This window comes from Bacillus rossius, chromosome 1 (genome assembly GCF_032445375.1).
Source record: "Bacillus rossius redtenbacheri isolate Brsri chromosome 1, Brsri_v3, whole genome shotgun sequence".
Classification (NCBI taxonomy): domain Eukaryota; kingdom Metazoa; phylum Arthropoda; class Insecta; order Phasmatodea; family Bacillidae; genus Bacillus; species Bacillus rossius.
In genome coordinates this window covers 258,374,856-258,433,303 of record NC_086330.1, presented here as the reverse complement: position 1 = coordinate 258,433,303, position 58,448 = coordinate 258,374,856, and the positions used below count along the sequence as shown (strand labels likewise).

Here is a 58,448-nt window from a genome sequence, read left to right as displayed (position 1 = left end):
TATAAGCACATCATTAATCATATTTCTCTTTCTATGCAAAATTTTGTATCTTTGATTTTTGAAAAATACCTTTATTTCATGCTGCCTTACAACAACTGATTCATTCATCAAATAGTTGTGAAAGGTAGAGGTAAGTCTACAATAAGCTCAGGACCACTTGCTGTACAGCTCGGTGCTCGTAAATTTAAGTCCTATTGAGAGTTGATAATAGTGATGCTCACTACAAAATGTGATGAATTTAATGCAACACAGTCACAAAATACATTGTGTGAAGAGCAGGATATGATAGTTGGACAGAGTTGCTACTATGTATGTAAAGCCATGTAAAATGAATTAACTCCAGCAGTTCATTAATAGCTTAAATTTTTCATATTGATCAATTTATATGGTGCTTACTATTTTGATTACATAATCATCACACTGTTATTATATGCTGTCCAAATTCAGAAAATAATTCTCCCGTTAAGTTTGGATGATGATTTTACTTTTTGTATATAGTAAACATTACCTTGCCAGAGATCACCGGACAAAGCACTCTACAGCAGCAATTGGTTTTAAAGTTGTCAGGCATTGCGGTAGTTGTAATAAAAATACAGTAATTACTATTGCAGTTTTTCTTGTTTAAGATGTACCAGCAAAATATGATTTTCCATCCAATATGGTCAAATGTTTCATTCATGCAATTTTTTCGATTAGATGGAAGTTATTTTTTTCCCATGTAAGAAATTGCGAGTAAACTTATTTTCTTGTGCAAGATGACTTTAATGTTGAAATCTATTATTTGTTGGGATATTACCACTTGCTAATTAATTAACAGATTCACAAAGTTGTCCTATATGTAAATTTTCTTTTAAAGACATTTTCAATTTTCAAACTTTATAACCTTTATTTGTTTGTCACCGCTGTATATCACATGTAAAAATGTAGCTAGCGCTAGTTGGCATCATTCATGTTTGTTACGTTGATGTCAGTATAGAATACACGCACGTAGTCTAATACAGTGAAACCTCTTTAATACAAACCTGAAGGGACCTAAAATTTTGCAGTTTTTATTAACGAGGTTTGTATTAACAGGTGCATATGCTCACATTAATAATAATCGACAAAATCAAGTATTGATTTTTTATTCAAAAATTAGTCAAATAGAGAATTAAAGAGGCTTGAAAAATTCATTGATTTTTTTCTGCACTTTTTTAGTTGCATAAATGTCCTTTACTGCACTGCAAAGTTTGTCGAAGGAAGACGACATCAGTGTCTACATCACTAGCAGCCAGAACATTTTCCAAGACAATTAATGCTGAAGTGGACTTCACTCTAAGAATTTTTAAAAAAATATTTCAACCTCAAAATTAGTGTCAGAAATATATCAGTTACTTGTCATTAAAGTTAAATCAGTTGAAAAATAAATAAAAATGGAAGTATTTTACTTAATTCAATTTACACTTGCAAAAAAAAAAACATACGCACAATAAATCTACATGGAAATTAGTCTTTTTCAATGTCCTGAAGTCTGAAATATGTTTACTCATGTCATCAAATGTAGAGCTGTACTGAAGAAGCCGATTTTGCCAATATTTAGTTGAATCAGCATTTCTGCCGACTTCCGATACGCTTATTAATTTTCGGCCGATATTACTGAAAAACGAGAGAGACTGCCAAAACCTAAAAATCCACAATTACCCTTTTCGCTTTTCGTAGTACTACTGCATTTTTTCAGATCGCATTATTTCTTCGCAACATGTGCCAAACGTACATATAAAAATTTAATATCCTATTTTTCAATAATGTTCTTTATTTTTAATATGTCATAAATAAATACATTACTGTCACGGTAAATATACATCTTGGTTGTTACGGTAACTGTAGTGCAAATGTGGTAGCTATCGTGCTTCTGTAGTAATTATGGTATCGACAAAGAATCTTTAGTTTTTTATGGTAATTATCTTAGGATAACAATTGGGTTTGTACTGTAGTTATGGTACATCATCCAATTTCTTCGTAAGTTGTTCATTTGTCTTTTCTTCATATTTACGTGCTCCATTACTTGGCTGCAGATTTAAGTTGATTTTTACCATAGAGTAAATAAAGTACTAGTACAGAGTGGACACTCAATGCTATTGCAGTTCTACGTTTTTTTTATTCAGAAATGCCCTAGTTGCTATACAAAAACGCAAACTTGACAAACATTAAAACGAAGTTGCAATGGCTTAAAACCAAGATAAAGTACCTTCTGGAGTAAGACTTACGTTTCAAATTATAAGTAAATTTTAATTTAAATACAACATTGATCGTAGAAAGTACAATTTGCAGTTAATATGCTTAAAACACTAATTTGAATAGTAGGGAAATTTGCAGCTTCAACTGAATGTTGGCGAGCTTGTGACTTTTTTCGTGCATGCATTAATATTTATAAAAATATTGATTTTATTTTTTTTTCCTTATAAGCAAATCATTTAACTAAATATCGGTAAACGTAACATAAAATGATTTAGGAGAGCAATAAATTTAAAACAATAAGTAAATTTCTTACCTTCGGGACAGTGTTTGCCTTAACCTCATTTCGGTTAAAAATGTTTTGTTTACGTATCATAACATTTGTTAAAATGCATATAACATGTAACATATTTTCGGATTATATTAAATTGCTGCATTTTTTTAAGTCCACGAAACAATTTCTGTTCTAGTAGAATCACGTTGATTGAAGTTAAGGTTAGGATTTTCGTAGGTACCTACCTAATTGCATTACAAATCGCAAACAAAATGCATAAAAAAACGTGCAGAAGTATTAAATCATTAACACAGGCAATGTGTATTTCTGGCAAATTTAACTGCCTAAGTTGTACAATTTTCCCTCAAAAACTGAAACGAAGCTGTTACCAATGGCATCTAATTCTTTATGGATTAGGTGATAGTACAAATCATTCTCGTATCTTCACTTCTTGAAGACAGGTGTATAGCAATTGTTAAGGGAAAAAAACCTTAATTTCAACATAAAAATTTAAAAGACACTATTTCACCTTGTGAGTGTATAAAACAGGAAGATAATAAATAAATAAATAAATAAATAAAAATTTTATCGCAACCCTCACCTCGGTAATTGTTCCGTATCACGTATCCAAGTTTATCACTTGATCCTGCTGGCATGATCATGTATGATTTATCCGGTGGCACATGATGCTTGCTGTTTTAATTAATGTTAAAACAGCAAGAATCATTACCACAGGATCATGCCATTAGTATCAAGGGATAGACTTGGATATGCAATACAAAATTTTTACCCACACCTCCCTCTCGACCTAAAAATAAAATTCATACAAAACATTTAGACTAATTAAAGTACATAAGTAGCAAGTTTGAGCAGAATTTGAGACTCATTGACATTTAGAACAGTACCAAGGTATTAATGTATTGTGTGCTTGTCCTCAATGTGCTACTACACACTACCTAAAAAGTGGAAATTCTGTAGGGCATGAAAACAAAATGCTCATCACTATTTTAATTACACAAAACTTTTATTTTGTTTCGTTTTAATAATTTACACATACCTAGTTTCGTCAAGCGGAAACTTAAAGTAAAGTTAATTATTATTATCTCTTCTCTTGTTGTAGCAGTAGTTAACACAACACGTAGCTGAATCAGGCATGTTTCATAACAGTGATTTATAAAGCAGTTCATGAAATCATTGATATTATTTTACGAGATTACTATTTCAACATGATTGAAACAAAATTTCCTTAGAAATTTTTTATTAAACCTAATATCGCTTAATTCAACGCCGACGCCATTAATTATGGTGTTGATGGAAAAACAAGTGGTTCAACGTGCCAACGAAAACTCGTTTATTTTCTTTTAAGTAAATATATTATTTTCATTTCAACAATATAAATTTTTGCCATAAATTTGATAAAATGTTAAAACAAATGTATTAATTATTTAATCAACGTGGTATTTTGATTATAATTTTTGTGCTCAGAGCCATTCCACCTCAATTCAGGCAGTTAGCAAGATAATGTGTCAGGTCACCATCTCAGATTTGCTTTAAAAAATTACAGCAGTTACAACCAGTGCAGACAAGAAGTATGCCAAAAGGATTTTGTCCCAAAAAATTTTTTCCCCATGTTATAGCCTTTTGAAGTTGGTTCAAAATCAAAAAAGGTGGAAAAAGGGGTGTTTTTTAAATGAGCGGCATTTCAAAACTATTTTACTGATTTTGTTGATTTTTTTTTTGTACCTATTATAGTGAACTACAGAGTGGAATAGTTCCAATGAGCCCAACGACAATATCTTTAAGGGGGGGAAACTAAAAAATTTGGCAAAAAATTTAGATTTTTTTGGATTTTCAAAAAAAAATTTTTATGTGGAATAATCAATTTTCATAAAAAGTAATTCTGGTAATATGTAGATCTATTACAGTAGTTTTACAGGAAAAATTGTTTTTAATTCTATGATGCATGGAATTATTAAAATTTAACTTTAAAATTTTCAAAATTTGACAAAAGTGCCATTTTTGATTGAAAATTACTGAAAAACCCCATATTTTAAAAATCTGAAAATTTGTAACTTTGTAGTCCTCACCTTTATTAATAGCATGCACTTTGTTGGATAGTGTTTTTTGCCTGTAAACATTTCTAGAATTTTTTGAAAATGTAATGTCATTACCTTTTGTATGTTGTGCATGCTCAATTAATAAATGTTTTGTTGGTATCTAAATAGTATGTGATAATTTGTAACTGGTTTTGTATGAGGGGAAACCTTGGGAAATATGAAGGGGGAGTCCCTATCTGAATATTCCCAGGCGCTTGCTGTAAGGGGAATCCCTGGTAGCTTGAGGGAAACCCTGGTGACCATAGGGGGAATCAACTACAAGACTACAAGGGAATTCCCAAACTTTTGCTGTTACAGTTGTGTTGTGTGTGTTCATGGGTGATGTTCAGCTAGTGAACTAAATCATGTCTGACTTTCATAGTACGGAGAGAATTAAATGTGTGGACTACATTAAAAGGCACAAAAAAAGTGTGTATAAAAGTAAATGTGTGAGGATGTGTAAGGTGAATGATTTAGCAGATGATATTCAAAAGTTTGTGGGTGTATCTGTTTCAGTAAATAAAAATATTTTGTGTAGCAACTGTGTTACTTTTTATAAAAAGAAATTTCTGGAACTTGCTGAAGATGCAGAAGAAACATCCACATCAGAGAATTTTATTCCGGAGGATGAACTAGTAAGTGTTTTAAATAGCAGTCTCATTAAAACATTAAATGTAGAAGTATCACCATTGAAATCCCCTTCAGAGGTGAGATTGGATAGGAGAGAAGGTTATGCGAGGAAAAAGAAGATAAAATTAGTTGATGAGTTAAAAACTTCTGCTGTGAACAAATTACAAGACATATATCACGTGCATCTTTCAAGTGAGTCTGATGATGAAATGCCTGTGTGTGTCAATTGTAGTCTATGGTTTTCGAATATTGACTCAGCTCTTCATACTTGTAACTACAATGGAAAAGTACAGCTACTAACATTGGTACCACAAACATTTAGTAAAACTGTATTGAAGGAAAAATTACCTTCAGTGTTAAAGTACCTCATTGATAAATGTCGCACAGTTATAAAAAATAAGGGAATTTATGCTCAACCTGACCCCTATAGTGGACATCCTTTACCTACACAGGTACAAGATCTAGCATTATCATATTACCTAGAAGATAGTAAAGACTGTTCAAGGGAAAGTCCAAACAAAAAAGATGTTATTTGCATTAAGGATGGTAATGGCGAGAAAGTAAAAAAGGTTAAAAGATTCATGACAAGGTCCATCAAAGAGGCATACAAAGCATTCAAAAAAGATAATACTCTTATAGAAATTAGTCTTTCAAAGTTTTATGCCTTACGACCAAGATGGGTGAAAATTCAGCCAGAACAGACTGTGTGTTCTTGTATTTACTGCAGTAACATGCAACTTATCTGTGTAGCTCTTCGAAATGTAACAAATAACCAAATTGATGAAGACTATCTTCTACTGAAGTGTTTGTGTGACGAAACAAGGAATGAAGATTGCTGGCTCGAGGAGTGAGGTGACTGTTCTGGCACAGAAACATTAACTGTTGAAAACTTTGGCTTGGATGAAGGGGAAGAAGTTACATTTGCGATTTGGGAACATGGTGACCTCATAAAAAAAACTGTATCTGTAAATAATTTTCTGGAACATGTAAGGCATTGGGTTAAAAAAGCTATTCCTCACAGTTACATTAGGAAAATACAAAGGGAAGGAATAGCTGAAGCAAGAAGTTCTGTCCAACAAAATAATGCTCTTGTTTTACATTTTGATTTTGCTGAAAACTGGTCAGTTGTATTGCCTGATGAAATCCAAACTTACCACTGGCAAACTGATCAGCTTTGACTGTTTACCTGTGTTGCATACTTTGGTGCGGAAATAAGAAGTTTTGTTATAGTATCTGATGATATAGCTCATGACTCTGCTCACGTTCTCTGTGCTTTAGAGGTTATAAAACTGGAAATTTCAAAATTTTGTCAGTTAGAACTTTTGAGTTCAATAGTGTACATTACAGATGGGGCAGCTGGACATTTCAAAAATAGGTTTCAGCTGTATGAACTATGTAAAAATACTCAAACTGTTGAAAAAAAATGGATTTTTTCTGCTACAGGGCATGGCAAAAGTGCATGTGATGCAATAGGTGGTTTGTGTAAACACTTTGCAACTAAGTTCAATCTTCGGGCAGAGTGTGTTAATGCCATTAGAGATTCTGCTTCATTTGTTGCTGAAGTAGGTAACCTTGTACCAAAGATAACTCTATTGGCTCTTGAAAGTAAAACAATTCAAACGTATAGGTCATCTAAGGAAAAAGAATGGGCTACTGTAAAACCAGTTGTTGGAATACAATCTAAACATTACTGGCTGATTAAAAATGAGACGTACATGGGACGCACAATTAAAGATAAAATAGAAATAGTTGTACAATCTAACCAGATTAAAACACATTATTCAATAAATGATTTCCAAGTAGGCCAGTTCGTTGCTTGTGTATACGATCAGAATTGGTGGATGGGACAGATCACTGGTATATCTAAAGATTTGAACGACATGACAGTGTCTTTTATGCATCCCCATGGTCCAGCTAAAGGGTTTCAGTGGCCACAGGAATCTGGAAAGAAGAAGGATGAATGTCCGGTGCCACTACAAAATGTTTTGTTAGCAGTAAGCAATCCTACTCCACTTGGACAATCAGCAAGACTCCACACTTTCGACAAAGCTGAGTTGATGAAGATCCAGCAGATCTACTGTCTTTAATCAGCCAAATAATATTTTAGGAAGTTTGTCAATATATGTTACATATAGTTGAGGAAGGGTAAGCAGTCTACATATAATTAATTATAGGTACATATTGTTGGTTTCAATTTTACTTTGAAATTTTGGTTTTCATGCAAGTTAAAGAGTATGCATATGTATTATATGTGTGTATATGTATTGTGCATATTATGTTAATGTGATAATGTATACACAGACTCTCCTTTTGTAATTCCCAAGGTTTCCCCAATTTACAAATTACATCTCACTTTTTGGAAACTAACAAAACATTTGTTAATTGAGTGTGCAGACCTTAGAAAATGTAAGAAAATTACATTTTCAAAAAATTCTAGAAATGTTTACAGGCAAAAACACACTATCCAACAAAGTGCATGCTATTACTAAAGGTGAGGACTACAAAGTTACAAATTTTCAGATTTTTAAAATATGGGATTTTTGAGTAATTTTCAATCAAAAATGACACTTTTGTCAAATTTTGAAAATTTTAAAGTTAAATTTTAATAATTCCATGCATCATAGAATTAAAAACAATTTTTCCTGTAAAACTACTGTAATAGGTCCACATATTACCAGAATTACTTTTTATGAAAATTGATTATTCCACATAAAAATTTTTTTTTGAAAATTCAAAAAAATTCAAATTTTTTGCCAAATTCTTTAGTTTCCCCCCCTTAAAGATATTGTCGTTGGGCTCATTGGAACTATTCCACTCTGTAGTTCACTATAATAGGTACAAAATAAAAAAAAATCAACAAAATCAGTATAATAGTTTTGAAATGCCGCTCATTTAAAAAACACCCCTTTTTCCACCTTTTTTGATTTTGAACCAACTTCAAAAGGCTATAACATGGGGAAAAAATTTTTTGGGACAAAATCCTTTTGGCATACTTCTTGTCTGCACTGGTTGTAACTGCTGTAATTTTTTAAAGCAAATCCGAGATGGTGACCTGACACGCTCCTGCCTGAATTGAAATGGAATGGCTCCTCAGATGTTGGATAAAGCTGTATAGCAACTAGAAAAATGCGTTTGCTATACCCTATGAAGTCTCCCCCCCCCCCCCCCCCTGATTTTTACTACTGTATACTATCGTTACTGTTTTTATGACGGTTTCTTTCTAAGAAATTGTTATTTCTGCAAAATCTTTATGGTTAAACGATCATCTATTATAATTTATAGTGACGGGACCACATATTTTGTACGATCAATGCGGACAAAACGATAATTCGAACATCGGTACAAGCGGACTTTTTTAACCTTAGTTGTATGCACGGGATGTGCACTCATTAGAGTGATGCTTGAACAACGTTTTGTTTGTGTGCACGGCCGTAAGAGCGCTAGTATGATCACTGCACAAGAGTCTAGCGGCAGCACCGCTACTTCCTGCAACTGGCTGCAAATGCCGCACCGCTTACGCTCGTTCCGGGGCCGGCGGCGCGATCCCGCAACGGGAAGCCTTCTTTTCACTGACGAGAGAGCAAAACGCCCGATCGCGCATCTTCGTTTTTTTTTTGTTCATTCTTCATTGTAAATAAATATGGAGGTGTTGATAAAAGGAAAGACCTTAAACAAGGCAACGGTATTTATTTATAATTGTTTTTGAAAGAAAATACCTAATTGAAGAAACATACTTCTTGGATTTGTATATTTTTCATACCGTATAAAATCTAGGAAGTCTTTGTCTTCCACAAATATTCTCGGGACGCCCCATATTCCCTTGCAATTTTACGCAACTTGTTATTTTCAGGTAAGGACATGATAACTAATGGTCAGTTAGGTTAGGTTAGCTACATTATAAATACTTTAAAACATTGTGGACAGTTGATTTGGTTAGGATAGCTACATTAAAGATACTGTGAAATCATGTAAACGGTTTCTTAGCGCTGGATAGCTACATATTAAAAAGTTATTTGCTAAGCAACCATAAAATAATTTTTACAGTACTTTGAATGTAGCTATACTTACCTAATATAACCAACCACCCACTAAACAGCCTGTTTGGCTTTTTTATACTGGAGATAATAAACGCGCGCGTAAAAATAAAAAAAAACATCCAGGGGGTAGGCTCTCCCGTTCGGCCAAATTCGGAAATGCTCGGCATTTGCAGCCAGTTGCAGGAAGTAGCGGTGCTGCCGCTAGACTCTTGTCTCAAAGTTTGTTTACGATTCGTTGCCAAGGCTCATTTGTAATGGCGGCAAATTTTCTTTCGTATTTTTGTTTAGGACTTTAGGTTATTTGCGTGCTATTTGCTTATTGCTTCGTAGGTGGAAACTGGAAAATATCTGGCGTTTATTTATTCAATTATTAGTGGTCATATTTTCATTGAGGTAAGATTGTTAAATTGAGTATAAAATTACGTATTAAGTAAAATACAATGCCGCCACATGTACGAAAATGCTGTGTGCCTGGTTGCGATGATAAAATTGCTGTTAGACACCACTTCCCAGTTTACAAGAAACGGTATACAATGAATGGATACAGAGAATAAACGTCGAGAAGTTGAAAACTCTCCACCCTCTTAATGCTGTAGATGTGATTGCAAACTTCAATAGTAATGCTAGCTTGTGACATAGGTGGTTTTAGCATAAATAGCTACTTAGGTCCTTCTTCCACCAATGTTTATACGGTTAATACTGTGCACGGCCACAACAGCGCTGCAAATAGCGTTCTAGCTGTTATTCAGAGAGTGGCCTTTCTATCCCTCCCTCTCTTTTCTATGGTTGTATGGCAATTTTGCCGGGACCGTAGAAAGTATACGATAAACACGGACAATCGATACATGCGAGTTCGATAGATAGAGGTTTGACTGTAGACCATTTACCGTACAAATTATTTGCCGTTAACAGAATTATAGTGAAGCTGCGTGCACGTGATTAAAGTGTGCGATTCTTGTTCTAAAATTTCATTCGGTTTATCCGATAATAAAACAATAGTACACTACGTGAGCGGACGTGAGGTTACTTCGTAATACATAATAACGAATATTTCGTATTAACCGTATTGATTGACATTAAATATGCTATCCCAGTCTGAAGGGGAATTAAAAGTGTTCGAATAAACGCGAACTTTAAAATAACCGGTATTTTATTAACGAGGTTTCACTGTATACTCTGTCTTGTGCAGAGTAAACTACATTTGATAGCCAGCACTTTATCATGGTTAGTATGTACTATGATAGTTCTGAGTACACTACGTTAGTTTGCCGTCACCCGACCTATGTGAAAGGCCCGGAGGGTACCTGACGGGCGCTACGGGCGTCGTGGTGCTCTTGTTGTCCGGAGGGGCGCCAGGCTAAGCGGGCTGCTAGGCCGTTGGTGTTGGGTCGTGGGTACTCTGCCCCCGCGTGCCCCGCCAGGTACACGGCTTGAATCTACCCTGAATGGTTCTCCCTTGACTGTGAAGGCCGCTCGGCCGTGTGGAGGATGGGAGACTCCGGAAAATTAGTGTACACGAGTTGGTGAGAATTACCTTTAATCTAGTCCCGCTACAAAACACTCTCACCAACACTTGGCGACGTCTAGCCGTTACACAATTAACACATAAAAAACATAACACTACGCGACACTAATGGTTACCGCGGCAGTCTCGCGGGACGCGGGTCGATGCTCGCTGGTGACGGCCAGCGCCGAACATTAACGGGTGCAGGGGGGGCTCTATGAGCGGGCTCCTAAATTCGGCGAAACACTTACGTGAGTGATACGATCTGCAGCGCGGTATCACGATGAAGACGGTCGGGATAGGCTCGGTTCCGTAAAATACGCGCCGAGTCGACGTGGGCAGCTATGAATTAATAAGAGGTTTGAATTTAAATATTTAGTATAGAATAAAATAACCACAGAAAGAAAACTTGGATGCTGCCCACGGACACACGTCTGTTCCCGGCGCGGAGTGGTTCGAGACTGCCGGACATGGCCGCCTCGCAAGGAAGTGAAACTTTCTCTTCTTTGTGAGTCGGCGTCAAAAAACTTATATTAACTTAATTTGCTCTATTATAAGCTAAAAACACGTTCCAGGTGCTCAATTAAAAGGTAGCACCTGGTAATTGTGTGCTTAAGGCTTAACAACTGTTTTATAGTAGTATTTAATTATTTGAATTGTGGCATCAAGTTGGCGACTGTAAATTTATCAACATATTGTCTCAATGTGAGCTGTTTTAGTTGGATTTCTTCTAATCTGACACGATCATAGTCACGGGCATTTTAATTAAGGCCAGTGGCCGCGGTGACTGTTAATGAGGTTTGTTGTCTATTGGGGTCACGCCCGGGGCGCTCGCCTGACTCAATCCGGCTGGGCAAGGGGCGCGCTCCGAAAACGGGATACGGTACTGGCGGTGCGGAGCACGGGCTTAAAGGCCATGGTCGGTACGACGTCAAGTTCTGGTTCACATTCTGGTTATGGTTTTCGTTTTTCTATTTAAAGTTAAACAAAATCAGTTTTTTGTTTCTTTGATTTAATAAATTAAAATATTTGGTGACTCTGTTTTTCAATTAAACATATTTTCCATGCACCATGTTTTGGTTTTATGAAAAACTTAACCTCAACAGAAATGCCGCATAAAAGCTACATCCCTACTTTTCAAACTTGATTTTAGCATAACATGTGCTGTGATTACACTATAAGAAACTACTTTAAAAATGAAGTAAAACAACACCGGTTTTATTTGATTAGTGGAAGTATTAAAAAAAATTTTTTTATGTCGTCATTTTTTAAATATTTAAATATTTATGTGCAGAAGCCTTCATCCTGCAAAAGTTGGGAATGGCTGAAGGGATCATCTTCTGGGCCTCTGCAGGAGTGTCATTCAGATTGAGCGTACCTGGAAATGGCAGTCTGTGACCCCACAGGGGCTTTGACAGGGAATACCCTGTGGCGTCGTAAGTCTCCCAGTGGAGGCAGTACAGGAGCTGTGGGATGTGAACCTTTCTCTTGTGATCCTGTTTAATGCTCAACCTCAAGTGGACCTTGATGTCCAGGTTGTGGCATTCTTTAGGGTTGGCATGGGGGTGGTATATCGAGGTGGTGCACACTGAGCAAACACCTGCCGACAAACTGAGGTGTGTTGTCTGTGAGCAGTACCCTCGGGTATCCAAACTGAGGGAACACACCCATCTCAAGCAGGTTGGCGAATGTTGCATCTCATACGTTATATACTGCGAAGACCTCCACTCACTCGAACACTTCTCACCACAACCAGAAATCATTTTCCATGTGATTTTCTTGGGTGTGGCCCCATGACCTCCAGTCACTGTGTAATGACAGTTTGGGACGTCTGAGGCATTACTACTAATCACCGTCACGCCGGTGTGACTTCTGTTGCTGACAATTTGTGCTGGACTTTAAGACATTACTGATGTCTTGTGCTGTACGAACCAAAGTATAGTCTGGCCTGCTTCCCATTGTCAGTTTTACCCCCTGGATGACTAGCCAAGGCAGATGAATGGCAGTACTGCAACACATTCTGGTGCACAGCACCTATCGCTTCTGTATTGGTGACTGCTGTGCCCTGTCCAGGACCCGGTAGTCCACTGCCTCCTGTTGGCTGCACAGGTTGTGCTTGTCTCTGGAGCCTGCGTCAGTGATCTGTGCAGAGAGAACAGCTGCCAGCAGCATATCCATGGCCTCAGCACTGTCTCTGCCGGCATCGTCTGTGTGGCATTCAAGATGCCCCAGAGGTGGTTTGAGGTAAACTTTGGGAGGGCTATCATACAAAGAAAAGATGCACTTGCAAAACTCACCATTAAAGCTTCCTTCTCACTGGGCCACTGCAGGCGTGCCAATAGAATATGCCACACCGTGGTAACATTAAATCAAACGAAGTTACTCACACTGTTAGGCGCATTCATGCCAGCGATGGCTGGGGGTCGTGTACACACTTTCATATTTTTAATCAAGCCACTTCCTGCGATACAGCGGTTTCTTTGAATGATGGCGGAGCCAAGTTCCGACACCGACAGGTTTATTTTATAGGTGCGAGAGAAATTGCAATCTGGGACATGCCTGCAAAGGAATACTCGCACTGGAAAGAAAAGATAAAGTATTGTGTTAGTAATTGTTATGTTGTTGATCAATAAAGAATTGTATAAATCCAATATCTTGTGTTTTTATGGCATTTATTTTGTTGTAGCAACAACCAAACAGTGCACTTGCTTCCAACAAATCCATTTCTCTACACTATCAATTAGGAATGAGGTGGAGTGGTACATCTGCAATGCTTCGAAATAATTCTTGTACGCTTTCCTAACACGCCACAAACCCGCACTGAGGTGCGCTCAGAGTGGCCCAGTGTAAAGGAATCTAATTATTCGGAAATAGGCTTGGAATATTTACAAATATATGGTTTCGAATACTGTTATTTCATATTTTCAAATGTTTGATGAAAGAAATTTTAACACATGTATTAAAGTATTTAGGTTAAGATAAATATACCCTACAAAATACTTGGGAAAAGACTGCAGAAAATTCAAAATTATTGCATTTCCTTTATTTATATTTAGGCTTCACTAAAAACAACCACTAAATGCTGTAATTATTCTACATAAAATACTTATAACTGATACTCCTCAATATTTATTCCGTCCTTCTGTTTTTTAAGCTCGTGTCACAGTCTTGGGACACGTTCAAAATCAAATTGTGAACGTTTAATACCTATTCATAAAACCAAAACATCAAAATCCTTCTTAGTTACTGTATATCTACTCTGGAACAGCCTCGACCAAGATACTAGACTCCCATGTTCTACCAAGATATTTAAAAAAATATTACTATAAAAATAATTCTGCTATATAAATTCAGACATGTAACCTAGGGAATATAGAATGAATGTGTGTTAGAGAAGAATATATTTAGATTTTTAAAATTATTTATATCCAAGTTTGGTGTGTTTTAGGGAAATATTTAATATGCTTTTGGTTTGAATTTATTATATTTTAATTTTTTGTAATATAATACATTATTTTGTATGGTTAATTTTCGAACTAAACTAGTATGTTAAATAGGTAGATTATTTATCAGTAATTGCTGTAATTTGTTAATATATTATTTTATGTTTGATTCCAGGATATAACTGTTGTTCCTGGATATAACGTTTATATCTCATGGTTCAGTGTAAGGGATGGCGTCCACACCTTAGTCTAAATGTGCCAAACTGAAGTTGAAATAGATTAAAAAATAAAATAGGGTTTCGGGAGGGGCTATCTAGACCCCTCCAAAATACACTAAGTTTTAAGTATACATATTTAGGGAATAATAATAATCAATGTAGCATGTACATCAGTGCGTGTGACACAAAAGCATTCAGAGTCCAACATAGTGCAGCACTGTGCAACACTGCAAACTCACAGTACTGCCAACATATCAATTGTTGTCTGAGTGGAAATTTACTAAAGTATTTTTTTTACAAAATTGTTCTGATATTATATTAACAGAAGTTGTAAGACATTGCTGGATTTATTTGTAAGTTTCTGCTAAAACATGGCCTGACCTACTCTGCAATTCACAGCATGTTTTCATGGGAAACCAGAGCCTAGTGGTGCGCAGCCATTCACAGCCTCGGTCAGTTCTTCATCAACCATCACCGGGGCTAGGTGCATGTTTCGCACCATGGAGCCCCTCAACTTTTCCATCACTGACACCATTCAGCAATAGAATAAGTTTTTCCAAATCCTTGTTCATCGACTCCTTGGCTAGACCCCCCCTCCCTCCTCCTACTCTCTGCGGCTTGAATTCGCTACCTGCATAGTAACTGAAATATGCATGTCCATCTGAGGGACTTGTTTTTAATCCTACATAATTTTTAATTTTGATATTGCCTGGTCATCGCAGGCTGCAGCCAAATCCTTTGTTGTAAGACATTCGTGGTTTAACCTGCACAGTGTCACTGCGTAGGTAATTAGTATGGCAACCAACATTCTTCCGGATTACTTCAGTGCGTGCCATTTGGGTTATTTATGCTTTTTATATAATTCTTTGGCCACGAGTCATGTAGTGTGATAATGTTGCACAAGCATGAGTTATTTAGGGTTATTCCAGGGCCGGTGCAAGGTAAATTGGCACCCTAGGCCGAAAAACCTTAATGCCACACCCCCCCCCCCCCCCAGGCTGGACACCACAAAAAAAATTTTCCTTGCCTCAAAATACATCACGTAAGCCTAAGATTTTGTCAACAATCAAATGTAAGCAGGCTTGTTTTTTCTTTTTTTTTTTACTTTTTTACTTATTACAAATCATAAACAGGTAACTGTGGACTTTAAATAATTACTTATATCAATATAAACATTCTAAACTGTTACAAAAATCAATTTTCATCTAGTTTCAATAATCGTTCAACATATTATATGAGCTGTTATGTGTCGTGCTGCGCCGCCCCCAGCTACTTGGCGCCCTAGGCGGTTGCCTAGTTCGCCTATATGGAAGTGCCGGCCCTGGGTTATTCATGTAATGTGGCAATGCTATTTGGGTAACAGCAGTAGTATACTAATGTATTTCCGGGCCCAGGCTTCAGGCTGTGGAGCTGGAGCCGAGCCAAATCTCTGATTCTGACGTCACGGTGGCCATCTTGGATTAGTGTAACGGGACACAACGTAACGGGACAAGTAGATCACGGCGGCATTTTGGATCCGCCATTTTGGATGACGACATTTTGTTTTCTCGAACTTTCCGGCGTTGTGTTTTCCGCCATTTTGAATTATGACGCCACCGTTGCAGTTTCCGTTATGGTCGCCATCTTTAACTTTTTTATTTATTATCCGATATTAATTAAAAATTTTTTAAATTTATAAAAAAATTCAATTAATAAATTTTAATAATTTTTTTATAAAAAATGTACTTTTACGACACGGAGTTCGGAGTCCTCGGTTCGAACCCGGTGAGGGCAAAAAAAATAAAAATGACGACCGATCCAACCCTCACAGTGGCTGCTGGCAGACTGACTCCCACCACTTTTTTTCAAAGCATATATATCGCCAGTGAGCATGACGTCATGTCCGCCATCTTGAAAATCCGTAATTTTAATGCTAGAGATTCGGGAAAAAATTTAAAAATCATTAAAAAAATTAATCAACCTAATTAAATAATAAAAAATCCTTAAAACCACCGTTGCACTTTTCGTGACGGCCGCCATCTTAAAATCACCCGCTGGAGATCACCATCTTGTTTTCGTCCGCTAGAGTGTGCTGATACCATGTTAGTATAATTATCTGGTCACCACACCTTTGACCTTGAAATTTGACCTTGACCTTGAACTTTGACCTTGACCTTGAAATTTAACCTTGAACTTTGACCTTGACCTTGAAATTTAACCTTGAACTTTGACCTTGACCTTGACTATGAAATTTGACCTAGAAATTTGACCTTGAACTTGAAATTTGACTTTGTCCTTGTCGACCATCATGGATCTGACAGTTTATGTTCAGTACATGTTACCAGGAGCTTCCACCTGCTGGAGTACACCATCTTGTGTGTGTACTCGTATTATAGAGTACATTTCCATCTGGATAATTTTATTCTAACCCGCTACAGTGCAGTAATCATTTATTACCGAAGTGCCCCCGCCATCTTGAAATTCGGCCGCCATCTTGAAATCATGTAATAATGTAGCTAGAAAAGCGGGAAAAAATCCAAAAATTCATCAAAAAAATCACTCATTAACTAATTAACTCATTAAATTGTGATTTTCGGGTTTCATTAGCTATTGCTTGAACCTTCTTTGCTATTAAGTTTTCTGAAGTTGCTGGTTTTTGATAACTTTTTAATGCCTCTTTTATTTTGTATTTAATATACTGATTGATTGGTTTTCTCCATAGCGCTTGCCACTGTAATATAGTTTTCTTCATATTCATTGAGTTAGGAAATTAATATTCTTCAATTTGGAATAATTATGTGTGGTATAGGCCTATATACCATTGGCAGACTTGCCAACCTTTACGATTTTTTCGTAAAATGTACGAAAATAACGTCTGTTTTACGATTGTACGAGGATGTCTGCATTTTTTACGAATTTTAAGTACGAGACGTTTATTAAAACATGTATTTTCCGTCTGCCTTAAATGTTTTATTGTATGGTTTGTGAAAGCTGTTGCCATGTGTTGTTGCTGTGGAAGCGAGTGCGGTAATTGAGTTATATTATTGGTCGTAGGCCAGCGAACCACGTAATTTGTTATTCGATTGTATATCTTTCCTTATTGACCGCCTGAGTTACATTGATGCGCTTACAACCAATCACGAACTAGTTTAAATAGCATTTTTAGTTTGGCAAGATGGTGTCGTGCATAAGCGTATGTTATGATTCTTCAGTTAAAGTTGAGCCAATTTTGATTTGGTTTATTACGGGTTAGGAAACAAATTTATTACATGTTTTTAATAAAAACGTGTTATGTGCACAATTAACGGAAGTGGAATCAAGTGAAGAAGAAAATTTCCCCGAAACGTGATACGTATTATTCTCGGGCATTCGTGATACATACGCGCGGGATTTTCCGTGTATTCTTAAATCAAGCAAGGGAACACAGTTCACATTTTTTTCAGTGTGTAGATGCGACATCAACATTGGGCACGGCGGAAAATATGACATCAATCTCCATGTGAACTGTTCAAAACATCTCGCAAATGTTAAAAGTGTCGCAGTCAGTTCAAAGGTTAGTGATTAGTTCGCTAAAAATAACAGCACAGACAATGCTGTAATACGTGCAGAATGTATGTTTACAAACTTTTTGGTTGAACATAATATTCCTTTAAATGTTTCGGACCACGCCGGCCCGTTATTCAGAAAAATGTTTTCAAATTCTGAAGTAGCAAAAAAAAAATTGGTTGCACAAGAGCAAAGTCGAAGGCTATCGTGAAAGAAATGGCAACAGATGCAACTATAAAATTGTTTGTAATTTACAAACTGTGGCATTTTCAGTCGACGGCAGCATTGACTCTGAATCAAAATTATATCCACTGGTAGTAACATTTTGTGATGCAAGTTTGAAAATGATAGTGTCAAGGTTGCTTTCATTACCAGTACTCTAGGGAGATTCTACTGGAAGTTAACTGATATCAGTGTATATTGTAACAAAGGTACACTCTGTTGATTTGTAGGGTACCACAAGGAATGAAGTTTTTTCTTTGATGTGATACTAAGCAAAAATGTTTCCATAATGGTAAATAATGAGAATGATTGTTGGTCTGCAATGTTAATGTATGTTAAAATGATTACATAATTTCGATTACTAGAAAAAATGTGATACATATAATGAAAGTTTATTAATTTTTCAATTGCCGCGAGCAGTTTACGCGTGTTATATTATTTTTTATGTATTTTACTAATTGAGGGTTTCAAAAGTTGGCAAGTCTGCATTGGATTATTTATCCTGTTGAACATTTCGAAGAAGCTCTCTTTGTTTGTATAAAACTTTTTTTTAAATTTCAAATGGTCAATTTTATCATATGTGTATGTTAATGTTGTGATTTATCATGGTCAATATAAAGGCCGGGAAGTGATAGCTGCCCCGTTGTTTTCATGTATTTGCCAATTAGGTTATCTTACTATATAATGTTTTAGAAGTGAAGTGTAGATTAAGTCGTCTGCAGTAGGACAAATATTAGCACATCCAATCGTAGTTTATTAATATTTTTTTCCTGCTGAACCTGAAAACGCTACAAAAAATATACAACTTTTAACAACAACCCTAAATGAATCTCAGTGCTTTTTGTTGTGTGACAGATATGATTTAAGTGTTTTTAATGCACCTGTTGCCGTCGCCTGGGTTCTCGTGTTCGAGATCCGGCATAGTTCCTAGCGGGAAGGCTGGTTTATTACGTGAAACGTGTCCGGGAGGGCGCCAGGCTAACTCGGTGGTTAACCACGAGATGGGTCGGTGGGTACGAAAGCCCCTGCATGGCCCACTAAAAACGGCGGTGGTGGTCGTGGTGTTAGGGATCCCTAAGTACTGATGCACTACTGGCCCTACACAGCATGGCACGCTGATCCCTAACTGGATTTGGGAGGTTCACAAATAACGTACACGGGTTTGCACTGTCGTCTACACGTCGCGCACGGAGTGTGCGGAGTGGACGTTTATTTAACGTTGGCAATTACACTTGCAGTTACAGTTACACTATTTCCCTACACAAAGTACACTATTATTACACTGGGTGCTCTGACGCACCGTCACTAAAGTTAAGTCCTCAGGCCAGTCGAGGTTGAGGGGGAGAGTTCGATTGGAGTCGGCCAATCCCGTAAATTGCGAACGGCGACGCGCGGGCTCACCTGTGTGGACTGCGGCCCGCTATGAAATTAGTTAAAGCCTTCAATTAGATGTGGCCAGTGCCTGTGCACTTCGGCAGTTAACTGAATGTCTGTTATTGCGGGAGTCGGCCTGTGCCGTATATTGCACTGTCCCGCGTAATGCGTTGTGCGGGGAGTGTTATGTTTATGCGGCTGGGATAGGCCCTACACCGTAAAAGGACCGGGCGTACACGGGGAGTAATTAAAAAAGTTTTGGAGCATGACTATATTTACCAGAATGAAATCAGTGTAGACAATGGTTGAAGGCTCCCCATGGGACGCACTTCCGTCCCGGTCCGCGAGTCGCTCTGTACTGGCGTCTGGCCCTGGCGCGAGGGGAGGGGTGAGCATCCTCTCGCGCCAAGGTTTCTAAAGTTCCGTTATTCGTAAAATATCATATTAATAACAGAATGTAAGTGGCTCAAAATTCACACATTAAAAATTAACAACTAACCTAATACATATATACATTTTGGAAATTGGATTTAACAAGTTTACATGAAATAAGTTTGAATAATCTGAGTCACACTGGAGACTGTTCGTCGCTTGATGACTGCTCCAGTGGCGAATGATACATGAAAAATGGGACGGTTTTAATTAAGTCACACACTCATTATTGAAATTAGGCTGAAGGCCGCAAGGGGAGCACTCTCAAAGGTATTAATACAAATCCACACGTGAGTGACCCGGGCAGTCCTATGCCGCACTTCCTTCGCACGGGGTTGTTAATTAAAAGTGATGTGAATATTAATGTAGATTGAATTTATAATGTACTGGAATCGTTTTGTCCGGTTTATTAGGGCATTGGCTTTGATTCTACCTTTGTTCCGCGGTGCTCGCCTGACTCGGGTGGGCCATGGCTAGGGGCGCATTCCGTTAGCGAGGTCGGATACTGGCGGTTGCAGGTCGGGCTTTAGGGTGGCCTTCGGTCGGACGGCGTCACTGTATGGTTAAACGAGACCTTTATATTAATTTTGTTATAAAAGCCCTGGAAGCTGCTTTAAGTGGGCGAAAGACACAACAGTAGGGGAGAGTGGGGTATTGCCGTACATCGAGGTAATGCCGTACAGGCGATTTTAGTTGTCTGTAAAGCCACTAGAGCGCTCCGGTTCGTGCTGCTACCTAGTGTAAGTCGTGCTTAACCCTTGTGTAGTGAAAGCTGAGCGATAAATGGCGTCTGTTTTTTTGTCAATATTTTTTCGTTTTTTGATGGTTTCCTTCTAACTTTTGCTGTTAACTACTTAAGAGGTAAGTGAGATTCTATAATATATACAATAATTTTAACACTTTCATCGTAAACGTTGTATTTTTAACATTAAAATTAGGTATTGGTAATGCTTGTTTTCTTATGTTTGGTTACCTATGTTATGACTACATATTGAATTTAAGACGACTCCTGACAATGCCGTACAAAGTGTACGGCATTGCCCCATGGTGCAATCCAACCCAAAGGCTTATAACATATGTTATTTTCAGATGGTGAGAAATAGACCACAGTTGACGTAAAAAGCCAAATGGACCTCTACAGCAATGAAGGCAGCAATTAAGGCTGTTACCAAAGATGGGAAGAAGCTTCGAGAAACTGCCCGGCAGTATAGTATACCTGTAATGACTATCTTGGACAGAATAAAAACTAAAAATTCAAGTGCAGCACAGCTAGGGAATAAACCTACTTTCAGCAAAGAATGGGAGGAAGAAATAAAAAGGAACTGTGTTTAGCCAAGGCTTTTATGGACTTTCTGCAGTTGAGCTAAGAAGATTTGTATTTGAATATGCTGAGGCGAACAGTATTAAACACAAGTTTAATATAGAGACCAAAATGGCTGGCTAGCTGGCATTGGCTACAGGTATTCCTTAAGAGAAATCCTACAGTTAGCATTAGGAAACCAGAGATTACAAGCCTAAGCAGAATTTCTGGTTTTAATGAAATTGAAGTAAAACAGTTTTATGAGAATCTTGAATCTGTTATGGAACTGTTTGTACCATCACATATCTACAACTAGATGAATCTGGTATCTCAACGGTCCAGAAACCGAGGTAAATCCTTGGTCCTAAGGGGTAAAAACAAGTTAGTTCAGCCACTAGCTGGGAACGAGGAAAAAATATCACCATCTGCTGTGCTATGATTGCTGTTGGGTCCTTCATACCACCTATGTTTATTTTCTCCAGGCAGAGATTGTGTCCACTGTTGAAAAAAGATGGACCAGTAGATGCTGTATACCAGTGTAGTAAAAATGGATGGATCAATGAAGAATGGTTTCTGGTGTGGTTGGATCATCTTATTTCCTATTCAAAACCTGCAAACGAGAGTCATGTATTGCTCATCATGGACAACCACACTACCCACAATACTCTTGCTGCTTATAACAAATGCAAAGAAAATCACATTGTGGTTGTCACAATCCCTACGCATACTTAACACTGCCTACAACCACTTGACCTAACTTTTTATAATATTTTAAAGACAGTATTTGCTCGTGTGATTCCTACATGAAAGCCAACCCCTTTGCAAAAATAACACCTTATGACATTGCATCTCTGTTCAACAAAGCCTACATTAGGACTGCCAGCATGGAAAAGGGTATTTCTGGTTTCAAAAATGCAGGAATTTTCCCTCTAGATGTAAAAAAGTTCACAGTAGATGAATTTTCACTGTTACCTAAAGAGTCTGAACTAGTAAAGGTCATCGATGAAGAGGCTGCACAGGAACAAAACACTCAAGAGGTGACTAAAGCAGTAGCTGTACAATAAAACAACTCAAGTGTTGAACCCCAGCTGTCTTCTTTTCACCAGACCATGTCTACAACCAGTTCTTATTTGCATAGTGCCAGTAAAAATAAAGCAGCAGATAAGTTTAACCATGTACCTTTTTCAAAATTTTCTCCTGTTCCACAACCTAAAAAAAAACTAAACCATATCCAAGAAAGCAACACTACAGGATTTACACTTACGCCTAACAAAATCGCCTTAGTTAGCTAATCTAAAAAAAAAAAAAAAAATTGGTTGTCTTTAAAGTCGGTTAAGGACGATAGTTTAACGTGACAACGTTATAACAAAATATTGATGAAATGATTGATCCAGAAGAAAATGAAATATCATATTCGGCCTGAGACTGAGCAGTAATAGGGTTTTGCAACCAAACCATTTAGGCATTAAAAATATTATATTCTTTGAGGAAGAATTTTTTTTAAAATTTTGATATCTTTTGTATGATAAAATATACCTCTGCATACTTTTATGAATAAAATTGAATCATTTTATTGAATTATCACTATTTTATATGGATACAAAGAAGGAGTGAAATTAAATCTACAATTTAATTAATAAATTTACTTTTATTTGCATTCATTAATTCAAATGTATTCATTACTTTTGAAGTGTCGTGTGCGCCGTATTAATTTATACAAGAACAAAAAAAAAAATTCAGCCACCGGGATTTGATCCGTCAATTTATCGATTGGTAGTCAGTTTTTTTTTTTTTTTTTTTAGTTTTAAATTCATTTATTTCAGCAATAAAATACACAGTTACAAAGAACACAACAGAAAATAGCATGCTCCAGCTGACTCAGCTCTTTCGTGCTTAAAAATAAATACATGATAAAAGTAAAACAACACAAAAGTACAATAAATATCATCATTATAAATTCCAGGAAAAAGTATAAAAAACTCAGAGCACAGCAAGTAATAAATGAACAGTAATGAAGTAAAAAAAAAAAAAAACGATCCGAAGTAATGAAAGAAAGATGGAGGGTCGGAAAAGCAAAATTAAAAGGCAGTTCGCCAACTTGCTTTCAGATGGTAGTCAGTGTTGCTAACCGCACAGCCACAAAAAAAAATTCGCAGCTGCCAGGATTCGAACCTACAATCTTTAGATTTGAATTCAGCTATGCTAACCGTACAGCCACAAGGCCATATTGGAAACAATCGTTTCAGATGCTAGAAACTTATAATCTTCCACACACGATATTTGTTTGATTTATTTTAACTAGCATACCTATTCTCTGTTGGAATCGAAATATTTACACGCTCGTGGGCTCATAACTATAATACGGTGTGTGATTTAGTTGATCAAATAATAACTCATGACAAATAATTACCAATGTCAAACTAAAGCGTGAAGAGTATCATACCAGCAATAAATATTTTGTTACACAACTAAAACAATACTCATACAACACTGTTTAAATATACTGATTTACACTAGTAATTAAAATTATACGTACTTGTAAGAACGCCATTTCCTTGCGAATATACTCCTGTGGGGCGGTGCACAACAATAACCTCGAACCCCGCTATGTTGCCGTCTGCCCCAAGCCGTGTGTGGTGACATGCGCAGGCGTGATCCAACCGGCGCGACCCGCCTATCCCTGCAGCATGGCGGGGTGAAACCTGAGCAGTACGTAACAACGTGCCGGCCGAGTTCTCTGTACCGTCCGCAACATACCAGAGAGATGCCACGCATGCGTAAACAGGACACGTCGGCGGTCGTCTCTCGGGTCGCGGGCTGTTGGCTGGGAGTTCCCTGCGCCCTATTGGGTAACCAAAGGCTGGCAGTGCGTGGGGGATTTGTGGGCGTACGGGAGGCGGCATAGCAGTGCCAACTGTTACCGACCGCGTCCCGCGGGTGGTGGATACGGGAGCCCAGCTCGAGAGTTGCAATCTCGCTGGGGTGACTGTGAATAACCAATAGCAGTCCACGGACCAATGGCCGGCCTGTGGAGTCGTTATCACGGCTATCGGGGTGAAAGGTACCCTGAATGTAGCTCGGCGCGTGGCAGAAAGCAATTCCGTCGGCGAAGGCACCGCAGGGGAGCTCGATGTGCCCTGGATGCGAAGTGTAGACGAACTGCGGGCTGGAACTTGCAGAGCTGTGGACTGCCGCGCGCGCATCGGAACTGAACAGCATCGGAACTCTGAAAGAAGAGATGGCGGTTCCTTGAAGTTGGGGCCCTGTTGGAGCCAGTGGCAGCCTGGGCGGCGTGACCTTCAACTGACCCGGGAATTTGAGGGGCAAGAGGGTCCGACTCGCAAGATACTTCATTCGCCTGAACGACTTACCCCCACCCTGGCTTGAAAGGTGGTTGGCTGTTGACCTGAAGAAGGAAGATGAAGGTGGCGCAATGTCAGGCTGCCTTTCGCTCCATGCACCCGCATTTCGAGCCAGTTTACTGGCTCGTCTGCCCACTTCTGTTTTAACTGTGGCTGCCTGGGCAGCTGGGCTGGGCTGACAAGTGAAGTCGCCCGCCCCTGGGGGCGCATGCTCCCCTGGATATTAAGAACCCAGGAGTTCCCAACACTTAAATGCGGGCCGCAAGGCCCAAGCACCCAACTCCAGCATGGTTGATTTTTCAGCCCCTCCAACTCTTCTTACCTGGACCCTTCTTCCCTCTTGTCCAGTAGTTACCTGCTTGCATAATGCATGTTAATTGATCCCCGCATGACATGGCCAAGGATTTTCCCTGTGTCTATGCAGGTTTTACCTGGGTCACATTAGCTAGCTTTTAAGCTAGGCGACCAATGGGGCGTCAGTCATGGCGCCAATTGCAGCCATGGCTGGCCAGTAAACCCCAATAGCACACGATGCACGCGCCCTTGTCCTGCATGGTTAAAAACCCGCATGGTAGAGTGTATAGGCTTCTGCTTGAGACACACTTAGGTCCTCCCCTAACCTGGACCCTCCCCTTACACACTTAGAATAATTTAGGCTAGGAAAAATTAAAAAAAAAACAGGACACATCCGTAGTGGGACATCCGTAGTGGGACAATTTTTCGTGCGTGCAGCCAGTGTTCATCGATTTATTAGACTTTGTCACATCATAAAAAAAAGAAAATCAAGAAAAAAAAAAAGACTTTAAAAAGATAGGAAAATGTGATGACAGGAAACCAAAAGGACAAAGCAGATTTAAAAAAACAAATACCAAATGCCTTTCTGTACCAAAAGTTGATCCTGGGAAGATTAATATAAAAGGATGCCGTAGAAATATGTCTTTCAGTTCGTCTGATGATAATGGAAATGATGATTTGAACTTTTGTGATGACAACGATATGGATGATGACGAGCCCTTCAGCTTTGCTATTTCTACAGCAGTATCAAGAGAGAAGACTGTTGGATCATCTAATGACATCTGCCTCATCTGTGGCGAGTTTGGACAAGACAGAGAGCTATGGTTCAGATATGTTTCTTGTTCTGGTTTGATACATGCAGCTTGCAGTGCCTCAGATTTAGCTGAGAACTTTAATTGTGACTTTTGTCAAAGGCAGTGAAATTTTTTAGTTTTAATTCATTGATGTCAATGTCAAATATAGTTTGTTTCACTATATAAAATTATGTACGTCATTGCCCCGAAATGTGTACGGAATTGCCCCGAACTTCGGGGAAATTCCATACTTTACATGGTCCCACTTAACCTTCATTAAAACCTAAAATTATTAAGAAAATAATTTGAAAATAATATTAATCAATAAAAGAACGATAAACAAATTATTGGTAACAGTTTCAAGAAAAACAAACGAAAAGTGAGTAGGTGGTATTATTTTTTCCTTAAGTGTACGCCATTGCCTCAATCTCCCTTATACTCAGAGGTACACACGGGAGAAACATTAAAAAAGGAAAATTACTTCTCACAATAGGAAGTAGAAAATGGATCGTATTTGAACTAATAAATAAAAAAGAAGTTAGCTTAAAGCTTACTCTTTTTATTGTTAATTATAATTTTCATCATTTTCTTTTGATAGCCTCGGAAATTACATTATCACACTGATCAGAATTAATTGGGGCCTCGGCCGTTAGAACATATAGATTACAAATGAATAATTACATTTACCTGGAATATACATTTAATTTTCATCTTTGACATAGTTAAGTTTTTTCAAAAAGAACTAACATAAAGAATCTCATTAAAGTTGAAATGTTTGTTAGCCCAACCAGTGCGGGACTATATACAATTTGATTTAACAATATCTGATCGTTGACAGTTCACTAGCGGTGACTAGAAGAGGGAGAGACTAATAGAATCCATTCCCGACTTCTGGGATGGGCTTGAGCTGGAGAAAATCCTGTACTCTTGCACCATCTCTTGGACCCCACTGGAACCAAACGAAAGGGAGGTCCAGTGGTCAAGAGTAGAAATTCAAGAATCTAGAAGTTAGGGCAAAATTTAAATAGAGAGCCAACAATAGGCAAAAGGGTGTTGAATTTTCCACTTACCATTCTGGTAGAAATTTACTCTCTCGAAGCTGCACGAATGCTAGCGGTAGCCACGCACGAGTCATGCTAACGAGATTACCTAGTAATCCGAACTACAACGAATAGCAGACTAGAAAATAAAAAAAACTTGGGATCACTCCCTGTCTTTAGGGGTTACATCCCTTAATTTAGTCACTGCGAGACTGCTGACGAAATAAAGTCGCGGGCGATAAGCACCGGAGAAAAGGATGAATCCGTTAATGTATCGGGCTGCATGTAGTTAAAAACTGAGGGTACGCGCACAGTGCAGGCAGGTTTTCAGATTCCGATAACCAGTGCCGACCGGCGCGGCGCGAGAAATTTAACCCTTGTTTAGATACGAGTGCTCACGGTGCCGGCAGACATCGGCGTGTATCTGCGGCTTGTCTGAGTCAGACGTTTTACCGGAATGAAATTTACATTCTGGGTTCAGACATCGGCGAGGTCGGCACGATAACTGACTGATCTCTGTATTTGTTGACATAATTGTAGTGGTCATACAAGTTCCGTTTATATACGTGTGTTTAATTGTGATTTATTAAGATGGATACTGAAGCTCTAATATCCAAAGTGTTCCTTAAACCTGAAGTTTGGGACAAGAGACTGAAAATGTATTCCAATCGTGTTGTTACGGATCGTTGCTGGAAAGACATTTCTAAGGAAATGGATGTTCCAGGTAAGGAGATCAGTTATAAATAACAATTAAAACTGTAGTAGGCCTAATGTATGTTTATTAAAATAAGAAACATGAGCCCATGATGTTTTGAAAACCTTTCATGTAATATAAAACATTTATGTTAATGAAAAAGTGGTATTAAGACTACACAATTGACTATAAACACGCACAACTCTTTATTCTCATAACTAAACACTGCTTTTGACACTATTTACCTTTCAATCATATGTTAAAGGAAACTTTTGCATGTAGAGACAAAAAACGTCTCTTGCTGTTTTAGCATCATTCGTATATCTCCCTTGTCTTTCCCACATAACAGATTCACCATGTACAGTTAGATCAGTTAAGTGCCTTTCAACCCCTTATTTGACTATTATAGTGTTGTGCAATACACAAACACATTTCACGACACTGTCAGCAACATCAACCTTCGTCTCTATGCATTTTGAGAGAATGCGCCATTTCGAATATAAAATTCCAAAATCGCATTCCATAGGTTTTCGAGCTCTAGACAAACGCTTGTTGAAGTTTTCACCTCCTATGGTTGTGGTTTGTCATTTGTATGGCTTAATTATATATGGAAGCAAAGGACAGGCCTCATCTGCTAACATAACGTATGGAGCTTTCACGTTGCTATGAGGTAGAAAAATAACTTTGTTTTCGGTGATGAATCGAAACAAGTCTGAAGCCACAAATGTACCCCCATCACTTTGCTTTCCAAAACCTCCTACGTCTACAGTAATGAACTTATAGTTAGCATCCACAAGTCCTTGGAGCACAACAGAGAAAAACTTTTTATAGTTTAAATACATTGACCCTGAATCACTAGGACAAATCACACGAATATGTTTACCGTCTAAACATCCAACAACATGAGGGAAATTCCAATCTTTTTCAAAGACTACAACATTGTGTTTCAATGATTCAGTAGTTGGCACTGGCATGTGCAAAGGCTCTTCCCAAAGAATAAGTACAGTTTCTTTGATGATCCGCCCGACAGTATTATTTCCCATCCAGAAGCTGAACGCCAAAGTACGAAATGACATTCCAGTGGAGAGGTATCTGAAAAACAAAAAAATAATACATTATTGAATAAATAAGAACCCAGCCAGCAAGAATTATGTTATAAATATTTTTAATATGTTTTTAACATTTTAAAAATATGAATGAAATGTTACGGCTACCATACTTGGGCTCCACTACACCATAGAGAATTCCATAACTATTTATCGTGTTACCTTTTGAAGTATATATTAATAGCCTAACAGTAAATACTAACAGAAATCAGCATTAAAAATGCAAATTTTACATATAAAGTAATTTTATGTTACAAACACAAGTTTAATTATGGTATTGATGTTTAAAATATGTTTACACTTCTATTATATTAACTATGAAATATTCTTAGGCAAATATTGTTTCTTGAATATAAGTTATTTGCAACATATTGGAATAGTTTTTACAGAAATCTTTAGTTAATAATGTTTTAAAAAAAATAGTTAGAACAAACTATTTACTAAAAAATAGAATATTTAATCTGTAAAACCTGTTAATATCAACATTGTGATGTTAATAAAACACTCTTTGTTTTTTATTTTCCAGACGAAGTGCTTCGCAAGAAGTAGAAGTATTTAAGGGATCACCACCACGTTAAGGTGATCATGGAGATGCATCGAATGAACCGAAATGGCCTAATTTTAAATCCTTGATGTTTTTAAGGACATTGTCAAGCCTCGAGCATCAACAAGTAACTTTACTTCAAAAGCGATGTATTCACCTGCTGAAACAAATGAGGCCATAACTGAAAATGTTGAGGATGTTAGTGAGGCTATAAGTCGAAATGAAGACACTGATGATGATGGGACTCAGAAACGAAGCCAAAATGAAGACGTTGGTGGCGAAAACAGCTGTCCACAAATACATTAGAAGAGGAGGAGGATTCATGGAAACTCTCAGTACAATGAAACTATTATTGAAATGGAGAAAAAAAAAGTTCAAATGTTGGTAATGCTATACAAAATCGTCAAATTAAAAATGATGACTTGTTTTTTCGTAGCCTTTTACCTTACGTAAAAAAAAAAACATTCCTGATGATCAGAAACTACGCTTCGGGAGCAGAGTTCAAGATCTGGTTCACGAGTTCGCTTACTCTTCAAGTTCTTCTCGTCAAATTTCGCTTCAATTTGCATCACCCTCAACAAGCACAACATCTTACACCTCTACTATATCTACAGACCACACAGTATCGCCTCCAGTTCCCATTGCAGTGGGCATGTATCCCAACAATGAGTACTTGACTTCCGACTGCTACCATGTTCAGGACTTATCCTAACACATATAAATTGTTATCTATGCACCAGACACTCAATTTTATATCATATGACTACTTTGGCAATAATATTGTAATATTTAATGATATGTAATTAGATGCAGTTCCCAATTGGTAAGTAAATTTCTCTTTACTTTTTATTCGAACATTAAGGTAAGATGCCCATATATCGTCCCCCATTTGTTTTTTTGTTATAAAATCCAAAAACGTGGCTGGAAAATTGTAGAAAAATTATGAACTGGTAGCTTGGTTACCTGCCTATTACATATGTAAGCAAAAAGCATTTTAAGTGAAAATGTAATAAAAAATAAACAAAAAAAGAAAAAAAAGAAAATTTCCATTTTCGAAAATGGGGTCCTAATTTCGTCCCCCTATTTTTAAATGGTAAAAACTTAAAATACATTCGGAAGTCATCATCAAAACACTTATAAATGTTTTTTTACACATAAATGATACAATACACGCATTTATAAATTTTGTGCCATTAATATAACTTGCAAACAAAACATTGAAATTGAAATACAAATGATCTATTTTAAAATAATTTGCAAAATGTCGTAGCTTAACATTTAAAAATGAAGGAAAGTACAAACATTGTTAAGAAATGTATTAAAGCAACACACGTTATTGTATATTTGTATAAAATAGAAAAGTAATATTTTAACTGAATATTCAAAATACTAAAATCTGTAAAAAGAAAACTAAATCCATGAAAATTCGAGACAAGTGGTAAAAATTAATAAAAATGTGCAATTTTTAACTTACTTCAAGAAATTATTAAAGAATTTCATTTAACTGTCCAGGCAAAGATTACAAATGAATTTTGCATATTCAGAATGGGATGTACAAAGTTCATGGCACCACTGAAAACATTTTGTACATTTTACCCACTTCTCTCCATGACGGTCAGCAGATAAAGGTTTGCAACGAAAAGGACAATTAACATCGTTCTCACTGTCTTCGTCATAAGTTGAAACAAGTGAAACACAATCACTATCACAACTAGAAGAGTCAGAGACAACTTGTTTCTTCTTTGATCGTTTAGCTGCTTTCGCTGTTTTCTTAGTCTTCTCTTTGAGAGTGGATGTAGATGCCTGTACTACTTCAACTGAAAATTTTGATGTAAGCTTACCCTGTTGAGATGATGGATCACATGAAGAAAGATCCAAAGCAAGTCTCTTTCGCGATTTGTTTGGTTCCTTGTGTTGTGATGTCTTACTTGCATTTCGTTTCTTTTGCTGAGAATTTTGTACGTTACCCTTATGTGGAGTTCCTGTCACCAGAATTGCTGTCCCACATTGGTAGATAGCTGGATTATTGGCACATCTCGCAAGTCCTATTTTCAGTTACGACTTCTGGGTTTAGGGTTGGAAACTGGCCCTCGGTAAATATTTCTAGATTGAACGGAAAGATTCCTGTTTTCTTGAATCCATTTACTGCGGTTTGCAAGGTTGCAGCACGTTGGTAACCCTCTGCAAACAGTTTCGCGACCTGCAGCTTTCGCACAACCCTGTTTGGGTTATTGGCTAACCAATTTTCAATGGCTTTGGCGTAGTACGACTTTAAGGGAAACATGAATGCAACATCGAGTGGCTGCAACTTATCTGTCGAGTGAGGAGGGAGACACACGATTGAGACATAATTTTCACGAGCTTTATCAATTACGTCTATGTTCCATGTGTGGGTAAAATGCCCGTTGAGAACAAGTACCACTGGTTTCTCCTTCGATGGCCCAACAATTGAAATGAAATGGTCAAACCACTTAGAAAATAGGGCTGCAGTGATCCAGCCAGACTCACTACACCCACCAATCGTCCCTGCAGGAGCTCCATCAAGTAGTTCAATTTGCCAGTTTTTTTGGGGGGAATATAAGCAGTGGTGGAACATACTGCCCTGCAGCAGACATGCATGTCACAGCAGTTATTGTCGCTCCTCGTTCGGCTGAAGAAAGCTTATGCACTTGCTTCTTTCCTTTTGCTGTTATAATTATACTTGCCTTGTGCTGGACGATGGAAATACTTGTCTCGTCTACATTAAAAATTCTTGTTCCATCGAAATATATATTTTCCGTTTTTTTTTAATGCAGAAGAAAGTGTCTACATTTTCTTTTTTGAAACCTTGGATTTTTGCGATTGATAAATTCTGAGGTCGCCTTATTGTAAGGCATGGGTTCCTTTTAAAGAAAAGTCTCTTCCATTTGAACCCTGCGCTCTTTGTCTCATTTGAAAAGGGATGTGGTAGATTATTCTTTAGTGCTAACTGATAAGCCATTCTCCTCAGATCACTGACCGTCAATCCATAGTAGTTTTCCATCTCCAAGCAGTATTGGACTAACAATTTTTCTATTGCTTCTGGTAGCACTGGGTGTCTTCCAACTTTCTTTTTGCACATTCCTCAACAGACAGCTCTGATTTGACATAATCGTTCAGAATCGCTCTTGGAACATTAAAAAACTTAGATGCTGTTTTATAGCCCAGCTTTCACTGCAGCGATCATAGAGTCTTTATTCCATGTTTTCCGTTTCCCCATCTGAAATGTATGAAATAGGCCACAAATCGAAATTCAAGCTGTGTAAGGACATACAGTGAAGAGAAAATAAACAACCGTTAATATAAGATATAATTTCCCCTTAATAATACAGTTCTGCTGTCTATTAACAGATAAAGAAGACAAAATTATAATTATGTATGTAAAAACCTTATAGCTTGTAGAGAAGTTCATATTGTTATATATAACAAATGCAGTTCTGTACTGTTTAATAACATTTAAAAAAATGTTGGAAATTAATATTACTTCAAAAGCCCATTAAATAATGTATAATTCATAATTATTTATAAAACTTATTCTGGAACATAGGTCTGTGTGATATATGGCACAGGATTTATTTTTTAACAGCCTTTGAAACACTGGTCTGAATTTCGTCCCCAGGACGAAATTAGGCACTGTACATGGGGACGGAAATTGGACAGGTCGAGTCTTTCAAAATGGCAGTCTGTCTTTCCCAACACAAACACGAACAGAACGAAATGGCACATTAATATGAAAATAGAGGTTATAAGTGATGCATTGCTATGTTGAAGAGAAAAAAATAACTTACCTTTCAATGTAAAATGTTCTTGAACAAAGTACAATTAACAGGTTTTTCTCTTTGCTATAAAATACAAACTTAAATTACTACCCAGCGCAGAAAGCGACCCGCTTGCGCGCCTTACTAGATGTCTAATGCGCTGTTCTCTCCAAGTTCCATCCACTGCCACTAGAATGCGGCTTTTACTAGTCCGGAAACCATAGGGGACGATATTAGGCCAGGGGACGAACTTCGGGCATCTTACCTTATTTCTGTAAAATGTTTTCAAAGTAATGCCAGTGAATTTGTTGTATTCCAAGGCTTTAAAGTTTGCTGTATTTATTTCGCTGTGGTCATGATGTTATTGTTATATTGCGTTAAAGTCTATTTTTAAATTTATTTATTTAAAATTTAAATGTGTTTCATACGTATGTGTTGGTAAATCAGCTAAGTAATTGAGGAGTGTTTGTGGGAAACGGTATAAGTGCCAAATAGTAAGTTGTGAACTTTAATTTTGTTTACATTATATCTACTTTAAAACGGTTGCAACACTTATCATTACAAAAAGAGACTGGAATTGGTACATATCTTACCTCAAGGTTATTACAAACCGTTCTTCTGGGAGAATATTTTGTTGATGGAAGTTACACCAACTCTTCATCAATCGATTTTCAATTTTGTCGAAAATGTTATAGAAAGTTTCTTTCGTCATTCTAAAATATTCACGAAATCGTTGGTCGTCTGCTTTCAATTGAGGAAATAGGTGATGATATTCGCCATATATAGCTCTCAACTGATTAATTTCATGTACATCAAGTTTCTGTGGTTTTAATCTTAACCTAACATTTTCTGTAGCAATAAGCATACACACCGCCTCATCGCTACTCAGCTCCATGACTGCTGAGGTTGCGCAGTTCGTGCTTGTAATCTGCCTCCACTGTGCGCCCCCACTTGAGCCGAGAGTCGGCGCCGGTCGGCGCTGGTTATCGGAATCTGAAAACCTGCCTTCACTGTGCGCGTACCCTTAGGCTAGAGGCCCGGAGGTGTAGGAAGTGGGGGGACTAGTCTCTGATTGGCTGGAGCTCTTGCTGACCAAAACAAAATAACGAAGGTGGCTGGTGGCCTAACGTAAGGGGAATCGGAGGTTTATCGCGCTCCGAAAGCAGTGCGCTCTGTCGGGGAACAGGCTGAACTGATTCGGTGTTAGTTCACAAAATCCCGCGAGGGGGACTAGCGTAAGCCTGGCCCTTATGGGACCAACCAGAGGGGGCTGCTCCGGTTGCTCGCGCGCCATTGGTTGGTAGTGTACGACGTCACTGGGGGGACAGCTGGTCGGGTGGAAGTAATGCCTCGCAGCGACGGTAATCGCCGGAGCTGTAGTGCGATTCAGTTATTGCTCCAAACTTCATAAACATTTTACTTTCAGAAGCAGATACAGTAGCAAAACCAATGATTCCCAACACATGTATTTTACATACAGTTTGCAGATAATATTTATCGAGAAATTACTTCTGTGTTGATAAATGTTTTAGTCCAATTTTTGAATGTAAATTTGCAGTTTTTTACTTGTAAAAATGAAAATTCGTTAATTTAAACGTATTTATAAGCTTAAATATATCTCAATGTCTTATCACTGTAAAAGAAAAAAAAATCGTAAACTGTTTTATTTCTGCATGCATACTAGCTGCTAATATAATGCTAATATAAATTATTAGACAATGTTCCCTCATACATTTTTATTGTCAAATCTACGCATACCATAAGCATAGTGTTTCAAATGTGAGTAGGTCTAGTAGTACTCCAAAAGTTAATGGCAAAAATTTGATACAACAATGCAATTTACACTTTTCCAAGTGGCATTTTATACATATTATGTCGCGATGTAAATTTGTATTACTTACATAAATATAATTTTATGAAGAATAAAAAAGACGGCTCAAACCGTGTTTCCGTGACATTATTTATACAATTATAAAGTCTCTAAAAATCATTACAATTAACTTAGTACATGCATCACTCTTTTATGTTTTAATACAAAAAAAATAATGCATCACTTTAAACATGCTACAGACGACGAAAGATGACGATGTCATGACATTTCATTACCTTTCGCAAATAGGCGTATCCGAAGCTTCAACCGATGTCATCCTCAAGCATTGCTGATCACTCCTAATCTTTAGCAGATGATGATGCTAACCATTCGCGTTTTTTTTCGCTGCATGTTTTTTCAGGGCTTCAATTTTCTTTTTATGGTTTAAATGTCGAATGCGAATGAATGTTCTTATTTTCACAAACAAATGTAAAATTTTTCTGTTTATTTCGGGGAATTTCTCTTGGAGCAAAGATGTCATTTTTTCTATTACGTTTGAGCTCTTGGATATGTATGTCCCATGAACAGCAGCAAACACGACTTCGAAATGCATTACTTTATCCAAACACTCGGGTGAAGGTATCGTGAGTCCTCCTCTTGATGTTATTGAAAGCCAATCTCGGGGTGGACTGGTCATAGTACAATTTTCTCTTGTTAATCCTAAACATGGGTCTATAGATCGGCATTTGAATGCTATGTATCCAGCTACATATTTAATTGCATCTAGTGTAACATCTGCACAAAATACATTTTCTGGATGGTCATTAGGATTTTAGTCCACCAATAACTTCACAATTTCAGTTTCTATTTCTCACTTCAAAAGGCGTCGGGTTGTTGTAAAACATTCCAAAACCACGTAATCTTGAAAAATATTTTTCCAGGCAATCTTGATTTAATCTAGATGTGATAATGTACTTTGCGTCGTGTTGTTTCATGTCCTCATACAGCCCCATAAGAGATTTTATGGAAATAATAAAACCCTTATGGAAAGGTAGTAAAGTAATATGTACCCTACCTACTAGAGGTCTCTTACAGTTTGTAGTCAGTTTAATTATGTGCAGCTACTAGTTTAACTGCTGTTGCTATTTACTTGTATTGACACATAGATAGGTATACACATATATTTATAGGTATGGATACAGTTGATAATTAGTATATTATATTATAAAACACAATGGTAATTTTAATCATTTATTAATTAAATTCAAAATATCTCAGGGTTATATCAAAAGTAAAAATATTATTTCTTCCAAAATTCAAACAATTGTTGGCACTGCAGAACACATATATTGAAAAATGTCTGGAGTGACGATGCGCACATTTATTAAATAATCAAATGTCTCTTTTGTTCGGGTCCAATATCGTATGCACAGATTTAGTATATAATTATGATTTACATAAGTTTTTACCTCGGCCAGATCAAAATAATTTAAGTCGGTAGAGCTTTGATGCTCTCTCTCCCAGACCACTGGGTAGGTACCGTAATTAAAATTGTGTGTTAAAAAGAGTGTCAAATTAGATTCACGTAGTTAATATTACAATATTTAAGTTTTTCAATGTCTTTCTTGAAGTTAGACCGTAAAATAACTAAGTATGGATGTGATACGTGTTTCGTATTAACGAAATGGAGTAACAGACATTCATTTCTTTATCACGTATTTATACACTCCTAGAATCTTTATCCTTTTGGATAAAGCCCTGTCAATATTCACTGACACTTAAACAATCAGTTCCTTTCATCCTTTTGTGTGGATGCCTATTTATAATTAGCTATTTTTCAGGATAAATTTTCGACGATGTCAGATACGTGTCCATTCATTGATAGGCCATTACATTCTTTTTAAAACCTTCTTAATTTAAGTAATTTAACAATGCGTGCCACATTTATAATACGTCTCCTGATTGGCCGAGAATAAATGGTAGTTACAAATATTTTAAATAAAATACATCAATTCCGCGCGCAACAATAGCGCGGAACACAAAATCCCACATTACATTCAAAACAAATACATGTAGTTATAAAATTTTACATTAATAAACACGGTGTCAAATTAGCAATTTACCATTTAAATTTCAATTGTTCCTAGAGGGGTCCTTGCAATTGCTAGTCCTCAAACGTTCGTTTTGGTCATAGAGTTTCAATTACATAGATATACATATTAAATCCAAAGAGTTTTCAAATAATAAAAATATATACATGGGACGAAAAAAATATAAATTACAATAAATCATTAACTTAATCTGGGCTGGAAATATACATAGTTGCAGTACAATTTGTTACCAAAATGTAATTCTGCGCATGCTTCCAAAAATCTTTTGAGTGTATTTTCTTGGCTTCGATGGTTTTGCCCATAACCACTTTTTATGGGTGCTTTCACATCCTTTGGGGTCCTCAAATTCAATTCATCGAATACGTCATTAACAAGTTCAACAAAATTGCATTCATTGTCCTTTTTTAGTACGTATTTGAGAGCCTGGGCTGTACGATGGGAAAATAACTGAGCTGCTATTCTGACATTCTGACGAGAACGCCCAGACACAGTCAAATGTGTTTCACTTATATGATGAGTGATCGAAAGATCACACTTCTGATAGTCCAAATAGTCCAACAATTTCTCTTTAGTAAATTTTGTGCCGTCAGGTAACATCACGCCGTCGTCCAGGAAGTGGTTTCTAAGTAGCTTAAGTAAATGCGGCACATCATACATGACCCAAACCTTCCTATTTGTGGGTGCCAGGTTTACAAAATAGGGCTTGTTTGTGTTTACACACAGCTCTTTCCACACTTTTGCATTCTTGCCACCCATGTCACATGTAACTGCAACGACATGTACGCCAGTGGCCTCCACCTCAATGATAATATTTTTCAAACATTCGCTGGTCATTGTAAAATCGAAGTCATAAAACACTAGCTGCTTCCACCCAAGGAACAAACCACGAATCATTGCAACTTGTACATTGTTGTGCGGTCCTAATATCATGTAATGTTTTGAATCGTAGCATATACGACTGTCAATGTTCATTTCATCGTAGGTTAGCACTGCGATCTTGCTCATTTCGCCAAAAGTTGCTGCCTTGACTTTCAACAGGCACAACACTTCGCTCAGAATTCCTGGGTTCACTTAATATCTTCCGTCTATTTCTGGAGAGTTGACCGACAAGGCAAAGGGAAGTTGCGTTTCCTTAAGTACATGTATGTTTTTTTAGACAAAGCTCTTAATGTTGAAGCACTCGCAAAATCTTCTGCATGCCATATGACTCTTTTTTTTACCACGTAACAAGCAAAGAATTTGACCACGCGTAAAACATTTCGACAGCACTGCCTCCACTTTACTGGTAGTTTTTTTTAAACACGATTGGTTATTAATGATTCATTATTGAAATTACTTTTCGAAAACTTGGCTTCTATCAAAGCTACTTTGCACTGTTTTAAAGAGGCTTCAAGAAATGTATTTCGTTTTTCTAAATTATGCACCGTTTCCTAACTTACCTAATAATGTCCGTATCATTACTCTTGCACGAAGTTTCACCAAGGACATTTTCTGTATTAGTTTCTTGATCAACTTTCCTCTTCTTTGGGGAAATATTTTGTAAAGTCTCAATAGCTCTTTTCCTTGTTTCTCTTCTGTCACAGCGTTTCTGGCGTTCACATTCAACCTAAAAAAAAAGTACCTTTTGTATTTATTTCCTTTACTTACAGTTATAATTTTCATTCAAAACTATTTAAATTCTACATTTTTACCAAATAAATGAAGGTACAATCCGTTTGTGCAATCTGTGTACCAGCCTTAATAATAATCTAACAAGGAATGTAGAAAGATATGATTTTTATCTCATGTGATAATGCCTAAAGGCTTAATAGGACATTACCTTATTACCTACAAGATATTAGCAGGAGTATGCTCTGAACCTGAACCACTTCAACACTACCGAGGTGCTAATTAATTGAATCATACCATGGCTGGAATAATATCCACGAACCTCGTCACATGAAAATGGTATCTCAGTAGGTACAATAAAATAAATATAGGTGTATATAAAATCAATATCTACCTAAAAAAAAATAACTAAGAACTGATTTTTTTCACTGACCCCATTTATTTGATGTACGAATAATGGATTTATTAAAAAAATTATCAAAAATGCATTTTAAAGTTTTATTTAATAAGTGTTATTACAGGGTCTCTTTAAATCCCACTGAATTGTGACATTATAATCTGATGATATTTAAGAAAAGAATATACCTACATATTTATGGTTTCAAGCTAAAATATATTAATTTAATATAGGTCATAAATTTGATACTATCATTTTTAAATTAATCTTTAACATGTTTACAGCGGCGAGACCCGAATATTGTAAAATACTCCAACCACTTGTTTACCGACGTTTCACTTAGTAAATTGAAGTCACTCTATGTTTTATTTTAAAGCCTGCGACCCTCCCTACATAAACTTGACCTGCCAGCTGTCATAATGAAAAAAGACCCTATAGCAGTTTTAATTGGTATATTAAAATATGTACTTAAGAAATAATTATTACTCTATTGAATTCTCAATAAAAAGTTAGAAGTTTAAATTTCTAACATTTGAGGGAATGGCGTACCTGATAAAAATATACATACATTATTGTGCTAAAATCATACATAAGGTCAAGAGAATGTAGAAGGTTTTGAAGACTAGTTTACTATAACAAATAACGCCAAATTATCAAGTTAGAATTAACTAAACATTAACGTAAATTACCTGCTCTTCCGATGGGTCCTTTGTTGACAATGTTTGTTGTGCATGCTAATTGGGTATTTGTTGGGAAGGAATTGCATTCGGTCACAACTTCTTCCTTACTGGCAAGCCCAAAAGCTCGTTCCTTAAGTCTCACTCATAGTCTTCTGAAAGAAAGTGGACTGAACACACGCGAGCATTGCTGATATTAAATTTATCTTCCCACTTGCATCGTGATACCCACACCTTTTGAAGTTCGAAATTTGTAGGAAAACGATGGTAATTAATGTCTGAAGTCTTGCGTCTATAGTTACTGCAGCTTGCTATTGCACAGTTGTGATTTCTTTTACTCACTGTTGAACAGGATAACTAAAAATAAAATTATTTCTAGGAAATACTGTGAAAAGTTCAGGAAACATTTCCCGATACTCACACAAATTTCGTTTACGAAACGTCAAACATGTTCGAAAAAGATGCAAAATATTCACGAATAAATAGCTACACAAGCATATGAAAAGGATGAAAGATATTAAATTAAATATCGTTAAGTGTTTAAGTGTTTTAGAAAATAGTACGGAAAACTATTCACAACACAATAACGTCCACGTCACTGACCAAAAGTCATAACCAACTAACAACTGCTATGTTGCTGATTGTTGATCGCTAAAGCGGCGAGTCTCGTCTCCCCCATGTGACGTCACAGCGTGCGTTCGAGCCGGGGGGGGGGGGGGGGGGGCAAATAAAAGCGCGCGAGCCCGGAATGGCATACCTCCTTTTTTACTTACCTTGGGGACCAACTGGATCGCGCTCCTTCGGTCTAAAGGGGAATTAGAGAGAGGGGTGATTGCGGCCGCTAGAGATCGCACTCTAGCGCCGAACTAAGGTAAGTTAGTTGGCCTAGTCACCGTGGATGGCGAAAGCAGGGCTGCCCTGGGAAACAGCTGAGAAAAGCGCCCTTGGTCATGAAGCCGGACATTGTTACTGGTCGCGTTCGTGACCCGAGGCGGGAAGAAAAATGATGCTTAATACTAGCCTGGAGAAATCAAATTAGGCGTGGGACTCTAGTAGGAAAGATTTGATCAGGATAAACAATGGGCTAACAATGTTTATATTAGGGAATTAACATTTTTTTTTGGCCAAATGTTCGAAATTTGCGGCCCAGTGTATTATATTGGATATTGTTGGTTTATTTTGTAAACACAATGGCTTTATTGTGTTTTAGTGGTTTCTGTAGGGAGACATTAACTCACAAACAAAAACATATCAGTGTATTCTGTTGATTTCTGTTGTCAAAGCACACTGAATTAATTGGTTTTGATTGGAATCTGTTGTGAACAAATTTTCACGTGAAATTCTGGGTTTTGTTATTTTTTGTTGTGAAACAGTATGCTTGTTTCTATTTTACTTCTATTGTACCTGTTCGATTTTATTGGTTTCTGTTGTAACAAAATTCAGTTGGTATCTGTTATGTTCTAGTATTTTCTGTTGTTTTTTGGTGATTTTTGTTGTAAGGTATTATATTAGTTTAAGTTGTATTTGTGTGTTTTTAATTCTATTTTATTGTTTTTTTTGTGGTTTTCTAATGCAAATCACTTTTTGGGGTCGTTGTTTTCTAGTGTTTTTCATTGTATTTTGTTGGTTTATTTTATTTTCTGTTGACGGTATTCTATTGTTTTCTATTGATTTTGATTGTATTTTGTTAGTTTTTGTTGTAAATCACTATATTAGGGTCTTTTGTTTTCTTGTGTTTCTAATTGTATTTTGTTGTTTATAATGGTTTCTGCTCTGTTGTTTCCTGTTGTGTTTTTATTTCTTCCATTCTTTTATATTGTGTTTTTTTGTTTTAACTGTAAAGTATTTTATGTTGTTTTTTTCAGTTGTTATTTAGTGTGTTTTGTTTGTTTCTGTTGGAAAGCACTCCTTTGGAGTCTGTTGTTTTCTGTTTTTTTCCCCTTCATTGTATTCTGCTGGTTTCTGTTGTAAAGCATTCTGTTATTTTCTAGTGATTTTTATTGCATTCTTTTGGTTTACGATGTTTTTTTATTGTAAGGCATTATATTTGTTTCTGATTATTTCTAGTGTTTTTTTATTGTATTCTTTTGGTTTTTATGATACATTACTTTGTTGTAGTCTTTTGTTTTCTAGTGTTTCCAATTTTATTCTGTTGTGTTTTATTGATTTTATTTTGTAAGGAGTTCTGATGTATTCCTGTTGTATTTTAGGACGTCCATTGTTTTCTTTTGTTTATTGATGGTTTTTGTTGTGTAGCATTTTATTATTTTCAGTTGGAATTTAGTGACGTCTATTGTGTTCTGTTGGAAAGCACTTCTTTGGAACTGTTTTTAAATTGTTTTTCATTGTTTTTAATTGGTTACTGTTGGTTTCTGTTGCAAAGGAATGTGTTGTTTTGTACTGTTTTCCATTGCATTCTGTTCGTTTCAGTAGCAGCGCACTGTTTTGGGGTCTCTTCTTTTTTAGTGTTTTTTGTTGTTGTAAGGTATTCTATTATTTTTCTAGTTTTCATTGATTATGTTCTATTGGTTTTTGGTTGTAAGCCATACTGTTGGGATATGTTGTTTGTATTCTGTTGTATTTTTTTGGTTTCTGTTATAGAGAGTTGTTGTTACATGTTGTATTTTAGTGAATTCTATTTTTCTCTTGAGTTTTCTTCCTGTGTTGAAAAACATTGTAATTGAGATTATTTCCATTGTTTCTGTTGAAAAGCACTCTGTTGGGGTCTGTGGTTTTATAGTGTTTTTTATTATTTTATTTATTTTTTGCTTTTTTTTAAAACAACCCATAGTTTTCCAGTGTTTTCAATTGTATTTTGCTGGTTTTTGTCGGTTTCTGTTAGATGTTATTATTTAGATTTTAAGAGTTATTCAATGCAATCTCTATGTATTTCTTTCAGCTGTAATGCATTGTGTTGGTTTCTGTTGTAAGGGAGTAGGTTGGAGTCCGTTATTTTATAAGGTTATTCAGTTTTTTTTGTCGAGTCGTCAACCCCAGCATGGTCCACTTGGCTGGTAGGCTGCAAATTACTCCTGACTAAAAATAACTAACTGTTTCACATATGCACATCGTACGCTTATTCCTAGGTATATGAAATGAAAATTGGTAAATTATTGTAAATGTTTTTGAAATACATAGTTTTAATAACACCAATCTCTGCATTACACAAATGTGGTCTGTGCCGACAAATTACACTGTTAATAACCTACAATTACCATCATGATCCATGCAAGTACTGAAAGATTCTACAAAGTAATGAATAAACACTGTCAAATACCAACAAGCACTATCAAGTATGTACAAGTAAATGCCAGTACCGACAAGTGCCTGCAAGTTATTCTAAGTACTGGCAAATACTAACAAGATTTTACAAGTATCTACAGTTCAAGTTACTACCAAGTAACAACAAGATTCTGCCAAATACCGACAAGATCCTAAAATCAGTATTTCCAAGTACCGCAAGGTAATGCCAGTACTGTGAAGAACAGTTATGCTTCTGCTAGGTATTCTTCAAAACCAGGTATTAACATCAATTACTGGCAATGACCCACAATATCCTCTCAGTTGTTAACGAGTTCCAGCCAAGTATCTGAAAAATTCTTTCAGTACAAGCTAAAATTGGCAAGTTCTGGCAAGTACCGGCCATTACTTGCAAGTATCATTAAAACTTTGGGTGATCTAGTTACTCTGTCACGGAGGTCTAAAATAAGTTAACGTAGTATATAGTCTAAATATAAATATTACTGTGCAGATGTACCCTACTACACTGATAACCCGAGCTGCAATTAATGCTGCGTTATCGCTCGATGTCTAAATGCTGCATAAAAGTTGCGATGTACGTTTCTCGGCGTCGAGCTGTGTTATCAGTGTTTCTCACCCGTGACCTGGTTCAGCGCATAAGTAAGAAGCTGTGGTCGGACCGGACTCGAGTGACGCACGCGATGTCGCCGGCGACGACTCTGCTGGTGCTGCTGGTGCTGCTGGTGCTGGGCGCGGCCCGGCGCGGCGACCCCGCCACTGCGATGGGCATTAGTGCCGAGGACCCAGGTACGTCGCCGTCCATGTGCGTGCATGGATCACGTCGAGGCGACTGAATGCGAGCTGTGAACTGGATGTTGTTGAGGCGGCGACAGAATCTAATGGTGTGGGAAATGAGAACAGTCACCAGCTTACTCAACGCCAATCAAGTTCCCAACATCTAAAAATTTCAGTAACTGATCTCGCCGGGAATGGAACCCGGCTGCCGTGTTATAAGGCGCGTGATCTGACTCTAAGAAACCCTGATAACTTCCGGATACTAGAAGTTACAAATCTTACCACTGCTCTATTGATACCAGCATGAAATATTTTTAAAATTAGAAATACTTTTATGAGTTGTGTTTTTACAGTACATGTCGAAATGTTTTTTTTTTAATGCTTGGGCGTACCCTGATAGGACGAAAAGTCTATTGTTAATAGAATCCATAGGAAAACTTTCAAGTTATGCGATACGGACAGATAACGTTTATAGTTATGGACACAGTAACGTTAACAATTTTATATTATTTTTTAAATTGTCGGTTTTGAAAAGTTTTACAGGCATTGTTTGCCCCTGGACCCTTTACATATCCCGATGCCATGATCATGGGTGCCACAGAATTTTTAAATTCATACTTTTCGAATTACTACTCCTCGACTGTGAGTCAAGATGGAGAAAGAAATCTGCCATGCTTTTGGTAACGCGCAGTTCTCTTGCGTGGACGAAAATGGCGCTGATGCACTGAGGCACACAGTGCGGGTTATCACTTCACTGACACTAGGGGCCAGTGTATCAAAGTAGAAGCCAGTGATACAGGATGAGTCTGTATTTGATCGAAAAAATTTGGTTGCAGGTTCATCACCGAAAGGCAAGTTGAAAAAATAAATACGACTTATGGTCTTAAATACTTCCCAAGGCTAATATGTACACACCTTTAAAGTTTGATTTGAAAAACTGGTTTGTTTCAAATAAAAGGGAAAATATTTCATATTTCCTAAGCATCAGGATAATGTTTAATTGAAAAATGTCTTCACGTAACGCAAAACTTGTCGCAGTTATCAAATAAATTTATTGAAATTGTTTGGGGAAATTCTTAAACTGTCCATAAATTTTTGTGACGTGGTAGTAAAATGTGGCTTTTAAAGGCATATTACTAATCATCATGGGCAATCTAACGAAAAATGCCACATACTGTTTTTGCCTTTAGACCACACCGTCTTCGAGGAATGCTAGTATCAAAAAATAACGAATGCAATCCTGCAGCACCTGGCAGGTATGCAACGCGCACAACACCCAGTTGACTAGGGCTGCTACAATCAAGGTGGCCGGACGTGCAGACTTGCGATGGAGCGGCGGAGGGCAATGGACGGGCTGCTCAACTGCGCAGAGAGCGACATCCTAACTGACGACCACCTCGCCACACCGCGTTTCTTTCTGCGGACCGACGATGAGAGAGAGTGGAAGCTTGAGGGCGACAAGACGGACTGCTGACTGCAGGCGAACTGAACGAACTCCGGGGATCACAGTGGAGCGTGTTGCGACCAGTGGAGAACCAACCAAGCACCGGCACACGTTCCGTAGTGCGTAGGATAATCACCTCCCAGAGCACATTTGTGCGAACTCCACGGAAATATTTTATGCATCAATTTAATTTGCAGAGATAACCGTCAGGTAAAGCTCTCAGAGTGGTATCAGCGCATCGAGCTTTCGGCAAGTACATTCTGTTCACCGATAGAGCTTCCTTTACCCATGACTGTACACTGAGTTTCCTTGCAATAACTACGCCGAGGCATCAGACAACCCGCATGACCCATTTGTTGGCAGTTACCAACAGTGTTTCTGTGTGAAAGGATGGGCTGGAATCGCCAATGTCCCCTACCTGTCACCGCCACATATCTCTAGAAATTTGTACGCAGTAGTTTTTTTTTAAATGGAACAGAAATATTTATTAAAAACTACATATATTTGTAAATTTGTACATTTACACGAAAACAACTGTATCACTACAAAATACAGTTAGAAGTAATACTGGGGTCGAATTCTTATTTGGGAATTTATGCTTTGTGTTGCCCCAGTAACTCAAATAGTTAAAGTTATTTTTAACCCGTTTCCTGAATAGTTTTCCAGTATTGACTGTGCACACAAAGATCTCGATACAACAAAATAAAGTAAAATTGTTGAATATTCAATTGTATTTTATAGTGTTTACAAATAATTACGATTGAATGAAACATCAACTAAAAATAAAATTATGTGCAAATTTTCGTAAGATATACTAAATATTATCTAAAAAAAAAAAAAAAAGAAGATTCAGAGGAGACCGTCTTACTGGCACGCTTCATACGAGGTCGTCTGGACCGTGTATTCCCGGACAATGGAGAGGCCAGTTGCCGTTGCCTGTCGATCTCAGTGCGCTCGACTCTTCCCTGTGAGCGCGCATGGGAGGCCTGCGTGTGAGACAGCTGTGCTGGGCGCATCGGAGACATGCGCGGTGCTTCTGGAAGTGTTTGGTAGTCATGCTGCGCCGTCGTGAACTATGTATCGCTCATGAGGGCCGTAAAATATATACGTTTTTCGTTAAAAATGTTTATTGTTATGTAAAGTGATTATTTGGACGTTACTGTTCATGATTAATGACTTGCATTGCTCACTAATAACATAATTAAGTGTACGTTCTTGAAATGATTTCTGCAATGGGGAATTATGGTTGAAAATTTTCTAGAATATATGCCAGTGCAGTTTTTCACTGTGTGTGCCTGTTGACGGGAACAGATGACAGTTACCGAAACGTCGCAACTGTTTTGTCATAGGAAACCTACTTACTGTGTTCGTCAGTGTTGTCGTTGTGTTGTCCATAATATAAATTTAACTTCTAGCGTTGTATTCGTATATTTGCTGCATTGTCCATGTTTTGTTGTCTGCTTGCATTTACTGTTATTGTTGAAACTGTCTCGTCGTGGATAGCCCACTGTGTTCGTCTGTGCTCTTATTATGTTTTCATAACTAAATTCTTTCCTCGGAATTCTTGTGCTGTGTGATATTTAAGTATGAATGTATTAATCAGTGCTGTCATCGTTGTGTTTCCATAAAACCCGTTTAAGTATATCGTTGGGTATTTGTTTGACATTGCTGTTTTAGGATTGTCCTCTATTATTTCTTAATTTGCTTTCTTGAATTTTTTTCCACGAGAAACAGTGCAAAACTACAAATACATATTTCTAAGAAATTGTATTAAATCATAATCACGTGTCTCAAACACTAAATAATACCTACGTATGTGGCTATATGTAATGATAGAGCATTCAAAAAGTGCCTTTTAGCATGTAGTTTTTCTCGCAAACAGCAGGGACCAGAATAGTTTAATACAAATATTATATTTTAAAATTGTGGTATGGAAGTTAATGTCTCGTAATTATAATTTTTTTTGGGTAGTTACATTTGCTAATAAATGAAAGTGTGACCTTTTTTTAAAGCAAAATATTTTTTATTTTTACAGTCGGTAGAATAATATCAGAACCACAGGGTAACGAAAGTGAGTAGGTAGCGGAGTTAACGTGCGCAACTTATGTAACGAATATTTATCGATGGCGTAGGATTTTAAAAATAAGATGTTGAAATTAAAAATCTTTACAGCAGGTTACAGATGACAGCAGCACATGATTTCGTATACTTTTCTAATCTTTTACATACTTTTGCATACTTAAGCAACTCTTAACTCTCAACTCTGAGGGTGGATCCGGTGTTAGCATTAGAATTGTGACAACTTGTATAACATTTCCAATAGGTTCGTGTATCATATTTTAGCTATCATAAAACCATTTATTTATTCTTGAATTCTACTGAAAACAAGTACAGTTACTGGTAAATAAAGTTATATTTCCAACGGATGATTACGCGTTTTTCAAATATTAGAGTACCCTAAAAATTTCCTATTCCTATTACCTATGAAATTTCACAGTAGGGATCAGAAGTAATTAATAAATAATTTTATTTTTAAATTGTGGTACAAATAAAAATGTCACGCAGTTTTTTTATGTGCGGGAAAATACATTTGTTACGAATTAAAGTGAACATTATTTCATTTTTCTTGCAGTAATTGATGACATGCGTCTCATGTGTTTGTACATACAGTTTCGTCTGCCGTTTTGTCAGTTTTAATATTAATTAAATATTATTTCGAACTACAATAGTAGGCGCGTACATCACTTGATTTGTAGCAGCTCTAGCTTACTGCTATAGCTCTAGCGTTGTGCGCGCTGCAGTTTTTCGTTCTAATTTTATATTAATTAGTATTTATTTAAAACTGCGGGATTTAAAGCAAAAATTCAAGGTGACTTATTTGTTGGTTTAGACATGTAAAATTAATCTGCCTTTAAACCCCCACATGTTAACCCCTAATGTTACTGCCTATAATTTGAATGAAATAATTTTACGGTAGCAACAAGTTTGCGTTAGTTGTATACATTTTTTTAAATTATACATTACCCCAGCGTTTTGTTCTCGAATCATGTATTAGGACTTTTATTATTGCTTTGCAGTTTTGCTTTTCAGGGTCTTTAATGCAAAGACAGTTTGTGGTATTTTTCCGTACACAAGAGGTGATCACAGATTTTCGTGAGGTTTGTTTTCATAAAGAAATACGTGGGTATTGAATAGTTAATGATAAAATGATGATGTACATAAGTGTTTCAAATTATAACTGAACTGCTATTGATATCCATAACATTAGCTGGCATTACTGGATGTGAATGAATATTTTCCAGCACAATTTAAATGAATCTAATCGGCACCTTGAAGTTAGGACTATGTTAAAATTGGCCGAGTTTATCTTATTAAAAATTATTTGGTTTATTTCAATTTGGAAACTTTCACTATTTACTTGTTTCGCTCTCAGTAACGACATCCCGGTAAGAAATTATTTTGCTGATAAATTCAGACCATTTAAAATTAATACAAGTTATTTTCATAAAATATTTAAAATCTTCGGATATAATTTACAAAACTGAAATAATTTATTTGCATACTAGAAGTTTACTTCAAAATAAACCGTAATGCACATAGAGTTTGTCCATAAAAATATGTTCCATATATATATATATATATATATATATATATAAATAAATAAATATTTATATATATAGTATCAGATGTAAGCATTGTAGGGTGTTGATTCAAGGTTCAAGGTCAAAATTAAAGAGTAACTCAACAAGTTTTAGATAAACGCATGCTCGAGTACTGCTTTGTTGTTTTCTCGCTCGCAGCGCTACCTATGTTGAAAGAATGGCTCTTTCCTCAATTAGTAGACGGTAAACCTGTAAAATTTATTTGGCAACAGGATGGAGCACCTCCACATTGGAATCTCTTTGTACGAGAGTGGTTAAATGTCAAAACCCGGACCGTTAAATTTGTTCGCTAACCTCCAAGTTTACCTGACATTACGCCATGCTATTTTCTTTTGGAAGTTTATAAAAGATTGTCTCTACGTTCCGCCGCTACCTAATGTTTGGCCAAAGTTGATTATGAGAATTGAATAGGCTATTGCTTCCATTACTCAAGACTTGTTAACCAACATGTGGGAAGAATTAGACTTTAGGTTGGATGTGTGACGTATAACAATAAGTACACATATTGTACTTTTGTCAGAAAAAAAGGTTGGTTTACCTTCATTTTGCTGTCTGATTTGTTGTAAATAATATAATTTAAACGTTTATAACATTCCATTGAAACTGGGATATTCTTTTTGGACAGCACGTATATTAACACAATTAATTGCACTATAAATTGTTTTATTAAAACACTTAAGTTATAAATCCAAATAATAGTAAATCAGACACAATTTTCATACTACACCAACCTGATGCATAAGTAGTTTATAATTGTGTAAGATTATTGTTTCGTAAATAAAATACAAAAAAAATAAATAACGAAACACCTGCGCCATACAAAACAGAACACAAAGTGTGTTGTTCAGTGCCCGGCTGTCGGAACACGGCCTGCGCCTCACAGAGTATTGCCGCGGTGTTGCAGCCCACCCCCGGCAATGCTTGGACTCCAGCGACAACAGCTACCACGTCGCGGGCAGCTCGTGGAACAGAGCGGAGAAGTGCGAGAAAGGCGACTGCGAGTACAACCAAGAGGAAAAGAAAATGATCGTCAACTACTATTCGTAAGCATTGCTCGTTACTAATCATACATATAATTATTCTTCAGTTTATTGAATCTAACCTGAACCTTATTCTACCAGTTAAAATACTTTCGCTTGTGTTAATGTCATTTGGAACAGATGGTTGACTGGAATTTCTGCAATAATTTAATACCTAAATGTTTAAATAATTTAGATGCACTGTATTTCATAAAACTTGTTGTGAACCCTGAAATTAATACTTTTTGCTTACTAAAATGTCAACACGAATGTATCATCACATTTTAACATTTTATGCCATAATAACAAACAAGTTACATGTACCTTTACACAGTGTTAAGAACATCTTTAAAACACTGCGAAACCATTATTAACCAGTTTTATCGTCCGAAAAATTAAACTTCTGTGTAATTGCTACCGGTTCTTAAATGCTCTTTGTTGAATATACCTGAGCAATATCTTGTGCAGTTTAAAAAAAGTTTATTTTTTCTGCAACCTCTGAAATTTTTTTAACCTCAGACAGGCGAGCAGGAGCCCAACTTTGTCCACTGCCTTCAGCAAACGCATTATCGTGCGCACAGAGTTATAAATCGTCAGGAAGCGGCATGTTGTGACGTAATTTAAGTTACATTTTTACCATGTCATCACTATATTTCCACGGCCCTAAACATTGCGAACATGATGTTTGACCAGGTCTTGTGAAGATTAATGCCCCCACACACGATCCGCCCAAACGGTCAGTTTGGACCTATCAGTCGGAACTTAACAGTCGGAACTGACGTGTGTGTGTGTGTGTGTGTGCAAGGACTGTGGACTGGTCAGTCGGAACTGATGGACTGACGAACTGATCACGTTCCATGAAATCGGACTGTGGGCTTGAGAGCACTCAGTCCGAACTGCAGTGTGTGGGAACACCGTCTCGCTAGTCCAAAAGTTCAGTCCATCAGTCCATCAGCTGAGTGTCATGGCATCCATCTTTGTTTAGACTCTTTTGTTGCTTTGATATTTTGATTTCCTTTTTGTAACAAAAAAAGCCACTGCAATTGCAACGTCCGAAGTTTCTTCCCTGTTCTACGATTAACAGATACATCCAACAGCAACAGCAACCAAAGATTGATCGTGTGTGGGGAAGGCTTAAATTCAGTTCAAACTATCAGTTAGGCATGAGAAGTCCGAACTGGGTTGCTTGACTGATTGTGGGGGGTCTTTAGATAGTATTAATTATTATCTACGTCGTTATACACAGTCACTTCCATGCAATATAGTCATTTAAACTGTTTCCACAGTGCAAACTTTACACTTCAGACTTATGGGCGACCAACTAACATGGCGTAGACTACGAGCTGAAAAAAGCGGCTTCACCTGGTTACCAAGTAATCATTCAGATGTAGCCACCTCCCGATCGTGCCCATACTGACCAATGTGAACTTCAACCAGCCGCACATAGCCTACATTTTTACAATTTTTCGGTTTTCAAGAACAATTAACAAACTAATATTTAATCTTTTTATAAAACATTATTTCGTTATATTTTTGCAACAAGTTTTTACATTATTTACGAAATGCCAATTGACTTAGCGCTGGGCATCTTCGAATCAGGGATTTAGAATTCGAATAAAAATTTTGAGCGAATTACAAACTATTTGTAAGGTTCGTAATTTATCGAAACTAATATTTGTCTATTTGCTAAAAGGTTTTAAAAATGTCGAAGTTATGAATGACTTGTATTTGCAAGATTTAGTTATTCAGACCGACAGAGTGCTCTTTCGTTCCCCTGCTCTCTCTACATCAGAACTACTCAGAGAGAGCACTCTCGCTGTATCAATTTGTAAAAGAAAGTGCGAAAAGCGTTAGAGCTCGAAATATCATGCCTGTATACTCTCTCGTGCTCTGCGACATACGCAATGTAGCTTTAAAATCCAGTTTGAGGATATTACTAATTACAAGGTGAGTGAGTAGTATATATTGGGGACTCTCCACACAGGGCTCAGGGTCCAAATTGTTGAATGTCAACCACAATCTTGGACTATGACGTCACGGTGGCCATCTTGGATGCCCTGAACTTGACCATTAACCTTTACCATTTGACCTTAACCATTGGCTTTGACCTTAACCTTGACCCTTACCTTGAACATTTACATTGACTATGAAATTTGACCTTTGAACATGACCTTTGGCTTTAGTCGTTAAATTAAATTCCGCCACATTGAAATCATGCGCCCCAATTCCCGAACATTGCCCTTTACGTTATGGTAACCATTTTGGATTCTAATGTTATGCCCGCCATCTTGGATTTGAAATCATAGTCACTTTTTCGATTTTGATGTCATGCCCGCCATCTTGTTTTAGTCTGGAGACCACCATATTGCATGATGTCATGACCATTATCATGTTTTTTCTATTCTACTGGAGGCCGCCATCTTGTATGTCAACACATTTGTTTTTCCTTTTTGTTCCTAGAGAGTGCCAGCATCTCTGTCTAATGAACATAAGATCGATGTTTCAATACCTGCCAATGTTGTTGTGGTCCTAATTTAAATAAAAAAAATTAATATATTATACAAAATACAATAAAACCGCAGTGAATCAAAATATGGCAGCTCGGACCTCTGGATTTGAAAATAAATGCCTTTGACCATACAGCCATCCAGACAATTTGAGTTAAATAAGGCATATAAAGAAATTACATACATATTCAGACTTGTATCTTTTATTTAACGGAATAATAGCTTCATTTACATTCAATACTTGCTACCAATAGTGCAGTTAACACACATCAACTGCTAGAGAGGCAGCTGTCATATCGTTTTCAGTAATCGATACAAGGAATGCTAGTGCCACTTAGTACACATGCCATCTGCTAAAGTGTGCAACCGCCCTGTTTCTTAACTCCCGCAACAGTGCGATTAGCAACTATTCCCCACACTCATGCTCCAAGGCCCAAACTTAACCAAAAGTAAATGGCTACCTCTCCGCTTATTATCCGGGCAATGTGTGGGTTCCATTAAAAGACAAATAAAACAATTAAGTACAGTCTTTATTTACTTTCATGGCTATTACTCATTACCAAGGATTACAAGTGTGCTACCACCATATTAGTTTAATTACTACCCCCTTTTATATTTTTTATTAAAAGACGGTAAACTGTCATGATATCCGCCACTTGTCAGCAATTTTAGCCACTATCATTAAAAATCATCATAAATTAGAGGAAAATTCCAAAAACCATCAAACACTTATCTATTAATATAATGATTGATTCGATCGATTCCTGTCCTCAGTTCGATCTCTGGACGTTGCAAAAAAAAAAAAACACCTTTAAAAATGGGGGAAAAAAAATCTAAAAGTAACTTAAATTCCTCATTTATCAACCTTCAGTAAACAAAGAAGACATATTGACCACTATCTTGGAAATTCGTGTTCATCAACCTGGAAATTGGGAAAATTCCAAAAATCATCAAAAAATCAGCTATTAAATTAATGATCGATTCGATTAATTATTGTGCATGGTTTAATACCAGGCAGTATAGTTTTCACTAGATTAATTAGTTATTTATCAAACAGTCTTTTATCCGGAAGAGAATAAATTAAATAAATTACCAATAAAACATGAAACAGCAGGACAAAGGAGAACGGAGTTAGCACACACCAAGTGCTATTCACAAATGTGGTATGGACCGTGTGTTCGATACCCACCTCGTTCATAGAACCATATTTGTATTTTACTTTTGCATTGCGTTGAAAATAATAACTTATACATTTATGTGAAGTTAAGGGAATTCAAATACGACTAGTCAAAGTACCTAAAATGAAGCACGTTAACCAATAAGTTTTTAAATAATTCTCCAGGCTAGAGGCAGAGGCCGAGCCACGGCCCCGCCTGCCGGCGCGTGCAGGGAAGACTTTGCCCCGCCGCGGGGAGAGATTAGCAATGCCAGGAGCCCAGCTGGCTGCTCGCTCGAGGCCTTGCCTTGCCTTCCTTCCCGGCCATCAGACTGACAGGAACAATGTCCTTGAAATCATAAAGTGCTTCTTGGAATCGCCTCAAGTACGAAAAACTTAACGAGGGTATAAAACTGGCCTACTAATGTAATAGTTTGCTCCCCGAAAATTTTTGTAGTGCATGTGATCTAACACAGACTCGAACCCAGCACATATGCCACAAAAAAGACATCGCCACGAAAAATAAGGAAAATGAATATTCATACAGGTTAAGCGAATTGGAACCAGGAGACCCTCTGTTTTCGAAACTCGGTGAACATTTTTAACAGCTCATGTACAATGTCAGACGTGTATGCCGAGCGTCTCCGAACCAAGAGTTATTTTTCGTCGATACTCGGCGAATATTTTAAACACATTAAGTTAAATGTCAGACGTGTAGGCCAAGCGACTCCGAACAAAAGAGTTATTTTCCGAAGAAAATCGACGAAAATGTAAACGGGCCATGATCAATGTTGGTCGTATAAACTATGCATCTCTCGAACCATTAAGTAATCAGTCCTGAATACAGACTGAACGATCCACAGTCAATGAAATGGAATGATATTTTGAAGCATATTCGACAAAAAAGGGAAGCACATACGTCAAAAAGGAAGTATTTTGGACGCACACCCGATAAAAAGGAAGTACATTTGGAAGCACTCTCGATAAAAAGGAAGCACATTTATAAGCACATTAAAAAAAGGAAGATAATTTGGAAGCATATTCGACAAAAAAGAAGCACATATGAAAGCACTCTCTATGAAAAGAAAGCATTCAAAAAAGAGGATTCACATTTGGAAGCACATTCAAAATAAAGTAAGCACATTTGGAATCTCATTCTACAAAAAGGAAGCACATTTGGAAGCACATTAAAAAAGGAAGCACATATGGAAAAAAAAAATCAAAAAAAGGAAGCTGTATTACCAGAACTCAGTCTTTTTTAGAAATCAGATTTCGAGAAATAAAACAATCATTTTTGAAATCCAATTAATTAATTTTTTAAATTGTATACACATGCAGGTAAAAAAGTCATTATTCTATCTAGAAAGCTTCCTTTAGTTCTTTGAGTATAAAGGCTACATTGTTAATGTTGATGTAGTTTCCTCCACTAATGGATGCCAGTAGCAATATCAGGCGATTTTTATCGATCACCTGAGAACGTTACTGGCATCGCTGCCTTCAATCTCAAATAACTGAGGGAAGCTGGCGACATAAATAAATAAAAGTCTTGTCTTATCTTCATGTGAATAATAAATATATATTATTGATTTCAAATATATTGTTTTATTTCTGGAAAAAAATATTTCTAAGACGGAATTGTCGTAAAACATCTTTCGTTTTTTCAAACTGCTTCCAAAAGTGCTTTCTTTTTGTCAAATGTGCTTCGAAATGATATTTTTGTGTGATTCCAAATGTTATCATTTTTTGGAATACGTTTCTATACGTGCTTCCTTTTTGTAATGTGCTTCCAAATGTGCTTATTTTTGGTAATAGGCTTCTAAACGTGCTTTCTTTTTTTAAATGTGCTTTTTTTTTAATTTGCTTCCAAATGTGCTTCCTTTTTATCGAATGTGCTTCCTTTTTATCGAATGTGCTTCCAAAAGGGCTTCCCCTTTTTTGTGCTTCCAAATGTGCAATGTGCTTCCTTTTTGTCGAATGTGCTTCAAAATATTCTTCTTTATTGTAAAATGTGCTGTTTTTTGAACGAGCTACAAAACATGCTTTCGTTTTCTTTTTTGATTTTCTTCCAAATGTGCTTCCTTTTTATTGAGTATGCTTTCAAATGCGCCTACTTTCTAACAAGTTTGCTTCTAAATGTGCTTCCTTTCTGTGAATGTGCTTTCAAAATTGCTTCATTTTCATCAAATTGCTTCCAAATGTGCTTCTCTTTTTTAATATTCTTCCAAATATGTTCCCCTTTTTGATTGTGCTTCCAAATGTTTTCCTTTTTTGATTTAGTTCCCAAATATTCTTCCTATATGTCGAATGTGCTTCCTTTATGTTGAATCTGCTTTCTTTTCATCGAATTTACTTCCTTTTTTTCGAATGCATCCAAAAATGATTCCTATTTTCATTATACTCCAAAATGTGCTTAATTATTATCAAATAAACTTCCAAATGTAATTCTATTTTTTGAATGTGCTTTCAAAATTGCTTAATTTTTGTGTATGTGTTTCCAAATATGCTTTCTTTTTATCGAGTGTGAATTAAATGCACTTCCTTTTTTGTTGTAGGTACTTCAAAATTTGCTCCTTTTTTTGATTGTGCTCCCAAATATGCTTCTTATTTGTCGAATGTGCTTCCTTTTTGTTGAATCAGCTTCCTTTTTGACGAATGTGCTTCCAAATGTGTTTCTATTTCGTTGATTGTCGATCGTTCAACCTGTACTTAGGATCGATGACTTAATGGTTCGGAAATGTCTGGTCAATACGCTGACATTAAACATGAACTGTTAATAATATATTTTCGTCGATTATCGTCGAAAAATTCCTCTTGGTTCAAAGATGCTTGTCTTGTACTTCTGACCTTCAACGTGACCTGTTTAAAATGTTCGCCGAGTAAGGAAAACAGTGGGTCTCCTGGTTCCGATTTGCTTGGCCTGTAGCAGATGTGTTTATTTCTTATTTTTCGTGGGGCTATCTCTTTACCCGACTACGGTGAAGCCAAAAGGAAGGGTTATGATTTTAGGAGTCTATGTATGTATGTATGTATGTTTGTATTACGTATGTTCCTCCGTAGCGCCTAAACTATTCATGCGATTTTGATTAATAAGGTGTCAATCGATTCGTTATTATGGCCCGGGTAACATAGGCTACATTTTAACCGACTTCAACAATAGGACGAGTTGACTTTACATTGTAAACCCCGATTTTAACCGATTTCATTCTTTTTTTTTAATGTTTATTCATCTGTTAATATATAGTAGAGTATAATAAAAAATTAAATTATAAACAGCAAGATTACATACATCTTATCTACACTTCAGACACACACACCTCTCTCTCATCCTCAAATTTTCTTACAAACTTTCACCTTTACTACTAAGCCTACATTTCACACATACTCATATTAACTATGCCTATGCTGTACCTCGCAGCGTTGCCGTTACGCGCTGATAAAGAAGGCGGTTTATTTTATCCTATTCCGTATACTGAGCAATTGTTTTATCATGAATGTCCTTGTCTATAATGTATAATTATTAAGTATGTATTAATTACGCTGTTACATCACTCTTCGTTTTGTTGTCACATCACAGGTTAAAACGGAAAATATTAAAATAAAAAAGTTTGAAAAACTGTAACCTGACTATGGAAAAAAACACTAAAAGGTAAGAAACAAGGTAGGTCCTGTTTGATATCACCGTCTTATTGAGTAAAACAAGTCATTTGATATGTTATATATTCCTATTTATTTAGTTCTATTGATATCCTCTGTCACTTCCACATTAATTACATTATAATACAATTCAAATGCCGTAGTTGTGCATTTTCAAGTACAGAAAAAAAAAATTCAAAACTGTAATCCGACTACGGGAAAAACACCAAAAGGTAAGAAATAAGTTAGGTGTTGATTACTATTACAGTCTTATTAAGTAAGATCAATGTTTTATAATTAAAATCTTCTATCAGTTTGATATAATAACATTATAATTTACTTTACCATTTTTGTATATCAAACTGAAATGCTTGCTTGTGTATCAAATTAAAAAGCTTGCTTATTATAGTTGACAACTCACGACTACTGCATTTGAATTAATTTATAAAGTTATTAATGTCGAAGCGACAGAGAACATCAATATAACTAAATAAATAGGAATATCTAACATATCAAATGACTTGTTTTACTAAATACGTCGATGATATCAAACAGCACCTACCTTGTTTCTTACCTTTTAGTATTTTTTTATGTATTCGGGTTATAGTTTTTTAACCTTTTTTTATTTGTGACATATGGTCTGGCTCGAGTATGTGTTAGATCACATGCACTACAAAAATTTTCGGGGAGCAAACTATTACATTAGTAGGCCAGTTTTATACCCTCGTTCCGTTTTTCGTACTTGAGGCGATTCCAAGAAGCACTTTATGATTTCAAGGACGTTGTTCCTGTCAGTCTGATGGCCGGGAAGGAAGGCAAGGCAAGGCCTCGAGCGAGCAGCCAGATGGGCTCCTGGCATTGCTAATCTCTCCCCGCGGCGGGGCAAAGTCTTCCCTGCACGCGCCGGCAGGCGGGACCGTGGCTCGGCCTCTGCCTCTAGCCTGGAGAATTATTTAAATCTTCTTGGTTAACGTGCTTCATTTTAGGTACTTTGACTAGTCGTATGGGAAAAATTGGTTTTCCAAGTTCACCCGCGTTAATGTTGCAGATGCGGTGTGGTCCTTGTCCCGAGGATCTGCAGGGCCGTCCCAGGCAACCTCAGCCTGCCGTACCCGGACTGCTGCCAGCGACTCGTCTGCGCTCCGTACTAGAGCAACAGCTGCATGCAGTACATATTCATGACATTGCATTAGTTGTTATTACCGTTGCCTCAACGGTGTCAAACTAATTTATATACTTTAAAATGTCATGTAAGTTAATAAAGGAATAGGAATTTACCACATAACTGTTGTTCATTGCTACGCTTTTATTTAATATTTTTAACCCCGATGGTAGGATCATGATTCCCTTCCCCCCTTTCAGTGGGAACATCTGCTTCAGTGACAGACATTAGAAAAAAAAATAGTAAATACAAATATGAATTATTGGTTTAAAAAAAATGCTGACTATTTTACTTGTTTTCATTATAAACAGATTTTATTAAAAGTTTTAAGTTATTCATTCACAAAAA

General features: G+C 36.8%; 1 protein-coding gene across 1 annotated transcript; it reads left to right on the top strand.

Annotated features, from left to right (window-relative positions):
- The first annotated feature begins 25,627 nt into the window (after positions 1 to 25,627).
- LOC134527282 (uncharacterized) lies at positions 25,628 to 58,223 on the top strand. The gene is made up of 4 exons (XM_063359824.1): positions 25,628 to 25,721; positions 43,350 to 43,529; positions 49,528 to 49,666; positions 57,987 to 58,223. The coding sequence occupies exons 1-4, from the start codon at positions 25,628 to 25,630 to the stop codon at positions 58,087 to 58,089; spliced, it is 516 nt and encodes a 171-aa protein (XP_063215894.1). The 3' UTR covers positions 58,090 to 58,223.
- Positions 58,224 to 58,448: the final 225 nt, after the last annotated feature.

Coding starts and splice junctions, on each gene's coding strand:
- LOC134527282 (XM_063359824.1), top strand. CDS start 25,628: ATGGATGATGACGAGCCCTTCAGCTTTGCTATTTCTACAGCAGTATCA. Junction 25,722..43,349: donor TGACATCTGCCTCATCTGTG/GCGAGTTTGGAC, acceptor CTGTGTTATCAG/TGTTTCTCACCCGTGACCTG. Junction 43,530..49,527: donor CATTAGTGCCGAGGACCCAG/GTACGTCGCCGT, acceptor GCGGTGTTGCAG/CCCACCCCCGGCAATGCTTG.